The sequence below is a fragment of the Vanessa atalanta genome, chromosome 11 (assembly GCF_905147765.1).
Source record: "Vanessa atalanta chromosome 11, ilVanAtal1.2, whole genome shotgun sequence".
Lineage (NCBI taxonomy): Eukaryota > Metazoa > Arthropoda > Insecta > Lepidoptera > Nymphalidae > Vanessa > Vanessa atalanta.
Window position 1 is genome coordinate 12163816 of NC_061881.1, and position 72089 is coordinate 12235904.

The 72089-nt window shown below is 31.9% G+C and overlaps 2 protein-coding genes across 2 annotated transcripts; one reads left to right on the plus strand and one right to left on the minus strand.

Annotated features, from left to right (window-relative positions):
* The first annotated feature begins 6133 nt into the window (after positions 1-6133).
* LOC125067540 (lipid droplet localized protein-like) lies at positions 6134-13388 on the plus strand. The gene is made up of 7 exons (XM_047676201.1): positions 6134-6311; positions 7781-7968; positions 8190-8319; positions 9457-9571; positions 11052-11177; positions 11268-11442; positions 13156-13388. Exons 1-7 carry the CDS (start codon positions 6134-6136, stop codon positions 13303-13305), a joined length of 1062 nt encoding a protein of 353 aa, XP_047532157.1. The 3' UTR covers positions 13306-13388.
* A 5808-nt stretch (positions 13389-19196) lies between these two features.
* LOC125067251 (homeobox protein Hox-A1-like) lies at positions 19197-59836 on the minus strand. Its single transcript, XM_047675730.1, has 2 exons — positions 58844-59836; positions 19197-19961 (listed from the first exon to the last, which is right to left on the minus strand). Exons 1-2 carry the CDS (start codon positions 59439-59441, stop codon positions 19573-19575), a joined length of 987 nt encoding a protein of 328 aa, XP_047531686.1. The 5' UTR covers positions 59442-59836; the 3' UTR covers positions 19197-19572.
* Positions 59837-72089: the final 12253 nt, after the last annotated feature.

The following is a 72089-nucleotide window of genomic DNA, read 5'->3' on the forward strand; positions in this document are numbered from 1 at the left end:
AAAAAGAGTAACTACTTAGTTTCTTGCCGGTTCTTCTCGGTAGAATCTACATTCCGAACCGGTGGTAGCTTTACTTTAAATGGTTTGTTAAATGACGATTCAAAAGTGCTTGTAAAAGCCTACTTGAATAAAAATATATTACATAAATAAATATATACTTATATAAAATTTTCCTAATTTAGTTAAATGTAGTAAAGTTGTCACCACTAATTAAGTCTGGAAACAGAATTGATCCCAGTGATAAAAAACTTAGTTTTATACTTACATCTTTGAAAAAAACATTTTAAATTAAACTCTCTTCCAAATCTGTACAAATACTATTTTCCACTGCGAACATTTCGGTTTTACAACATGTTGCTCGTCAGCGATGCGGGAATAGCACTTCTTATATTTAGCAAAGTAAGAATACTTACAGTTGCGTCACAATATATTTACAACAATGTTATATATATGCACAGTGATAATAATTGTATAAACATACGCTAAGATTCCGCAATTCCGCAAGGATCGATTATCCTTTCTGGGGCAAGGAAATCGTTTCTATAATTCTATAATTCTAAAATAATCCCGCTGATACTATTAACATTGCCAATTCATACACATCAATCGATAGTTAAAAAAAAACAAAAAAAAATTGATGAATATTAATCAATGAAAAATTACGTAGACTTTATAATTAGTTCTTAGTCCGAACCGGTACTTTAATTTATTTATGTATGTATAATGTTATTAATAACTATATAATGAATTTTGATAAAAAAAAATCTAAGTAATTTATTAAAATAGTGATGTGTATATATCCTTTTCTATCGGAACGTACTATAATAAATAAAATAGTTAGAATCTTATTCAAAGGAGCATTCTATTCGGTGAAAACTAGAACTGATAAGATTTGAAGAACTGATATTTGCATTGAATTCAAGTGTAAACGGCAAAATCAATTGATTATTCTTAAAAAACTGAATAATTAATTTTACACCATAAATATGCAACCTAAATTATGAAATCAAGTAAACTCTTTCTATATGAATCCAACAGATGAGTTTGAGGTTACCCAAATAATTAAATCATTCAAAGAAGCTAATGCATATGGCTAAGATGGTATCACTTCAACATTCTATAAAATGGCGTGAAATGTCTTAGTAAAACCAATTACATTCATTGGCACATATGATACCCAAAGGCATTAAATAAATCAATCATTATTCCGATATTTAAATCGGGACAAAGAGACAATATTTGTAATTATTGACAAATTTCGCATTTACCAAGACTATCTAAAATAATTGAAAAGATAATTAATGTCGGATTAAAACAATATTCGGAAAAAAAACAATATTTTAGCATCAAATCAATATGGGCTTAGGAATATGAGATCAACTTCGGATGCGTTGAAAAGCTTAACATCATAGGTTGTAAACAATCTGGTTACTCAGGGTATTGGTATCTTTCTCGATTAAAAAAAAGCATTCGATACAGTGTCTCTTAAGATTTTGACAGAAAAAGTCGAAAATATAGGAATCAAAGGATTTCCGCTAAAATTATTTATAAGTTACATGACGGGTCGATCTCAAAGTCATAAAATTGGGAATTCCTTTAGCACTATAGGATGATTATAGAATACGGCGTCCCTCAGGGAAGTATTTTGGGTCCGACGCTATTTTTGATTTATATTAATGATTTGAGTAAACTAACTCTTAAATACTCTAAATTAATATATTTCGCTGACGACACTGTTATAATCTTTAATGGAAAATCATGGGATCAATTATGTAAATATGCTAATGATGATCTCAGGGCCGTAACACAATGGCTTGACCACAACCTCCAGGCGCTAAATATAGCAAAAACTTAATTTATTAACTTTAGTATATGTGTAAATATCCAATCAAAATTACAGTCCACGGTTATAAAAGTCCATAATTGTAGTAATTATACAATGGATAGACCGTATCACTGTGAAAAACTGTATTAAATGGAGTCTATAAAATACCTTGGAATAACAATAGACCAACATTTACGGTGGAAAGAACACATATCAGGGTTGAGTGGACGTATAAGAAAATTAATATTCATTTTTAAAAATCTCAGGTATGTTTGTGATATAAATCTTCTGAGCTCAATTTATTACGCTTTTTGTCATTCCTCATGAAGTGATGGAATTTCTGTATGGGGTGGAGCAAGTAAAAATTTAATGCTTACACTAGAACGAGCTCAGAGGGCTATTTTGAAGGTCATGGTCATGGTCACCTTTAAAGATTATATGCATCCTACTGTTTCACTATATAAAAACTTGTCATTTTTAACCGTTCGGCAAATATACATAAAAGCTACATTGATGACGCAACATAAAAACTAAGTACTACGTCCCAAAATAAGCGGCAAAGTGACACAGTATATGATCGACCAACGTATAAACTAGCCCTCTCCAAATCATTCCATTTCTTTTTGGCACCCTACCTATATAGTAAATATATATGAAAATTGTTATCAAGGATCTTACTAAATATAATCTCAAGATATCACTTCATAAATTTCTTAAACTGTTATTATATGATGATGCTAAAAAATTGTTAAAACCTGACTTCATTTAAGAACCTAACTCATCTAAAAATAGAAAATTCTTCTTACACACAAACACACAGACACACAAAACTCAGGCACTTAAATATATACATACAACATTGCACTATAAATATAATATTATATTCAAATTAATATAAAATAAAAATAAGTGTTCTGTATTATTGGAACAATTGTGGAAGTAGACATACATTTCACCTAGTACGGAGGGTAATACTCATCGAACTTGGGTTGCTTAGTATTCCTTTATTTACATTACATTATTTTTAATAGAGTTACATTTTCTATGTAAAATAATTCTGATATGTATTTATTGTGAATATTAGTATTAAGCTGAGTTGTTAATTTTGTTTATAAATATAAAAATAAATAAAGAAAACACCTTCAAAATTTAACTGATGTGATTAAAACACTACAGTTTGCATTCAAAGTTACAAAATCGCGTTCAAAATTCAATGTTTTTATATCTGTTTCGCGGTTTTTTGCTTTACGATACTTTAAAGAAAATGAAGATATACAACATTTTAAAAAATAGTTTTGTAGAGCAATTAGTTTAATCTTTATTAGTAATCTTTTCAATTACGATCTTTTTGCTTCGCCACCAATGGAAATTTAATGGTAATGACCATTAAATAATGATAAAAATCTGTTTTGGACTGTAAGATTTAGCTAGATAATGTTGGAGTCTCGATTGAATGCTATGATTTTACTTGTAGTTTTTTTAAAGCGAGAGCGAAATATGGATTTTATTACGCCAGTTCGCTGACGGTTAAATCATCGTTAAAACCTACCCAGTTCTGTCTGTCGGTCTGTCGATTAGACCTCTTCAACTGTTAATCTTCCAATGAACCTTCCAAATGCGGCCCTCGGTTTTTTGCACCTTTTTGTCCTGGATTACGGGCCTGACTGTTATTGGTAGCTAACAACACTCATATGGAGCAAGGGGCGAGTGTTGAAAGCGCATGGCGATCATAATCACTTGTAAACAACTATTTTTAATTAAAGTATTTTACTTTGATTTGAACATTTAATTAAATACTGTAAAATTACGTTTCACACGTGCTGTTTTGTAATATGCGATGAAATAATAGTATACGTAAAGACTAACCCGCACATTATATAATATTGTTCATGCACTGTACGAAATGGTTCAATTTATCTATGGTCATAGAACTAGAGAGGGCGCATCGAGCTGTATTAAAGATTTTATTAAACTTACCGTTTAGATATCCTTTACACTTACTTTACAAAAAACCCGAAGTATTATCTGTACGTAAGCTATTTATATATCAATGTCTTCGTAGGTATCATAAGACTAATGTACCACAAATAAAGCCAAATAATAAAAGAGGAGATATCTGTCCAGTTCCTAAAGTCAAAAGTAAATTTGCACGACGTTGTTACAGTTCACTAGCACCAAGGCTATATAACAAACTTAATACTAAATATAAAACAAGGAACTTGTCTAACTTTCAAATTAAAAAATAGAATTAAAGAATGGCTTACGGATCTTGATTTTAAGGAAACTGAGCAGTTGTTGACTTAAGACTATTGTAATTTAAAGAGTTAAAATTAAACTTAAATAATTTTTGCATATATACACATATTATTAAACCCACTATAACAAATAAAAACTATTCTTATATACATTCAATAAATCTGGTTTTTTTGTCAGATTATTCTACAAGCAATATACTAGCTTACTACTGTTTTACTTTTTTAGTAAAATCAATAGATATTTTTAAACTCAGATATTCTTATTTTTGTACAAAATGCTTACGCGCGGGGCGTAACGCTGTGTACAGACTACAGGTTACAGGTACCGGTAGTCGGTACATTGCCGGCCGAGGCCTGATGCTATACGGACGTGTCGATCTTTTCGGCGCATCAGTACTTTACGAGATATTATTTTATTTTTATAATATTAATTGTAAATTCATTGTTTCTTATTTTCTTATACATACTAAATATTATTCTTTCTTGTAAATAAATATATTAAGTTAAAATAGTGTAGTAGAAATTAGGCATTTGTTTTTTATTAACTTATTTGTTATAAAACTTATGTATGAATTCATTTTAATAATAAAAAAAATAAAGTGAAGTCGTCACAAACAAAATGTACTTCTTGTGAACCAAAGAACTGGAATATTAAGAAGTGTCATTTGTACGTAATTCAAAAAAGAAAATATATTTTGGAAACAGTATTACTACGAAAAATTAACGATGATGGTGAATTTATTGATAAGGGTGTACTGGAAGAAGCCTCTATTCCCAAGTAATAATATTCTTAACATCAGTCGCATGTTGCTGGGTAAAATCACCTTGCCAGAAACACGCTTAGAAATTTATATTTTATATCTTATTTTTTATTAAAAATAATATAATATATATTTGAATTTTAGGTGATTGGTGCCCCTGTAAGTCAAAGTAACGTATTCAAAGTCAAAGTCAAAAGTTAAAGGTTCGGATTCCAGCCCAAAACCAAGATTTTTCACTTTTTTGTAACGTCCGCCATATTGACTTTAGAATGACGTTACTTTACCCATACCATAGGGATTATTGTAAACAATTCCAATCGCCATGTTGTAGCGTCCGCCATATTGGATTGAATATGGTGGCAATTAATGAATCGTGCATTGTCATCGTGACTAAATATGTGTGCCAAATTTAAGCTCCATAGCTTCAGTGGAAGTGGGTGAAATATTGATTGCAAGACTTTTTTGTATACAAAATATAAATAAAAAAAAATTCAGTTTAATTGAATCAGTTTTATTTTATAACACGCTGTGCCCGCGACTTCGTTCGCGTTGTTTGAAATTAAGTTATTTGGATATCGTAGCGTGATTTTATTTTTATTCTATATATAGTTCTGAAATAAAAGTAAAGTTACTCTTTATTACATCCGCTATCTGCCAGTGAAAGTCCCGTCGAAACCGATTCAGCCGTTCCACAGATTAACCGGAACAAACAGACAGACAGACAAAAATTGTAAAAAACGTTATTTTGGTATATGTACCGTGTTTTTTATAAAAAAAAACATTAGTATTTACAATGGTATTTTTTTTTTACTTATTATAAGAATTGATAACATTAAGTGCTTAAATATATATACAAATAATAATTTTATTATTATTACTAAAATAATAATAAAATTATAGTAATAATAATACTATTATTTTTAGTAAAAATGGGTTATTTTAATATTACAAACAGACACTATAATTTTATTATATGTATAGATCATTTGTTAAGTAACATCAAAAGAAATAAAAAATATTCTGTTGTCCTATCTATTTTTAGGAGATTTATGATTGATCTTACTTCGCTCGATTTGGCGCCATTTATTAGAATATTTGGGCGTAACCTCGTTACCTCGCTTAGCCTTTAGTGCACGGGATTACCGTTTTTGTCGATTGTTTAAATGTGTGCGTGCGAGGGCACTTAGCCTTTATAGTTCTCTTAATAAACTTGTTTATTAATTTTCCCTTAATTCAAAATCAACTTGACATATTTTTACGTGATAAATCTCTTGTCCTTTTTAATGTTCAAGATGTCAACTACGAATCGATTGGATCTAGTAATACTTGGCGCGACTGGTTTCACGGGAAAGCATGTGGTTAATGAGTTGGCAAGAATCGGCAAGAATTATCCGGATATCAAGTGGGCTGTAGCTGGACGGAACCGGAATAAACTGGAAAGTGTTCTTCAAGATATATCGGAAAAGACCGGTAAGATTTTTTTTATTAGGTACCTATTTGAAGATCTTTGATACAGTAATACCCACTGTAAATATACCTAATTGATACATATAATATTTTGTATTAATCATTATTAAGTTATTTGTATTATTTAACTGTGTAATAATTCATTATATAAACGTTTTTATTATTAAAAAGTTATGCGTCTTATCCCTACTATTATAGCTTTCTGACGATCATTTCATAGATAATTATCAAAGACAATTAGAATCTGATCTAGTCCTAGCGTATTTATTTAATTTATTTGAATATTATCTTAATGTTTTTTGTACCTCCTTCGTGTATTACTAATCATACAAAAGGTAGAAAATTCCTCCAGGCAATAAATCCGCCTTTTATACCAACTACACTATTTTTTGGCAATTTCAATAAAGTCTTTATAGATAAAATTATATAAAATGTTTACAAAAATAAAATCACTTCAAAAACGACTACTACGAAAGGCTACACTTCCGAATATCATAAATAACAATAGTACTGGGCAATTCGATTCAAAAGGGTTTTGTAGCAATATAACCAAGTTACGATTTTCACATAACTATACAGATTCTTATTTTTTTTTAATTTATAAAGCTCACAACGAATTAATTTATAATCAGTCTTTATTGCGTTTATATAATTACGAATGTGCGAGGGGTCAATAAAAAGCCGCAATGACGGAATAGGGTACGACGCAATACGAACATAGAGAATAGAGATACTGTCAGTTACAAACTATTTCATGTTTATGTTAATGTCTTATAAACCTTGGTCACGGATAATTAATAATGTAACGACGTAATTGTGCGTTTATATTCATCGGATAAGAAAAAAACCTGGGATACAGAGCATGCCAAGTTAAAGACGAACGCTACAAGAGGCAGAATAATAATTTTTGTTAATGTTTCATAAAAAAAAAACATGGAACGAAGTTGCTTTCGTTATATGTTATTATAACTAACATATACATATATTATATATAACTCAATTAATTTAATTAACAACGTTTGATTTTATATTGTACGATTTAATCCTTTGTGAATTAAAACAATACTAAAAAAATAATTTAAATAGTATTAAGTCGCCTGTGAGGGGATAATACACTTTCCTTACGTTACGTATAATGATTATTGCCAGTTCGCTCTACTGTTAGGCGGTAATATTATGTAAGCGAGAGGCAAAAAAGAGGGCAAACATTTTATTGACCATAACTTTGTTATGGTGCGTAGTTTGATTGTATGTAAAACACGACGCTCTTTGTGTATTTCATAGTATTTTTGTGATTAAATCTAAACTACTAAAAAATTTTTATACAACTGTAAACAACAGTTAAGCATCCGTCCCGACGTAAGAGGATCACTTATATTGAATGTATTTTAATGCAATCAACATGCAGAACACGATGGCATAGTCAAATGGTTATACATTTATAAATCTTAAAATTTTAAAATGGTTTTTAGGTGATGATTTGTCAAAAATTGAAATCATAATAGCGGACGTGGAGGACAAGATTTCTATAAAGGACGTGTGTTGTCGAGCGAGAGTCGTGGTCAACTGTTGCGGGCCGTTTGTGCAGTACGGGGAGGTCGTGGTGTCCGCGGCTATTGACTGCAAGACACATTATGTCGATGTCAGTGGGGAGACTCAGGTTTGTTTATCATAATTAATATCTGATCTTTTCTTACAAACTAAATTCTCCATTTAAAATTATTTTCATTCATTCCGAACAAATTTGGATCATTCTATATCAAAAGCCTTTTCAAAACCGTTGATTTCAAAACATCTTTGGGCCAAATGTAAACCATCATATTAAGATATTTTATCCTTTGTCTGAGTGTACCATATTATCCAGTTTGTTTTATTATCTAGTTCATTGACTTGTTGGAAGAAAAGTATGACCAGTCGGCACGAAAAGCAGGAATTTATATAATCAATGCCTGTGGCCTTAGCAGTATCCCAGCTGATTTTGGAGTATCTTTCTTGGAACAGAATTTTGGTGGTAAGATAGAAAAAAATTAATACATTTTCGCCATTAACACTGTAACCTGTTGGAACCTTGATATAGAAACTAAGATTCAAAAATGCTTGTAAGAACTTACTTTTTATTCATCGAAATGGTTCAACGGAAAAAAGGTGATTAATCAGGAATTCTATATTTAAATCTGAAACATCAATACAATTGACATATGCTTTGAGGTGATGAAAACCCATTATTTCTGTAATCTTCATGAGAAATTGGCGCTTACTCTAGTCACGTAGATTCAACTGGAATTCCAGTTACAGTAGTTTATTTTGAGTAAAATGTACTTCATAATTAGTAGTTTATATTTTATCCCTACCAAACCATGCTAGTTAGTAACTTATAAATTAAACAAAGGAACGATCGTGTTTCGAAATAAAATGTGTTATCTTTATACAAAAAACAAGAAAGTCAACTTTGATTTACATGTAAATTAACATTAAGCCCTTAAAATATACAAATATAAATTAAAAATAGTTACTGTATAAATCATGACCGCGTGGATTGCTGGCAAGAATTCTAGCAGCATTCCTCCGTTGAATCGCAATTCCGATCCACCGGGCAAAAAACGATTCAACCCTAGTATACTTTTAATGAAGGTTTTCTCACTACAACTCCAAGTTCTAAGTGTTTCAATTGCAAATAAATTTTCATTAATTAATCTTCTTTACGTGTGTATGTTACAGAACTCTTGAACAATTTCTTTGAAATTTAGACTGGATACAGTAAATGACGTTGCGATCGGAAAGTAAAACAAAATCATATTATATCTCGACAAAGTTGGGACGGGCAGCTATATATCATATATCTATGATAAAATCCACTTGAATGCCTCATCCAATTATCCTCATCCAACAGAAATTCGGAAAATTCTTTCGAAGTAAAATTCTGACGAAATCCATGCGCTAGAACTATGAAAACTAAGCTTCTTTTATGTAATTACACTGACTTTCTCCTTTCAAAAGCAATAATGATGATACGTAGGAATTTGATGAATGGAAAATCGGGAACCAGTCCAACCTATCAGGGGTTTACATAAAGTCCTACCAGTCAGTGAAAACACAAAAGCTATTAGAGATACGTAAACATTAATTAATTGTTCGATATTTTTCACAGGCACGTTAAATTCTGTAGAGTCATATTTGATAACAAATTTCCCACCAAGGATAATGGTGGAGGGCAGACGTAACGGCATTATCCGATACAGCAGTTGGGTATCAATTATTAACAGGTAACATAAAACTATTAAACATATTAAATTTAATACATTTTTGTTAGAATATTTACAAATGATGACAGCAATGCTAGTACTTAGTATTGTTACGTTCTTGTTTAGAGGGTCAGTGAATCAGTGTAAATACAGGCACATGGGACCTAAGTTGACATAACATCTTAGCTTCCTTATTGGTGGTGCATTAGCAATGTAAGCAATGATTAATATTTGCACCAATCTCAAGGGGTAGTTGTGACTACTTACCATCAGGTGACCCGTTTGCCCAACAATATGCCAATTTAAAAAAAATGCAGATTGATTCGACCTATATCTTTTGAAACTGCTGTCAGGCTATGATTATAATGAACATCTCTCTAAGTACTGTTGTTATTATTATTATAAATAGGTGTTATTATTTACTTGGAAGTCACTCAAAAGGAGCTCTGCGCTATAAGTGTTGATCAATGTTTATTTTAAAAAGGATAATATATTTTACATTTCAGTATGGCATACATATCTATGAAGAAGATACGGCAAAGGCCGTCTTTTCAAACTGAGCCGGAATTAAAGCAGAGGTAAAATTATTTTTGAACGAAATTTAATTAACAAAATAATATAAATTTAAAATTTCTAATAATACTCTTTATATAGTCAGTCTGTTTAAGTTAGACGAAAGACCGTTTTTTTTTTTCAAATAGTTTCGTATTCGGTTTATAGGGTTATTTAGTATCACCCAGGGCGCTAATTCTCCTAACAAATTCACTGTCGCAAGCGAATCGTAACGTAATTGTTTAGTCGTTTTTCACTTGTACTGAATATTATTCAAATATTTATTCGATCGCAGTTTAATCGGAATTGTATCGTTACCGATAAATTAGCTGAATTGACCCTCAATTACGATTAACCTGTTCTTTATTGGCGCGAGGAAGAAATTATAGCCGAAATTGCATCAGAATAAAATCGGGAACGTATCATAATCGTTATAAGTTGGTAGAAGGCAACCAGGTTAGTCACCTTCCTAGTACGACGACAGAGGATAGTATTTACTTTCGTGAAAACGTCTTTTTTGTATGTTTTTTTAAAGCCATACGAGTGACGTTCTAAAATCGATTACTCTTATATGAAATCGAATACAATAACAAAATATGAGTTTATTAAATATATAATTATAATATAAATGTAACTACATAAATAAGTAATTCTAACAATACTAAATTTCGTTTGATTCGGTTCTCCGGTTTATCGTCTAAGTGTAACAGACAGGGAAACAGACATATTAGTAAAGATCTTATTCTATCTAATAAGAAGCTCTTATTTATTAATATCTTAAATAAAAATGTTCAATGGTGTAGATATTTCAGTCACAAAACCAATTCTATTATTGAATTTTTATATTTAAAAGAAATACGAAATGGGTTTGTAAAATAAAGGAGTATCTACGTCCTGCTTGTATGTATGTATACTACATATAATTAATTATATTTGAAATTGTTTCCAGGTGCCTACTTCATAAGAACTTAAACAAGTGGTGTCTCCCATTTCCGGGCGCGGACAGTTTCGTAGTTCATCGCACACAACGTCATTTATTAGCGACGGATAACAAGCGACCGGTTCAATACAAGCCGTATATAACTTTCTCTTCTATTTTCTCACTAATAGGGACTATAATCGGTTGCATGCTACTTTTCATTTTGAGTAAAATGCCTTGTACAAGACGGTTGCTCTTAAAACATCCGAAGTTCTGTTCCTTTGGACTAGTGACGTATGGTGATCCAAACGAGGGGATGATGGACGGTGCCTGCTTTCAATATGAAATGTTGGGGAGCGGATGGGATGAAGGGACTGATGTAAGGACGACTCCAGACAAGAGACTCGTCGCCAGAGTTAGCGTAAGTATATGACGTAGGTATATATATATTTAATTTATGCTGTATTTTACGTTATGATAGTTCAGACGTTTATTATTTGTTAGTAGCATATATCAACTACCTTTACTGGTTTTGTAGTAACGAACGGTTGCCCCTTCTATCACAATTAATATATAGATAAAGGGGAATATGTAATATTTATCTTGCAAATCCTATTTCTGAGACAGCCAGAATTATGTATAATATAGGTAAACATAACATAAAAAGCGAAACCAGACAATATATTATAATTATGTAAATATAAGAATATTTGTATTTTTGGTAAACAGGCAGACACAAGTACGCCAAAGTTGATGGCGCATTGGCGAAGTAAGGGATGAATAATATATTTTTTTTATGATATCGTTAAGCGGACTGGCAAATGGGCCACCTGATGATAAGTGGCCACTACCGCCCATAGACAATGGCGTTGTTAGAAATAATAACCATTCCTTACATCTTCAATGCGCCACCAACCTTGGGAACTAAGATGTTACGTCCCTTATGTTTGTAGTTCCACTGGCTCACTCACCTTTCTAATCGGAACACAACAATACTGAGTACTGCTTTGGCGGTATAATATCTGATGAATATTTCTAACAATCTATGGGCGGTGGTGACCTCTTACGTAAGGTGGCCCGCCTAAATAAAAAAAAATTGTAACCTACCAGAGCAGCAGTTACCTAAGTGACAGCTCTTAAAATAAAACAGTCGGTTGTACTTACATTACTTAATTGACATTATTGCATGCACTATATTATGATCATTGGACTTTGCTGACATCATCATTTGGAATTTATAGGTTTCCTTTTAAATCAGTTTTGATTTATAACGTGCGTTAATAATCTCTCTCCGGTCCATAAACTATTTAATTTATGCAAAAATCTCGTTACGACGCTGCGTGGACTAAATACTTATTTGAAATAGGAGTAGGGCTGAAGGTTGAACAAGTTAAACGTTACTATATATTCTGCATTTTCTTAACGAATAAAGGTCTAGGTAAGTTAATCGAGTATCGTTTTTACTTACTTAAATAGTCCTCTTATTAAACAGATTTTGTTCAATTTCTTTTATTTGCCATCCAATAACCTATCATCATCATTGTTTGATAGTGTGATGTGGTCTATCGTCCAAAGACATTGGTCATTCGTTACATCGCTAATGCTCCAACCTTGGGAGCTAATACGATATGTCCCTTGTGCTTATAGTTACACTGGCTCACTCGCCCTCCAAACTGGAATACAATAATAATGAGTACTGATGTTTGGTTGTAGACTTTATGATGAGCGGGTAGAACAACGACGGGCACAGAGCCTTATCTTCAAGATAAACGTTATATATAGGTACAAGGGTTATGTGTGATATTTTTTACTTTGCCGTTTCATAAATTCAAAGCATCTTAAAATACATTGGTAAAAAGAGCATGTTATTCGATACAAGATTATATAAATGATAAAAAAGCGTGGAGTTAATGCTTGTTGATTTCCAGGCAGGAGACATAACATACATATATAATTGCATTTAACTAACATGACTGTATTTTTAGATGTTAAAAAGGGTAACTACTGAGATTCTTTCCGGTTCTTCTCGGTAGAATCTACATTCCGAACCGGTAGCTTTACTTGAAATAGTTTGTTAAACGACGATTCAAAAGTGATTGTAAAAACCTACTTGAATAAAGTCTATTTTTTTCAGGTGTCAGGTGTTGACCCAGCATACGTCGGAACGGCGGTGGCTATTATATTCTCAGCCATAACCATTATAAAAGAAAAAGAAAAATTGCCTCCCACGTTCGTATTATTTATATTAAGTAACGAACATAGGATACCCTTTGACAATCAATGACAACAAATGACAGAGTGGACGGAATACGTCAATCTTAACTTAGGTTACAGGTTCAGATCAGGTCAAGTAATTCTGAGAAGCATAGTTCACAGTTATGGTTAATTAAGCCTCAAACTAACAGGGTAGTCATTCGCAGTGACAGCCGTCTTTAGATATAATCGATATAAGCTCTACCATTATCTGCTGGTTCTGAAACGCGAGTACTGGACGCGAGACGCATTCAATGTTACAGATCTTATACTAATCTTTGAGAAACAATAGAAGTCTAGCCTTTACCGATAATTTTAATTTTATTGTATACATATATTTCCTTTTTTAATTTTATTTTTTCGTCGATTTACGTCACTTAACTTTTTAAGGTAAAAACGCCAGAACTATTTCTAAAAATATCAGGAGCTGTAGAACTTTGCTGCATACTTACAGAACACTTATTTAATTTTGATTGCCGGGCAATGATCTGCTAAGTTCACTCACATAAGTAAATGGGAAATTTTTGACAATTTTAATTTTATCCGATTTTAGCCGACCTTAGAATTTTAAAGTTGATAAGATTAAACAAACATTAAAAATGAAGTCGGCATATTTATATTTAATATGTATTTATTTTATATCTACAATTAAATAATCATTCAACTTTTTTTATTATTGCAGAAGTGGAGTTATGACAGCTGGCGTCGCTTTCAGGAAGACAAGTATCCTGAAAAAATTGCAAGAGAATAACATTAAGTTTGAAATTATTAAAAATTAATATTAGTTAATCTAAAAAAGCAATATCCATTTAAATGTTTTTATTATTAGAATTAAACTATAGACCTCTATTGGTGTTTCATTGAATCATATGTAGTTTAATTTTCGTTTAATAGATGGCGTTAGTTGCACTTCATTTTAATAACGCAGGCTGCTAAGAGATGGCGTTGCTTTTTCTACATATAACAAAGGATAGGTGGCAGTGTTTGTGAGTAGGTAGGATGTAATTAATGTAACAATTTCGTCAGAATTTCTTTGTTCCAGAACAAAGGAGGATATTTTTTTTAACTCAAACTCGAATTCCTTTATTCAATATAGAAGCATTACACTCAGTGGCGTAGCTAGGTGGGTAAGGGCCCCGGTGCAAAGAAAAAGAATCGGGCCCTCGCCCCCTCTTTAACGTATATTGGCATTCAAAATTATAGATAGTAATAAGAATAGGATACAGGATATAGTGAGTTGAACATATCATTAGTAAGTTAAATCCATACTTCATCTCTATTCAAAGCTCTTTTCATAGCTTAGGTTAGAGGGCCCCCAGAACTCAGGGGCCCTGGTGTACTGCACCAACTGGCCCTACGATAGCTACGCCACTGATTACACTTACTTATTGATAGTCAAATTAAACACTACCACCGGTTCGGAAAAGGAAACACCCTGACCTGAGAAGAACCGGCGAAAGAAACTCAGCGGGTCTTTTTTTTTGTCAATCTAATTAATTACATATATTGAATATGAATAGAAATTGAATATGATGCAATTGTTAAGAAAGCTTCGAAATTATTGGGTTTCGTTATTAGGACTACAAAGCCGTTTAAACAAGTCAGAACAAAAATAATCCTATACAATAGCCTCGTTCGTAGCCAGCTTGAATACTGTAGTGTTGTCTGGCGACCTCACTATTCTGCCCATTGTCTTAGACTTGAACGTATTCAAAAAAGGTTTTTATGGCATATTTCCTATCAAGCTAGAATTCAGAAATCTATAACATCCTATAAAAATAGACTAAAATATTTTAAAATGATTAGCTTAGAACAAAGAAGAGACTTACTGGACCTTACGTTTCTATATAAACTACTTCATAATAAAATTGATTGCTCAAGCTTACTCTCTAAATTAAATTTCAGGGTGCCTTACAGATATCCTCGAAAACCTATTACGCTGTTAGTACCACCTCTCTGCAGAACTGTTTTTGCTCAAAGCTCAATACTACCACGTTTGTGTAAACTATACAATGGGCTTAGTGATTTGCTCGATATCAGTACGGACTCACCTAAGACTTTCCGTAAAGTTATTACAGAAAGAATGTTACAATAGCATATAAATGTAAATATGTAAACTTATAGTACTTTGTAATGTGGTTTTTGTTATTTCTGTTCTTCACTTTTCTTTTTTTTTTTTTTTTCTCCTTTCAATGTCGAAATATTGTTACTTAATGTTAATCAAGCACTTTAATATTTAATTATATAATTGTAATCGGAGCAAGAACGCTATGCATGCAGTTTTTGCTTTTGAATGGGTGTACATAATGTATCTTATTTTGTACATGATTTCATTGGTGTGTAATTTATGTAACATCCGCTAGCAAAACATAATAAATAAATATATAAATAAATAAATAACCAGGAGGCGATTATTTAATTCCCAAGGTGTGCTATCAATTATAAACGCACTCACTCACAAGCGTTCCTTAACATTTTTTATTTAAATTGTACTTGTACCAATGTTATGAGAATCACATTTTCTCATAAAATCATTAATAAACAAAATTACTGAGAGTGCGGCATATTTAGGCATTACATTATTATACTTAATATACATTTGCTCAAACACAATACTCTCTTATTATTTTTCTAATAGATTTTTGGAAACAAATTACATGTCAAATGAAGTTTTATGTACCTACGAATTCGCGCGTGGAGTGTACGCGTAGAATTGATAAAGGAATAAAAATAAATATAATATATTGGCCATTGTTTTACAATATTTGTATAACTGTTGTAGCTCTTTAAAAATGCCTTGGCGACGGTTTTCGTTTGAAGTTCCCAAATACAGGTATTAACGCATATTGACAGGTTATATTTTTATATTCCTCTATTAGTTGGATGAAAAGGAGCGGAGATCAGTCCTTTAATCGAACGAGTTTTTTTTTTTTTTTGCAGCCAGTCTCTGTATCTTAATTTAGATTGTCGTTATAATTGTAGCGCCTCCTTGCTGCCTGGCGATCAGAGTAATTATATTATTTGCTCTATCCTAGAGTAAGAGCTGCAAACATTGTGTCCGCCATCGGCATAGACTTTAGAATATAGGAGACTTGTTTGCTTGAAATTGATATTTTCTTCGAAAAATTTTTTCTTCAAACAATTCCACTGTTGATTCATAAAAGTTACATTTATTCTTAAACATATGAGCTACTTGTCAGGTTTTATAGGTTGCATTCTATAAGGATTTTCCATTTTTTATCCAATATGTTTTTAACATTAAATTTGCCTGCCTATATGATTAATTTGCAAATCTGTTAAGTGTTTTTATAAAAATGCCTGTAATCTTGTTAGTAGTTCTGTGGAAAAAGTGTGGTGTTTGTGAATTTGCACGGAAGAAATGAAACTTATTATTAATTTTCTTTCGTGATGTATGATTGTAAAGAAGTTGCACTTCAAAAAAAAGTAACAATCCATATCATCGATATGTTAATCAGAAAAGTAAACTAATTCTGTGTGTAAACTTGTCATTTTACGATAACACTGAGCTTATACTAAGAACTGTATATTTCTCTAAATAAAATAATTATACGTAAGGATTTATAATGAAACAAATTATTTATAGAATAATTTAATGAGAGTCTGGGTGATGAAAAGTAAGTTAATTGAAACCCGAAAATATGTTTGAAGCACAGATTATAAAAGTAAAATGGTTTCAATTCACGTCATACATTATAAGGTATTTTTTTTATTTTTTATTTATGCTCGTTGTAAGGTTCGTCAAATAAAGCAACATAAAATATTTGTGGAATATAAAACATTATCTCTACATATATTTTTATACTAAAAAAAAAATCGTATATTTCCGCTGTCTGCACGGTACTGTAGATATTTTAAACTAAACAACGGATTTCAATGTATTTCTCATCAATAAAGAGAGTGACTCAAAGTGAAGGTTATATCTATAATACATGTACATATATTATAGTAGAGAAAAACCGAGAATTTCTACTTCATTAACTGGAAAAAATTTAATTATCTTTTACGTTTGTTCTTCAACCTGGGAGTTGTTTAGGGTTTACCTTAATTGCACCCACGTGAAGCTAGGACGTGTAGTTTACATAGCTAGCTCAGCTATGTTTATTACAAAGAATGACTTTGATGTTGTAACGTCAAACGCAACGTCCTTCTTTTCGTAACGCACATAATCAACTTCTTATTTCAAATTCAATTTTCCTCAGCTTACTTTCCTTTGAGAGTGACTCTGTTTTTCATATCGTATAGATCTGAGAAGTGAACACATCACCCAAATTCATAGTCATTATAAATGTTTTAATAGTAGAAGGTATTCATTACACTGTATTTCTATGCGGGTTAGTGAATACACATCAGACCTATTCTCATTGGACACATTCCTAAACATTTACTCATGGTTTTCCGGCACCGCGTACGAGATCAATTATAAATAAAAAGGGAGCACATGAAAACTCACTGGTACTTGCTAGGGCTTGAACCCGCAATCTTTGATAAAGATTTTTAAGTTATTGGAAAGGTTAAATTCAAAATATTAATATTTCTTAATTAAAATAAGAAAAGAGAATGAAATTAGGATGCTAATCTCAAGAATAAATTTGTGTAATTTTCACCTAACAGGAGTGTCGGCATCCATTAAAATACCGTCTAAAATTGTTAAAATATTCAGGTAAATAAATAACTTGTATTCAGCATATTATAATTGATCTTCTTAAAATAATAAGAGTTCGATTGAAAATAGATATAATTAATTTATTGGTAGATTTAATAGTTACTTAATAATACAAAAATGTACACACAATCGTACTTAACGCACTTTATATACATTTAATTAGCGATGGTTTTATTTGAAACCTGTACATTACTATTCTACAAACATACGGTCATTCTCAAATTAGAGAAAAATAAAATATCATCAGAATTTTAGAGGCATTCAAAGCGTTACTTTGAAAATGACCAAGGTAAAGTCAGCAGCAATAAGATTTTTTTTTTAAATATTTATTACAACTGTTTCATAGTCGGTATCTATCCTTTTTAAAAACAAAATAAAAAAGCAATATATTTGAATCAGTTTTAATAATTCGAATTTTGGATTTCACTCATACTGAAATTTCCTTTCTCACTTTCGCTGCTGACTTTACTTTTAAAATATAAAACAAAATAGACTTTGGTTTAAATTACATCGTAAAAAATGTCTTAAAATATAAAAGCATTTTATTCAAACAATTAAAACAATTGTAAAAAAATAAATTAAAAAATGAGTTTATCTATGTATGAATTTCATAATTCACATTTACGTCTACCTTATATATATTTTTGATCTTAGAAATGAAAACTATTTCCTAAGTAATCTCATAACCAAACACTGAAAGTTTTTCTATTACAAAATGGCGTATGTAACTTTAAGAAAATATTTACTATTTAAATTAAAGTTCATTAATTGTGCTACAAAAATAATCTTGCAGGAATAAAAAAACATACAATTAAAGATCTTACGGTGTAGTATTTGATTTCAGCTTAATAAATATATCTAAAATTAAATCGAGCAGAATAAAAAAATCGGAATTTTAATAATCGTTGCTCTTTTTATGGGTGAAAAAAAAAACAATATCAAGCCTTTTTGAAAGGATATCACATAGGGTTGTGACTTTTGACAAAATATGAATGATTTTTGATGAAATTAATAATTGACAACTTATAAAAATGCTTATAAAAATTTTCGTATGGAATTTCATGCAGCGAGGAAAAATAAATATTATTTATTACGTTACAACGCTATAAGGATTTAAAATTGTATTTAAATAGATATGTTGCGGCCTTTTAAAGGGTTTTTACATTAATTTTATTTATTACAAATACCTGCACACATATTAATATAATGTTACATTTTTACAATTAATTTAATATGTATAATTAAATACCTATCGACTAGGTTTATACTTCGGAATTTAAACATGACATAAATATCTATTTTAGAGACGAGAAAGCGGAGCGTGATGGCCACCTAATAGCGCAATCACGTTTGCACTTAGACTTTTTAATAAACCGCTTATCAATTGTTAAGATTTCGCCGGGTATATCTTAAATATAGCCAGATTAAAAATATCGTTACAGATTTTATATCAATAGATTTACAAATGGGGCTAAAATAAGCATCTCAAGCCGTTGGTTTTACATACAATTATACCTACACATTTGACATTATGGTTTGATCAATTTATCAAATTGACGCCATCTTTGTATATTCAGGTAAATCGTATCAAAGTCACTCATTCACAAACACTATTTAGCTCGACTCCCTGCTGTTCTCATTTGAGCCGATAGCACTAGAATGGGATGTTGAAGCGGCCTCGGGGGCTACGATCAGGCCTTCTTTGATGCGTTTCTTCTGTTTCATTCTTCGATTCTGGAACCAGATTTTGACTTGTGTCTCGTTCAGTTGTAGGGCGGACGCAATTTCTATCCTTCTCGCTCTTGTTAAGTATTTGTTGAAGTGGAATTCCTTTTCGAGTTCAGTAAGCTGTTTGTTTGTGAAGTTGGTTCGGCCTGTGTTGTTCAAGTTGAGGAGTGGGTTAGCGAGCATCTGGCTGCCAGTTGGTGTGCGGAGACCGTCCTGCGGACTTCCAAGGACGCCCTGATTCACGAAGTCTGCTGGAGGTATCATCAGCTTTGGTGCTGGAAAGAAAAATAGTTTTATTAAATTAAATTTTCAGACAATGTTTAAGGATTTTTTCATCGTTATTTTCTATGTATAATACAAAGCTGATCAATACAAGTGTAAAGTTCTCTGTCATTGATATTCATCATGTAATATTCTCTCACGTTCAATTTACTTCATATTGGATTAAAGGGTTTGGCTTCTGACAGGAATCGACTTCAAGGCGCTTTATTGAGTATTTAGTTGTATTTGTTTAACTAACATCCGCTAACCTTCACATAACAATGAAATAGAACGCTATTTAAGTTCGTCGAAAAAAAACAAAAAACCATCGGTCAACTCATTTTTTTTTTTTCGTCCGAACAAATATTTGCGGGCGCAGGTTTATTTATACAAAGCCTCATTGCTCATAATCTTTTTACGACATTACAAAGAATTGTCCGTGGGAGCAAATCGCGTGTATAATCGAGACAGGTGTCAATTTTTTCTAATACATGGACGAAAGAGATAAAAGATATTTCAATATTGGCTGTAAGGAGGCGCCCCGCTGCGCAGGAGTGCCTAACCTACAGTCTCTTGGTATACGTGAAGTTTTGACGTTTATTATTGTAGAAAAGTAAACATGAATTGAGTTCTACGTGTCCGTGCTGTCAACTTTATGTTACAAGTTGGCTTTTGACTTTGTTTCGTTCAAGTTAAACTTTTTATAGATATTTTTTTTAAAAGACGCCTTTGAGAAATTTGGATATAAAATTTCTTCGTCGTCGTCTTTTATAAGTTTATTAAAATACTATTAATCAATAAATATTTAATATTATAATTATGTTTATTCCTTTATTTATTATTTATTTGCATTTTTAAAATAACTTGAGTCTTATTTTATTAATATTGGCATAATACTCTACTTTAAAGTATATAGTGATGATACATTTGATGTGACATAATAATAACATAATTAGCAAATCCATCGACGCAAGCGAATAAAATATTATTGGGCATTTCTTTCAAGGAATAGTAGCAGAAGGAGTTTTGAATTTGATACGGTTCGCATTCTCGTGCCTCGATAAGCCGTCCTGCGTCTGTATATTTTAGTATTTCTGTATACGAACGTATTTAATTACCCTCTAAAGTTATGAGTAAAAATACTTGATTCGGACATGTTAACCTCAATCTTACGAAAAAAAGGTCATCCACGATTTCTAGGGTCAGATTTCGGTCTTGCCGCGCCAATAGCTGCAGTGACAGATATCGGTCAGGAGGACATTAGTACCAATGTTTAATTGCGAATGTACTTTAATATCTAAATATTACTATTAATTTCGTAACGAGGCCTATATTAATTTTATTTCGAATCAAATCAAATCAAATTTCCTCATTCAATATAGAAGTATTATACTCACTCATTGATTGTCAAACTAAACACTATCACCGGTTCGGAAAAGAAAACACCCTGACCTGAGAAGAACCGGCGAAAGAAATATGTTACAAAATTATTTAATTTGTACGAGCGTGAAATGTTTTTTTTTTTTCATTGGATATTTATTACAGATAATCGGATAAATCTTTTAAACTCGGATATCACTATATATTACGATCGTGAAATGTACGAAAATTATACTTATACGACATTGATTATATGAATGATTATAATAATAAGATTTATATTAGAAGAACACAAGTATCAAATTAGCGTATCACAGTCGGTGAGTTATTACAATATAGAACTGGTGATTTAAAAATCGGAATTAATAAATTACATATTATCCGAGTGATTTAGCAAAAGTAAGGCAGGATAAATTCATTAAGTTTCAACGCGTTCAAGGAAACAAATTAACAGAGAAACGGTCATTCCTCAACAACAGTTGCAACGTAACGGGTTGTCAGATTAAATGGAAAAGGAAGGATTAACTGGACGAAGGGTGGACGGGGGCGTTTGATTAAAGCGCCAGCTTTAAGTAACAATTAATAAATGTGTATTGGATGAACTTTGATCATATTGTCTCTACGAAATGGGCAATGTTATTGACCTTTTCTCATAGACACTGGCAATCTGCCACGGATCCACGATCATTACGCATCCCGCCCAATATTATGTCATTTTAAAGATGAATTAATTTGTGCTGTTTAATTTTAATGAACTGGAGTCGAATTCAACTTGATAAATCCTTAATAAGAACTTGCTAAAGTTCTAGATTAAGGGTTGTATTAGGGTTAAAAAAAATAGCCTATAAAGCTTGCTTCTTACCAAATGTCATTAACATTAGTTTACTGGTTTAGCCGTGAATGCGAAACAGATAGACAAAATAGAGTTATTTTCAATATTAGTATAGATTTGGTTGTTGTTTGTTTGAAAGCTCATATTTATATTTATACTGGCAATTTTTTTCAGCCATCTTAAATTCAGGATAAAATAATATCCCACGGGTGGAACAAGGGCTTTTATAAAACGTTTGTGTATGTATGTGTAACGTTATTATATAAAGAATGATACCTTCAGCAATTATCGTCATCTATCGGCTAATTTAGACAAAATCTTAAGTTACTATACACCTAAACCTTCCTTAGTTTCCTTCCTTCGCTATATTTGTCGTTATTTAGACATTAACCAATTATTAAATTAAAAACTTTTAAAGTATTATTACAGAATATTAATAAGGCATATTATTCCGCACATAATTAGTATACATGGATGAAAAACTTCGATTTATTTTATTCCTCATATATAAAATTAAGTTTATGTTTGATTAACATATCTTTGTAATATAGTGTCAAATGATTCACTACTGAATTTCTCGTAGGTAGCTTTACATTTTATTTTGTATAGTAATCATAATCAGATTATCATAAAATAATTTGCAATTATAATCTTGTAAAGCAGCGATTCAAATGTACTTGTACGAGTGTACTGGAATAAAGTATTGTTGTTAATTTTAGTATAACGATCCGTCCAACTTTGTCCGCGTGTAAGGGGGTAGGTAAGTGGTCAGAGGCTAGGTACCTACCATAAGTTTTTTTATTTACGCCTTTGTATTTGAAAAATTTAACGACGATTTTGTAGTTAGCGTGTGAAAGTACAATAAACTCAATTTCGCATTTATATAATAAATGAGATATGTATGTATGTATATTTTATGGAATATCTCTAGTGAGGAAAGAACATCGGCTTTGATGCAATTATATCAACCGCAGCGTTGTGTAGTCGTCAACAATTGCATCATTTAAGCAAACCCACGGTATATGCGGGTCTGACAAAACTTCACATTGACACGCAACCAAAGCACCATGCAACCCGTTGGCAGACCAAACAGCGGCGTGTTTGTGCGTCTGTTTGCGCAACCTGCCCGCTTGCACTTGGACCCATAATATGAGATGATTCTGCGTTTCCATGACACGCTATTTCATAAATAGAAAGATAATAAATAAATCACATAGTTTTTTTTGAAAATATTTATATCTAACGTCATATATTATATAAGACGTCATATATTATATAAGAAGCAGCGATTATAATCATTTCGACAACAGTCTTGTGATGTTGGCTAAATCCTAAGAACATTTATAACATTTTCTCCATTTATATGGTATCGACAGGCGGAAGGGCATGGGCCACCTGATAGTAAGCATAGTTACCACTGCGCGAAGACATTAGTATAAAATTTTACATAGGCAATGCGTTAGCCTTGTTAGATGTTACGTCGATTGTGTCTAGAGATACACTGGTTTACTCAACCTTCCAACCGGAACACGAGTAATATTGCTTGGTGGTAGGCCATATGAAGAGTGGATGTCACCTGCTCAGACGGACTTGCATAAAGTCCTACCACCTTTTGCATTTAGTATCCTATTATTGCATATAGTAGTATAATCCAGGTCACCCTACCCTTAACAATATGTAATACTATACAAGTAAGTTTCTGTTGAAGACGGACGATTAACTAATATTATTTACAATGGAAACGAACCCGTCAAATGGTCGGTCTGCGCGTACGCAGCGCGCCTGTGACAATATTGACAGTGACGCAAAAGTATACAAACTTCTCTGCTTTGTCTACGTGCGGTGTACTGCTGACAACGAGTTTCGGCGTATTGTCTTTCAAGGATAGCTAAAAATAATGCCTTTGACGACTAACTAAAGGAGCATTACAAACGCAACGTTTTAAGAATCCATAAAGATTTAGAAATTATATAATTATTAGTTATGAAAGTACATAGAAAAGCTATATAAGAACTCGCCATCCTCCCTTTGAAATATTTAATTTGTTTCTAAAAAATATTTCAGTTAGTCACAAGCAATTGGCTCTATAATGAATGTATTTATCTTTTGTTTAATGATAATAAAAAAGTATATAACGACATTTTAAACACCGCAGATATATTATGCAGTAGATCCTGTGAATGTTCGTTGCCTGACAAAGGTCTCCAACATTTTTCAGGTGAAGATTTAAAGATCCACATTTCTCCAAATTTGATCTAATAAAACTAAAAATAAAACATGTGGCAGAATATTGCCTGACATAATATATTATAATTATCACTATTATGTTATTGATCTTGTTTACTAAATATTTTCACTACGTACAATACAATTTTATTACTACAGAGTCCCCCGGCATATAACCTACTGTAACATAGCCTTTTGACATACCCCCAAATATTATATAATAATAATAAAAGATAATGAGGTTTAGACAGATATATAGTTTTATATATATGACATAATCCCTACAGTTCATTAAAAACTGTATACCAAGTAACTGAAACTAGCCAACGTTTGCCGCCAATCGACCAATATACGGCAAACCAACCGTCAAAGGAGCCGCGTATTAACTGTTTGTACTTGTAACAGAAGAAGGCCGGCGCGACACCGCTAATCCATTACGCCAGCAAATGTTTGTTCAACGACGACTGGCCTTAGATTTTTGCTTTCGATCCCACTGCCAAATCACGCAATTGTGTTGCCATTTTATAAATTCGATGAAATTATTTCTATAAAACTAAAGGCATTTACAATTTTGAACACTACTTGAAGACTACTAGGTAGTTAACTATTTAAATAGAAAATAATATATATATTTAATAAATGTTAGAGTCAAAAGTATATTACGATAGTACTTAAAAATATATTTAAACGTAAAGATGATAATCAGTCTTTAAAATTAATTAATTGTTTCAATCGAAGAATTAATAAAGATAAAATAAACCTACGATTTACGTATTCCGTGCAATATGCTAATAGCTCTCCTAAAATGCACACTTTTTGATTATTATATCTTATTTAAAGTACAGCACTATTCCTCTTAAGAGTTACTCCTTTTATTTTACTTCTAAAGTTCCTATAACACCTGCGTCGACATTAAAAATGCCATATTTTCGTAAATTCATAATTAGTATTATAGATTATTAAGCAAAGCGCTCAACCAATGATATTGTCCTCTTGTATAATAGGCTTTAGGTACGGCAGCTTTTTTGCAGAATTAACACCCCAATATAATATCCTTTATTTACGGAGCGATGCGGGCGGCAATGAAACTCATCAATAACGCCGCGTCCGAATTACTCGTAATTCAATCAATTCAATTGTTAAACACGACTGGCCGTGTACCGCGTCAACGCCCCGAAAAAAAAGTTGTATTTGAATGTCGAGTACCATGTTCCTATTGTCTGTCGAACGTGGCTAAAACTGCGCGAGCAGGATAGAAAACTGGATGATATAAATTCGGTAACCAACGAAAATATCCGTTTCTTTCTTTTAAAAGTCTATCGTATTACGGATCACGTAGTCCCTATTACATGTCAATGGCCGTCTGACAGCTAAATGACAGCTAGGGGAGCGGGAAGCAATACGATTGGTCGAAAATTGGACAATACAGCAGATGCGTTAAATTTTTTTACTGTCACCGAACCGCCATGTTTGCCTAAATTCTTTACCGAAAAATGGGTGTACACATAAAGTAAAAAAATGTACCGGCAGCTGACATTTCAATTTGCCATGGAGTTGACATGTTAGATGTGTATTAAAGGTTGAATTATATGATGATATTATACCAAAAAATTACCATAGGAAAATATTGTGTTGCTATATTAAATTTAGGTATTTGTAATAAAGGCTTTTTTGAAAAATAAAATATTAACGAAATACTTTGTTGTTTCCTAATTAAATATATTTTAAATTATGTTGTGTAATATTATTACGCATTACTGCACATTTTAATAAAGAATTAAGGAAGATAACGCCGACGTTATGCCAAAAAAACAAACAAGCGTGGCAATATGAGTAATCCGGTAATCCCTTGCCTGTATCACTGATATCGATGTATGTGCACGTCACTACAAACGTCATTAAAACCAAAAATATTCAATTATAATCTGTGTTCTGAAAGTGATATTCTGACAGTGAAGAGCCGTATTTATTCGTATCCAAACGCCTATAAATAAATTGATGTAATATTTCTACAGCAACAGTAATAATTATATTTTAAATAATATACTTAATAAATATAATACATTGTATAATCTGTATCTACTAATATTATAAATGCGAAAATAACTGTCTGTCTGTTACGCTTTCACGGTCAAACCACTGAACCGAAAATCATGAACTTTGGTACGAAGCACCTATGGGTTACAAGATTAAAAGAAGGACTTAGGGCTATTTTAATTTATATTTTAAGACCCAATACCTAAAACGTAAGCGTAATAGCGGATGACAACTTGTCACAACGACAACATTATAAAAAAAAGTCAAAAATCAAGATTGCTTTATCGAATTAAAGCCAATTTCACTCAGGACAATGTAATTTTTTATTAAATTTGATTGTATTGAATTGGAGTCTAACGATACCCCGAATCTGTTAATCTGTTCAGGCGTTTAGAACTCATAGCGGAATAGCGAAACTCACTTACATACATGAACCGTGAAAACTTTACACTTAATTTAGGGTAGTCGTGTAACCACTCTCTTTTAAGCAACTAGCAGCGTGTCTTCCATTAAGGAACTCGAAGTTAAATCCACTTCGCTGCGTCATTGGAAAACGTTGCTTCAAAGTTTTCAAGCGCAATTACAAAACGGTTTCATGAACAAATAAGTTGGATTGAACCCGTGCACTTTAGTTAAGAATCAGATATTTTATTTACTGAGATATCTGGCTTTTTACATTATATATTACATTTCGTTGTATTAATATTTTCGTTACGTGCATTACGCCGACACTCGACATCAGCCGACACCGACGGCCGACATCCGACGCGTTATGACGGATCACCGATAGAGAATAATATTTTAACCGTATTTCTCGGTATTATGTATGTATAAAATATAAATATACCCATATGCTGTAAAAGATAACTTGTATTTTCAGTTATCTGAAAATTGTAATAAGCAAGGCGTATTACTCAGTATAATTTTCCGTAGATGATAACGATCTAGTATCTAATTTCTTGTTGGTTCTGCTCGTTAGAATCCACATCGAATCAGAGGCAATCTTAATCTTGTAAAATAATGATTCAAAGTGTTAATCTAGTAATTAAATAAAATCATACCGCAGAGCGAAATATGCATCCAGTAATAACCATGGGAAAAAACAATTGCCAGAGAATTTTTAAACAAAGATTAGAATTATTTGATTTTAATGATATTTTTATGAAGAATCTGATTTAAAACATTGTTGTTTGAATAGATTTTAGCAACATGTTCGTCTTGACCCAGCTTGGGAACTCATAGCGGCTATTAATAATATATTACAATATAACTGCCCTTTCATTGATAAGTATTTGCACCGCAAATTATATTAAACTAATTCGAACTTAAAATTTAATCGTGCCAAAGATTATAATAATTATATTTCCTTTGTTGTATTATTATTAGCCTCACGATTATACCTAGAGACTATTTACAATTTTAAAATAACGTAATATTTAAACGTTACACCTACCTGGAATATATCCTAAATATATACCTGATTATCATAATTATATTCTACCGCCTAACATTATTACTTATTGTTGTGTTTCGCTTTGAAATGTGAGTGAGCCAGTGTAACTACAGGCACATGCATAACTTAGTTCCTAAGGTTGGTGGCGCATTAGTGGTGTAGCGATGGGTTAATATTTCTTACTGTGCCAAAAAATAATGTGCGCATATTGGGTAATTTAGAAAGTAGATCTTTGGTTAAAGTATTAATATTTTTATATGCATTACGCCGGATCAACACAGCAGCCTTGCAGACGCCTTGTGACGGATCACCATGAGATAAAAATAATACTACCCCAATGTTTGCTTCGGGTATGTGGTTATTAGCTTTGTCCTGAGGATTTGAATAGATAAGTCTTTCATTTCATAATTATATTAATACACTAATACACTTAAAACGAATCTAAATTTATGTAAAAAAAAATGAGAGGTATAAAAACCATAACAGTAGATACAGTCTTTACTAACTCGAAACTCATCGCAGATGACCCTAAAATGACATTTAAAGTTCTATGCGATATTAATTATAATATTTCATTAATGCCGCATAAAAACACGAATTAGTTACTAGAGTCGTATACATAGTAAGACAACAAAATTAAATTTTCAATACTTTAAGAGTGGGGTGAATGAGTTCTATTCTATAACAATTACTAATTAATATGAACAAATACGAGAAGAAAGAAACAAATACGATTGTAAATGTAGGTACGTACAGATATACCTATATTGTATTTTATTATGATATTTAAGTTCTAAGATATATACTAATATGAATTAAAAATAGTAACTGTATAAATCTCGACCACGTGGAATAGTAGCAGTATTTGTGTCTGGGCAAAATACGAACCAGCCCTCCTGTCACCAGTGGAGGCAAAAAGGCTAGGTGTTATATAATAAATCTTTTCGCACTACTATTCCAAGGGCCAAGTGTATTAACAGCAAATGATGTGGTCTATAATAAAGTATAAATAAATAAATTTAATCGTGATATCTTCAGTACCTTCAGTGCGCTATACGCGTTTCATACACGTAACTGTATTTAAAGATATTATATTTACATAATACTAATGCATATTATTGATATTTCTTGATACAGAAATAAAACGCTTACAATCACAAAAAAAATCCTACAATAGAGATAAAATGGCGAACCGTACCCTCGTGATGCGATCATCGAACACCGAAGGGTGCTTCATTATGATAATATTAGCTGTAAACTTACGCAACACATATTTAGACATCAACGCGCTCTGACTTTTATCGCTTTTAATTATAAAATATTTATTTTATTATTATTAAAAATATATTATAACTTCTTATCTCTAATTATTGCTTATATTTATTTTATATTTTTAATACATACTGTGCAATATGATAGTGCATGGTGAGACTACCCGTAAGTAGTAGAACTTTTGCCTAGATAATTTTGAAATGTTATTTTTATATTTATTTTGATGTAATTTTGTAACTACTATTGGTTGTCCTAATGAAAATTAATAAATAGTGATATTAGATGCGCAATCATTAATCATTATATTTAATTATTTTAGTCGTATAAGTAAGAGTTCTAGTGATACTAATTTAATAAGTACGAAAGTAACTCTGTCAGTTGCCCTTTCACGACCAAACCAGTGGAACGAATTTGATGACGCAAGCTTGAACTCTAAGGAAGGGCAATGGTTATTGTGTCTAAAGCCTAACGACCAACACCTAAAACGTAAGCGAAGCCGCAGGCGACAACTAGTAGTCCATAAATGTCCTTCCACTGAACTAAGGACGTTTAACATTCGGAGAAAGACATTTTTACCTTATTCTACCACTTTGCTCTGTAGGTATCAGATTTGAGTCATATACAAATGCAGTGATGATTTATTTAGACAAATTAAGCACATGAAAATCGGTGCTTACTCAGGATTGAATGCACAATCTTTAGAGACACATGTATTAACAAATAGGCAATACCGGCTCTAAAAATATAAATATTCAAGATTAATAAATTCTTTAATTAGGATCTAAGTAAGGTCATAAATATTTAATTTATGAAAATTTTGCCGCAATTTAAAATTTAATCATTTTATTTAATCTTTATTTCACTTGATGTTTCATTAAAATTATTTATCTTGATATGAAATGAGCGATGAGTTAATGAATAAAAATATGAACTTGTGATATTTAATTAAGAATTAATTTATATATTCCTTTGAAAGATTGAATAATACCTAATTATTTTTAATTTAAAAGTTATGAAAAAGGATATGATCTTGAGGTTTTACTTGTCAACGGTACTTATCTGCAATTTCTGAAACTATGATCAAAGTCAAATTATTAATTTAACTACGAGTACAATCTGAATTGTAATTGGTCGATCACAACCAATGACGCAATAGGCGACCAATGACAGCTCAGCATTTAGTCGGCTTAGTAAATCTAACATCGATCAGTGTTTCAGAAACTGGAGATTAGGGGGTAATCATGAGTGACAATATTAAAAACAATGAAATATGACAGGAAAGTTATACTAGATATTGTTAATTATACTAAATATTAGTTTGTCATTTGTTATGTACATGAGAATGAAGTTCACGCTTGTCACGTCAATACTTTAAATTAAAAACGGAGTGGATTAAATAATCTTACATACTAAAATCTCCGAAACGCACTTTGTCTTCCGTAGAGCGATTCTGTGTGAAGAAACTCGAAATTCACCGCAGAACAAAAGAGTTAAATGTAAACATTTTCATACGCGATATTGACTCAAACTCATACCCAAATTCTTTTATTCAATATAGAAGCATTACACTTACTTATTGATTGTCAAATTAAATCCTACCACCGGTTCGGAAAAGAAAATACCCTGACCTGAGAAAAACCGGCGAAAGGATTATATATATTTATTACAAAATTTATATCTATAAAAAGGCGTACCGACTATAAATCGGTTATCAACATTTCACGAGTGAGATACGAATGGATTTCTTATAGAATCAGACTGCGTGTATAAGTTTCACGCTATATTGGTATATTTTGGTAGTAGTAATTACAATTATGCATTATATAAAACCTTCACCTTATTTAATTTGTATGGATAAATTGTAAAATATTTACCTCGTACAGTTATAAATAATATATATAACGAAAGCGTGAACTAAATTTCAATCGTTAAAAAAAAGGCTAATTTAACTAATAATTTCTCTCTTTGAATGATAATATGTTCTTGATTTAAACGTGTTTTTTTTTTAAATAATAATGTGCCATAAGTGTTTAATATTAAACGTACAAAAGTTGTATATTTATACAATAGCTATAGAACCTACTTTCATAATTTAAACGCGTAGACAACAGAATGTAACTATTCATAAGTCATTTTGCTTTGTGTGATCGTGAAACATTAATTTTATAAAGTAAAGGAAGGTAAATAAATCAATTAATTAAAATGTATTATGTTAAATTTAGATTGCTTCTTGCGTAATTGTCTATTTTTTGTTTTATAATTCACACTATATATAACAAAATTTACAATAAAACAAAAACATACAGTTGAATAAAACGAAAACCAAGCAAAATAACTTAGTTTTATAAAAGAACATACAGTGGACAGCGTGTTATTTAAATACACTCAAATGTATACCTTAAAACACGCGCACAAGGTGCAGAATGGCTCGCGTGGTTTAATAACGTTAGGGGGTAGAATACACGGACGGAAACACTGCACCCCATGAGAGCTCATCAATCGTCTCTGACGCTCCGCTGGGATGAACTTGTACTGTTACGGACAGTAGACCAGGAGTTGGATGAGGAATAATATAATACAAATATATCACAAGTCGAAAAGGTTATAAGTGCTTAATAAATAAGACTATTTTATCCTCTTTTAGATATATGGTTCGAGTTTAAGGTAGCCGATTATTATTGGCGTTAAGCATTGATTATTGTTATTGACATAAATAAAATAAATTTTATCTCAATATTTTATTGCTAAACATGTCTACGACTACTTATCGCGCGCGGCTTTGATTTATTTTTAGTACTTGGTCGTCAGGTATAAAGGTAATTTCATTAAATTCGGTTTTTCCGTAAAAGCGTGATAGACAGACAAAAAGTGATAGTTTCGCATTTATAATATTAGTACTGTAGTGCCCGTGACTTTGTGCGCATTTCAATTTAACAAAAATATTATTGTTCAGTTCGCAGATTTTACTATAACTTATTAATTCTGTAGTAGGCAGCTTTTGCGATATTAAGTCGTTGGAGGAAGGAACCGACGCGACGGCGGCGCGAGGGCTGCGCGCGGTATTGGACAGTATTTTGACATTGCAGCGTGACTTTATTATAAAAATAGCCTAAGTTACTCCTTATTACAACAGCTATCTGTTAGTGAAGGTCCCGTCAAAATCGATCCATCCGTTCCAGAGATACAGACAGAAATTGTAAAAAATGTTATTTTGGTATTTGTACCGTGTAAATATGCATTTAGTAAAAAGCGGTTATATTATTACATACAGACACTCCAATTTTATTATATGTATGTATAGATTATATGTAGAGTAACAATCGTTTTGCATTTAAGATCCTAAAACAACCGATAGGAAAATCAATAGTAATTTCTTGAATCATACATACACACAAATGTTTTTTTTTTTATGGCATTGGTTGGAGGTCGAGCATATGGGCCACCTGATGTTGAGTGGTCACCACCGCCCATAGACAAAGGCGCTGTAAGAAATATTAACCATTCCTTACATCACCTATGCGCCACCAACCTTGGGAACTAAAATGTTATGTCCCTTGTGCCTGTGATTACACTGGCTCACTCACCCTTCTAACCGGAACACAACAATACAGAGTACTGTTATTTGGCGGTAGAATATCTGATGAGTGGGTGGTACCTACCCAGACGGGCTTGCACAAAGCCCTACCACCAAGTATTTTCTTAGTAATACACAAATTTATTATAAATTAGAAATTATGAATCTGTAACAAAATATATATATATTATATGTCAAGCTGAGATGAGTTTATATAGGTTATGACATTTTTTAAATGATAGTATTTTTTTTTTTTTAATTATGTTAGTTACGTGTTTAGTGTAATAAGTCGTCGTATAAATGATAATACGTTGAAGAATGAATATTATGTTCCACATGCGACCCAGATTGACGAGTCCTCATCAGTAGAATATAGTTTTCTTAAATAATTATAAATTGATATTAATCATTCAATATATGAATTTAACATTTTTCAGTATTGTCTCAATATCGTGTAATAGTTTAGTTTAATTAAATTAATTATAAAACCTTTGGTTTTTTTTCCAGATTCCAACAATAACAGGAGAAAAGCCAAATAAGCAATATTTGACAGCAAATTGACGCGATATCATTGGTCGAGAGCTTGATTAATCTATGATTTTCACTATGGATTTGCAAAAAAATGGCGTTTTGAATGTCGATGAAACTGTTATCGGAATTTTGAAATTAAAACTAAAGTGGATATAAGTAATTAAGAGTAGTATTATAAATGAAGATATATTAAACATAAACACTTAATACTCTATTACTCTTAGTGCACAATATAGCCGAGTTATTAGCAAATCGCTTGAAATACTTAAACCTAGGTTTTGTTTATCTCTATTCCTACTTCGATTGGAATAGGCTATAAGCAATTTGTATAGTCGTTTTACGCTACGATATTAATTAAAAAAAATGTTTAGTAAGTTTTGAAGGAAGGATTTTAAAGACCCGTTACTTCAAATGATCGGTTACTGATGATTAAAAACGAATCGTTAATATTGTTGGCGCAAATGTCGCAATAAAGATTTTAATTTATAGAAAAATTAAATAATAAGTGATGAAAAGGTAGATTAAATAATTAGTCCAGGATGTAGAATAATAAGATTATACCATATCACGTAATATGATAAATGTCTTCGACAAATATTTTGTTTGAAAATTATTGAAATACTTGTACCTTCTACTTTCTGAAACTGAATTATTAATTTGATAAATAAAGTTCCAATTGAAAGTTATCCAGCGTAATGTCAATTTAATCTTTCATGTTTACGATTTAACAACAAAACCCAAATGGATCTGTAGTGGAACTAAAAATAACAACATTGATTGATATAAAAACAAACCTTGCTCACATAGCGATAAGATTATCTTAAATTTCCATAACCTTACTAAGGATTTCCTGGAAAAAATATACGCGCAGACGTGACGTTTGCACGGAGATAAGTTATCTGAAATATTCGCAATCATTAGCATCTCAATATCATCATAATTTTTAAATCACATGTCGGTTTCGTCATAGTTTTTCATTGAGTACGTTTCAGCGAATCATTGAGATTTTTCAATTATCTTCGAATGAAAATCAACGTGTCAATAATTTAAGAGCGTAAAAATACTTTTAAAGTGTTGCCATACTGCAGTTCTAAAATGTTTAAATTAAACATTTGCTATAATATTTTAGATTTTGGTATCATTACGAATTTAAACGAATTATTAAAGAGCGTTTGTTTGTTAAAATATATTAATGACTTCTTAGTTGATTGCACATCTTGGGAATGAAATTATCGCGTCCAGGCTGTTTCAAATAAGTTGTTCTCTTGTTTTTTTCAGGTCTCGGACCTGAAAAAAACAAGTTTATTTCCGAAACGGTGGTATACATATGTTTGACTATGCCCAAAACACTTCTAGTAATACGCTATTTTGATGTTTATATCCTTTAAATGCTGCAATTATTATAGTCAATATCGCATACCATTTTTTAATTTTTAACGATGCGGTTTCGATGTAGTTTTTACAGAGTAGCTTTACTAGCTCACAAACATGAACCACAGAAAAACTTTATTAAGTATAGAATTTACGATTCTCGAAAATTACGATATGTCGATTAATAATTGAATGCAATGAAAATCTAATTAGGTGCTTGTTATCGGTGTTTGTTGAAAATTGTATTATTTTGTGTTTTGGCCATTTATCAAACTTTTGAATTTATAGTTATTGACACATTTAAAAAGTTTGATAAAGACCGAGGTGTCCCAGTCCCAGTCTCAAAAATAGACAAATGCACACACAGTCTTCTAAAAATACAAAACCATATTCTTGCAACCCTAAAGCGTAAGTTTGATGGTGTACTTTGTTTTCATAGAGATCGTATCAATTGAAATCGTCACGGTCTAAGGTTTTGACAGATTTACATCAATATTACGATAAAGAAAATCCCACCAAGAGATAAATGTATCTACTCAGTAAATCGTGCATTTCAATAAACATAAATATTAAATTTTTATAAATAGTGAAAGTGTGACAAGATTGTGTCCGTACATAAAATATTCCCTCGAGATAGTTTTACGTCAAAATGAACAAAAATAAAAAAAATGATCACTTCGTATACAGATCCTTAGACTTGAGATTGACCCTGAGTAATCTTCTCTTTCTTTTTATGTTAATGTGTTGAAATAAAATAAAATTGGTGCTATTATTATAAATGTGAAAGCAACTCTGAAGCATGCATGCAACCCAAGGAAGGACATGATATACTTTTTTATGTATAACACCAGACAACCAATCCCCAAACCGCGAACGAACCCATGAAAAAGTGTTGAATATATTTGTTAAAACGTATATATTATCTAACAAAAGTAATTACATTTTTATTTAGAATAAAACATTGTTATAATTTTATCAATAAAGCAATAAAGTTTTGCGCAGGTTCTCGTAAAGTGCGCAAAATATTCTGCTTACAAATGGCAAATTGAATGAGCCAGTGTAACAACGCAAGAGATATAACATACTAGAACCCATGGTCAGAAATATACATAAATGTTAAAAAAAAAGTATTCATGACGAAACTTTTTAAAGTTGGTTAACAGAGTTATTGTGAAAATCTGATAGACGGTTACATTATGGAATTACCCGTTTTGAAAACGTAATCGGGTTAAATCTAAACGTGTCGTGTGTTGGTATTATACTTATCGTAAAGTATTAGCGACAAGGCCAAGTGATATCGAAGTTTCAAGCGATGTTCGAGGCGAATTTACAGAATCGACGAATTTGATTTCACAGATACTGCGATAAGCGTATGTACCTAAACGCATTTTCGACGATATCATTGTTTTTATATTGAAATAGAATATTATGATGACGTATCGATATCTTTGTTTATTATAAGAAAAATCTTGAATTTTATCTCCTGGGATTTATTCGAAGCGTTGTCTCGTGTAAATATATATGCATATATGTGTATGTATGTATATATAATAACTGTTACACGAATAAGAAAATCATGTTTTGTGTGCATAAAAAGCAAGAATCATTAAAGTTGCATATTATATATATATAAATAGCTGGTGATCTTTTTTGAAATAAAACTCGCAGCAGTGCGTAGGATGTTCAAAGGCATTTATTCGAATATCACATCTTAAGTCCGTTTTAATATTTCGTATTAGGCGTTCAGATTTATTAAAATTGTGTATAGTTTCATGTTATCTAGTGACATACACTCTAGTTACCTCTCTTTTTTGTATCCCGGACATACATATATGTGCCAAATTTATTATGTATGTAATTAATTTTTTTTAATTGATTAGGTAAGACGTAACAACAATAAAAATATACAATATTTTATTCACATTTATCTCATTAGTTAGAATACATAGCTTACATTAATCAAAATACTTTGAAAAATTGTAAAAATTGAAAATACGCTTGTAAGAATCTAGGTACACTTCTTGTTACATGAACAATGAATAGTAGAGGTTAGTAAAAGGTATTTTATCTGAAAAAGTCTACCGGATTGTGAACAATAATTGTTACATTAATTGACAACTAGTGCAACTGTAGCTATAGGGTTAATTTCAGATAACATACATGCTAGATACGTTTGCTTCATCTTCACATATATACCTATGTTATTTGATTGGTGGAAATGATTAATTAAGTACATTCCGAATAAGAATAATCTTGTGAAAAGCCGACTCTAGTCTTGTATTGCCTTCTTGAATAAACTTTATTTAGATTTAGATTTTAAATGGATAAGGTAAAATTGAGGCACTGAGCGAGTTGTGGCGTCAGAACTCGGAAACCAGTAGCAGCCAGTGAGGAGATGAGGCATATAATTTGTGTGTTCAGTGCCACCATCAATCAACGTTTATCGGTCGTAATTTAGTGATAAGAGTATCAGTATAACGCTCTCGTTACACTTTACACATTTTTTTTCGAAATATTGATAGTTTGTTTTGTATATCATTACCAAATATCAATAAAAATATTGAGGATTATATTAGTACCAGTTTAAGTAATGATTGACGTATCGAAATATTTATTATATTTGTATAAAATGTCTAATGTAATGTAATTAAATGTATGCAATTAAAATTAGTAATTAATTCATGTTATCTGAAAAGCAAACTAACAAAAATTAAATTATAATATACTCAGTTTTTCTTTTTTTTAATTGAGCCAGTAAATCGAATACACATCACTAATTACAAATTATCGAAGATAATCCATATGAACGCGAGACATACGCACCGACAATTCTTGTATCACCTAGACTGCACTCAGTACTTATCAGACAGAGATGTTGCATCTAATTGATTTATTGGGTGTTGACAGAATACCTGGACAGCATCCGGACTTACTCCAATATAATAAATTACTGGCTGGCACGCCGTAGTGACGTGCGGTGATCGATCGCTCGACGTTATCGATGTACAGCTGCGTGGCAAGATGGCCGAAATGTCATTGATGACTTCATTGTCACGGTAGCATTGTTAGGGAAATTTTTACCGTTATATGTTTTAATCTTGATATTTATGTATATTATTATCTAATATAGTTACAATTATTATTAATAAAATGTTAATCTTTGAGTGTAATATTGTAGTGTGATGTAGAGTTCGGTAAATAATTTGCTGATAAGTATTATTTGTGTCGCAATAACGATAAATTAAATTGTATGTTACAAACTAACTTATATAATTACCAATTTGTTTTAACGCATTTATTTTTTAGTAGACATTTTTTTTAATATTTTAGTGTCTTTATATTTCTTTATACTATAATAATTATACTACTAATGTAAATAAACTGATTGGTTTCTGTATCCAATGAAGATTATTTTTTTTTAAACGCAGTGACATTTTATTTTTAAAAGTTACATACCTACAATGGTACATTCAAATTTGAACAATAATGATTCCAGACAAAAATACTTATACTGTGCGTTTAATTACAATTGAAATCATTAAATAGACACGCTTGCATTTTGACAAGAGAAAATTCGACCAAATTGTCGCCCCCCCAGTCTGATATTGTACTGATAATGTGTGGACTCGACCAACACCTTTCTTTGTTTAATGATCTCTGAGCAAGTTGGATCCACACTGGACGTGTGTCTCTAGGAAAGTGATATCATCTATATAGGCTTGGATGCCAACTATCAGCCGATCATTATCCTGGCGAAAGAAAATATTGTTAAGAGAACTGAGGAATAGCTGCATTAAAGGTAATCAGAGCGCACAATCAGCCAATGGCATTTAGGAAAGATTTCTCAAAGAAAGCGTTGTCCAATCAAAAAAGCCCGACGACAAGCCGTTTAAGGATATCTTGCTACTAAGGCTATCGTGCTAAATGTCTTGGAAATTTAGAGAGACACCTTTAACTAAGTTTTTCAAAAAGCACTTTCCAAATGTACGCGACAACACCACAAGTTATAATATCTTAGAAACAACGATTCATTCAGAAACAAGTAAAAAAAAGATTGGACATCGATAAAAGTGTTTTCGTCAGCAATATCTTGTGTGTATAATAGCTACGTATAAATTGTGACAATATCGGTAAAAGGGCCTCGACCGATAGCACTTCCTTGTTGTAAATCTGTCTGATAATCTATACCAAATGTAAATATTGATACAACTTGGATACCAACGTCTTTTTCGATTGAGAACGATTGCTAGCACTGTAATCGACGGATACGATGTACTTACGATTTGACTACTTCTTGTGAATATTTTACAATTTTCAAACATTTGATTGTTTCTTTCAATCATTTTAATGAATTCATTTCGTGGTTTCGTCTAATGTCGATGAAATTCTGGCACATGTATATCACGCGGATTGGAGGAGCGTGGTAAAAAGGAATGGAAATCTCTTTCAGTTTTATTTAAATACATATTTTATTAATTTGTGGAAAAGAATAACAACTGAATTTCTTGTCGAGGAATTTTTAGTACTACATACATACGTATTAAACTGGTGTTCGTTTGATATTTAATTTTATAATATTATATGATATTTAAAAATGATATAACCTACATAAATAATATGTTGCATTGCAATTTAACAATTATAACATAGTATTATGTTATAATTGTTAAATTGCAGTATTGCTAGTCTAAAAAATAATCATATGTTTTCTTATACATGCAAGTAAATAATTTATTACAGTCATCATTGTTAGTTTCAAAAATGGAACTTATTTTGAGCAGAGGATAAATAAAGAGCAGCGTTTTATATGTAACGATTGAGATCCCAGAAGGTTTCACTGGAATTGTTGTTCTAGAAATTACTCCATGAATGTTATCAAAATTTTTACCTAATATCGGTTCAAACCTTACCCAGATATCAATTAGTTGAATGTCCGTAATATAAATCCGGAGCCCGTAAACGACGATAAGATTAGACTAGTGATTTTTAAAGTGGCTACAAACAGCGATATGTAATCCGTCCGAACCTGTCCAATTTGCGATTATCAGAGATAAACGATCTTTCTGCAAGTATTTTTTTTTTAAACCGTGTGACGCACGTCGATTATTTACAGTAGTTGAAGAAAATGGCGCTTGTTTATGATTATCTTTTTTTTAATTTAGATATGATGGAATGATTTTTGAAAGTGTACTTTGAGCCCCCTTTACGATAACTATAGCGCCTTTAGTTGCATGCTAAACTATGGTATAATAATGTTATCGTATTATAGTATTGAATTTATTGCACAAAAAACAGCTAATTCAAAATGTATCTGAATGCCCTTTAACCAACAAGGATTAAATTATTTACTTTTTTTTATGTTATAGGTGGCAAACGAGCAGGAGGCTCACCTGACTGAAAGTGACTACTACAGGAATAAGGCCTTAAGAAGGTAGACCTTACATCGTGCTGCTCTATTGCGATTTGGTATTACACAAATTACGCACATAAAAATTATGTGGTGCTTCGGCTAAGATAAAAATGTTCTAACCACTAGACGGTTACGGTCTTTTTATTTTAAATAATATTAAAACTAGTACTTACCAATATATATATTAAATTAGTAGCAATTCCTACACTAAAGTTCACATTATAGTTGATCCTTTAAATGTTTAATTTAACAGTTATTGTTTAATAAAAATATTATTTGTACATATGCGAATAAAGGAGAAGTTTTTCTTTTTAATGCCTTCATGATACTTGACTTATGCCAGCGCGTTTCGGGAAAGGTTTTAAATAATAAAGAATAATATTATCAAACAAGTATCTTATGTAGTATACTTCGCAGTTTGAATTTAGATTACATTAAGTAAATATATATTATATACTCAATATAGTCTGTTTCTGCTTATCATATAATTTATTTATTGATTTTTATGATATAATTCGGAATAATAAATAAATTTACAAATGAAGGAAACAAAAATATTTTTAACTCTATAATTCAAATCTTCTTGTACATTATAAAATTTAGGAATAAAATAAAAATTAAATAAGAAGTCTGTTTTTTATATAATGTGAGACATAAATTAATTAATTTCATGGATAGACAGCGGCACCTCCAAGAATATGATTAAAACTGACCAAACCATTTCGAAAATCAATCTTGCCCAGAGCGACAGAACATCACCAAAAACAATATCATCAGGAACACGAGACCGAACTTTGAACACAACTAAAATACAATCACAAGACGTTAACACGAGCAAATGAACGAGGAACAGTAAAGGTATTTTTCGTTGATATTTAGTTGATTTAAAACAATATACCAATATAAATAAAGAAATTACAATCGTTACGGACATCACTAGGGATATCGTTGTCATTCTGATCGCTGGTATCAGTAAGAAATCTTCAAGACATATTAAATAGAAGTAGACTATTAAAAGTTCTTCATAAAATTGCATGATTATAACGGACACAATTGTAAACAGCCTGGCTCCTTTGATTGTGTAAATTTCAGCTCGGTTGAAGATGTACAGGTCGGAAAACATTTTAAGTGCGATGATCATTGTCCATAGCGGTATTAGGAGATTCAAATATGTTACGGCTTGGTATAGCACTTGCGACATTGCGTCCATTTTATTCTCCGATAACGCGTGGTATACAACCGTTGCGATCAGTTGTAAACCACCCGATATTAAATGTTGAGTTCCTAAATAACTGTACAAACTTTTGGTTCTCTTCGAATAGCATTTCATTATGATATACGTGATAACTCCGCAAAGGTTAACAAAAATTGTTCCTTGGAATAATTTAGTTATTATGTATTCCTTTAGATTTGGAAGGTCGGCGCCGATTTTAAGATCTGTGTATTCTGAGAACGTTCTATTTTGACACGATTCCATTTTTCTAAGCAATAGGTTGTAATATGTGACTGGCACTCTTATTACTAATGAAATGTATACAAAAATACTTTATTATTAATATCCGTTATCGATGTTTTGTTTTCGCTAATGAGTATTAGTTAATTAATTGGTTATTTTATGTAGTAAGTCAGTGTAGACTAATTTAAATTCAAGGACGTTCCGAATATATATCTTTTTCATTTTAAATTTAATTTTGTTGTTAAGGTAGAATCATATATATATATTTTTTTGTAAATTTTACTCAAAATAAATCGTCTAAACAAAGAAATATATACTAATATTTGTAACTGCGAAAGTAACTCTGTCTGTCTGTACGTTTTCACCATACCACTGAACTGAATTTGATTGGAACTTGAACTTTGAAAATTTATTTAGTACACCTAACACCTGACGACCGACCCCTAAAACGAGCGAAGCCGCAGGCGACAACTGGTTAAATATATGTGGTCTTGTTGCTTTAATAATATAGTAAGACATACAACCTTTAATAAAGGAAAACATCAGTAGCAAACAGTATAGTTCAATTGCTACAGGTACTGATGCGATACGTAATTTTTTTTTAATTTTACATACATATGTTACTTAGAGTCTTATTATTTTGCTAAATACATTACTCTCATTATAGTGTGTAGTTGGTTTACCGAATGTCATCGCTTTATTAGTTTTAGAAAGCACTTATCATGGATATAAGAAGCGGCCAAGTAATCCCCCCCTAATAGTATTAGTGGATAAACTTTTAATTGACAGATATTTGATATCGCTTACATAACAGTATGTTCCGTATGATATAAATGTCACATTATATATGTTTTCTAATTATGCAATTACTATAATATATATAAATTTTTATATGTTTTGTATTTGATATAATAAGATTTGATTTCAAAATATATAGGTACCTATTTAAATTCAGGAAAAAGTACAAACTAGAATCTGTGAAAGAAACAAAATATGGGATTTACACAATTGAATTTGAGGATGAACAACTTTACAATAGTTTACTTAAAAGCCAATTTAGTCGCGCTACCTCTTTTTCAATATTTATACGTAATTTTAAAAAACATATACATAAACGTTCCATGCTGGTTTTTTTTGAATATTTCTCTGTTTTATACTGTACGTTAAAACTCAATCTCATTACAAACGAACGATGTTCTTTAATGAATAAATAAACGAGCATCAACCGCTTCTTTTTTTTTTTATGGCATTGGTTGGCGGACGTGCATATGGGCCACCTGATGGTAAGTGGTCACCACCGCCCATAGACAAAGGCGCTGTAAGAAATATTAACCATTCCTTACATCCCTTGTGCCTATGTCCTATGTCCCTTGTGCCTGTGATTACACTGGCTCACTCACCCTTCTAGCCGGAACACAACAATACAGAGTACTGTTATTTGGCGGTAGAATATCTGATGAGTGGGTGGTACCTACCCAGACGGGCTTGCAAAAAGCCCTACCACCAAGTGAGTAATTTGATATGATGAACAAAATTCGAAATCATAGAATACGAATTATTACGAGCGTCTTGTTATGTGTATTGGGTGGTCGCTTTTTGGTCAAATTCGATCGTTATTCCTTGTTAATAAAAATATTATACGCATTGTTTCGTTTACTGTGTCTGAGGAGGTACCGCCCACTCATCATATAGTCTACCGCTAAAAGCTAATATTTGGTATTACTGCGTTCCTGTTCGAAACGTGAGCGAGTGTAACTACAGGCACTTAGTTCCAAAGGATGGTGGCGCTTTAGCGATGCAGGGAATGGTTTAAATTACCTATGGCACCAATGTCTGAGGGCGGTGGTCTAGTCCACAGACCATCATGTGGTCCATTACTTCGCCCGTTTAGTTATTTCATAGGAATATCCAAGGAACGTGTCATTGATTTTTAAGTTCGACACGACGCGTGTTGTCATTGACAATACGATCGTTATCTATGGATGTGTAAGTTTATTTAATTTAATGATTTTGTAACAAATTTTATTTACAAAGTTTCGTTACAAATTTCCGCCACGATTTCCCTTTCCTTATAACATATATATGTTTTATCAACTATTAACTTGTCTGTAGATAATAATAATAAATATTATGTTTTAAACCTGTATGATTTTTTTTTAAATTAATTTACTTATTTCGTTCTAAGAGGCAGGAAAAACGAAAACAATGGAACTAAAAAATAAAATAATTAATATTAATAAACTATAAACGTATATTATATGTATCGATGGAAGTAACTTCTATCATTTATATGAGAATTGATCGTTATTCATTGCTTTCAACGGATCCCTAAACCGCGATAAATGATTTATTCAACATTAATCCACCATCAACTCCCACGCCATCTGTCCGTCTCTCCGCTGCTATCTCCTGACCCACCTCGAGACAATGGTTTAAGGCTTTATCTACAGAATGCGTTCGTATCTTCGTTAGTATGTGGGCTAAATGTTGGTGTGTTCATAATGAAGAAATATTATCGACCTCATTATTAACCGGCTTCTTTCGACGTTAAATATATATTAAGTTTAAAAATGTATAGGCTACTTATTCACGTAGTCCTAAGTCATGAATTCATCAACTTTAACAATTACAATAGTACGAATAATCGAACGTCGTATGGCCAAGACATTTGTAGTGTCGAGTATAAAATAATTACAAATGAAATGATAATTAAATCCTTAAGTTATAGGTACTATTTATATAAGTGGAATACGGTCATCACGACACCTCTGAAACTGTTTGTTCGATTGACTTCAAATTTAGGGGGAATGGGACATTGTATGAATTTTAGCCGCTAAAAGTCAGGACGGACAACGCTAGTGTAATCTATACATATAATAAAATTGGAGTATCTGTTTATAATATTAAAATAACCAATTTTTACTAAATGCATATGTATGTATACATGGTATATATATCAAAATAACATTTTTTACAATTTTTGTCTGTCTGTCTGTTTGTTCCGGCTAATCTCTGGAACGACTGAACCGATTTCGACGGGAGTTTAACTGGCAGATAGCTGATGTAATAAGGAGTAACTTAGGCTACTTTTATTTTATATATAGAATAAAAATAAAATCACGCTGCAATATCCAAATAACTTAAATTCAAACAACGCGCACGAAGTTGCGGGCACAGCTAGTATATAATATAACAATTAATATAAGTAAGTTCGGCGTGAAGTGTGTGAAATTACATTAAGTTCGCTATCTTTATAAAATACTGATTTATAATTATAAATAGAAACTTATTAACGACTACCTGAACCTGTGGCTTTAACCGCGTAAAATTTTGTGAGACTTTATCTTTCATCCCCACTTTACCCAGTCGAGGAGTGAATTAACAAAATGAGCCTTTCTGCTTTTTTGGGGTTCAGTAGCTTATCCATAAAATTGCCATGCCTAGACGGAGACTTTCGCGAATTAGTATGGAATATTATACAATACTTGGCACTAACGACGACGGTATATGTTAATATTGAAAAAAAAAAAACACTTAAAATATAATTTAGAATTTGGAGTGACTTCGAAAAATAAATCAAAAGCAAAATACATTAATAAATACTTTATAGTCACAAAACCGAATTAAGAGTATATTTGTCGTTTTAACAGCTTCCTATTCATAATTTTGTTTTGGTTTGAGTGGTTTTTATTAGATTAGATTTATATTATTAGATATATAAAGAAGCGCTGTTCATAAATAATAATGTTATAATGAGGTTTGTTTGTATGTATCTCCAGAAATAACGATCCAATTCTAATAAAGCCCTAGCAGTTTATATACAAATTATTCAAAAGTTTTCCCAAGTATGAAATGGAAACAAAGCCATTTAACTACATTGGTGGCATTATATCTTAAGTTGTCTATATGATTAAATAAAATAACTCTCGGATTTAAGAACATATATATTTTTATAATAATTTCGTCGAAACTGTAAACGAGCAAAGTCACCCATTTATACGCAACGTAATTCAACCGTTGCTATAATTAAACTGTTTATCAATTTCACGTTAATCCTCTGGTACGTTGTGACACACGTGAGTGTAACGGTGGCTAGTGGTGACGCCGACGGTGGGGTCATTACCAACGCCGAATGTGGTTCGTGAGGGTGGTCGCGTGATGATCGCGAGATATGGCGGCCCACTCGCCCGTAATCGGTTTACTTGCTACGCTTTGGGGTGTGCATCAGGAAATAAGCGATTTGGTTTTAGAACCGTCGTACGTAAAGTCAGCGAGATGATTGTTGTCATCTTGAAAAAAAAATATTGCTATAGATAACCGCCAGTAGATTTTTATCCCGATTCTTCGTCTAGAATGATTTTGGTCACATAAATGATTCTACTGGCAAGCAACAGTAATTAATGTTCTGTATTAATCTACAGATTATTGTTGGCAATCTTTTCATGGATATAACTTGGATGCAACGGTTTATACTTTTGATAGCGAGGATTGTTATCATGGAACAATCAGACATTTCTCAAGTTTGAAATTAATCTATCTATTATATGAATTTAAACTTACGTTCGCTGAATTTCTAGTTTTATCTTTAACAATGTAGTGTAATGCATTTACCCGCATATTAAATAAGATAATTTGAAGTTGATACTACATATGTATTTATATTATATATACTAATGAGTTTATCCATATTGGAATCGAACAGTCCATCACGGTAGAAATATTTACTCAAATGTATATTTTTCAGGTAACCTTTCAATATAGCGTTTTTGTATCGTCAACATTTAAACACTATCACCGTTTCGGAGAGCATCTTCTTCTTTCAGCTTCTAGCTCTTTTCAAACAGATCTACAATGATGATCACAACTATTGTTCAATCAGTCCAAATCCAGACTTTTTTCTAAAAAGTATTCTTTTATCGAATAAAAAGATTTTTTGATTAATTTATTGATAATAGACTTTTTAATTTTATTACTAACAGTATTTAAAACGGGATATTTACCATGTTTTTTATTTTTATTTGTTGGAGCTCGATATTTCGACATTATCTACGATTTTTTTATCTTTAATTTTTAATTTTGTTATACATGCATAAAAATACCACAACTCGAGTGCCTTTGAATTGTACCACACCCCACTTCCTCGGTTAATGCAGGTGACTTGCAAGGGTTATTAGAGCTAGCCACTTTACCTAGCTTACTATTACTAATGAACAGTCCGACTAGGTAAAAGCTCTTAGCGCTATTATGTAAATAAATCGTTATGAATTTATAACGTCAATTTGTTACGGTTGCTGTTTGGTTAAAGCGGGATTAGTTGGTCGGTTCCCGTTCCGTGCCATTTAGTAAATGCGATGTTAATATATGTAGCAGGAAGGATTTTATTGAAATAACGTTATTTATAACGCACCTAATGGATCTTTTATTGACCCTGTAACCTTTTATGTTTTCTTTGACCTTTTAAGAAGTTATTGAGTTAGAAAATCTTTAAAAAAACAGTATATTATATAGAAATTATATGAGATTAGTAGATTTACAGTGTGTTTACAATCCATGATAATTTATCTGTACCATGGAGGAAAAAAGTGTTTCGTTGGTACATATTAAGGAGGTTTGATGTTATCACTTTTCGTTTATTGGTCCAATAGGCCAATCTTTGGTTGGCCATGTTGGGATAGTTATGGTTGATGATTGAGACTTCAAAATTATATGGAACGGCTTTGAACATGTCTTTAAATAGGTGAATGTATTATTCAAGTCATAACCGAAGATACTCTTGTTATAGTTAATTTAATTCTCTGACCTTGCCAAGGTCGATATAAATAAAGATTGAATACAATTATTATATATGCTAAAAAAGCTGTTCATTCAAGTTTCAGTTCTATACTAATATAGTTAAAGATGAAAATCAATCTGTGACATCCATATCTGTAAGTTATGTACGTCATGCGACAGGCTTCAACCAGAAAATGACAATGTGAGATATCCTTTCTTCGACAAGTTTTATTTTGCACTTCGATAGTATCGATTAGTACTTTTTGTCAAGTGATTAAGGTTGGTATTTGCTTGAAGTTTCTTTGTGAAGTGACTTTGTTAAATATGCAAGATATCCCTGGAGGTTTGATGGCTGGTGCATGAACATTGTGGCAAAATAGATAAGATCGTCCTTCAGGTGTGGTCTGCTTCGAGTTCGACGCATGCGCAATGACTCACACATCAAATTGTGATTTTATTAAAGACATTCTCATTTGAAAATATTGATAAGTTATTTTGAAGATTTGTAAAATCATTTTATTGTTAATATTTTAAATATAATCTCGAAGTGATTTGAAAGATTAGATTTTAGAATGTTGTGAGTTTTTATAATTAAATTGGAGTAATTCATGTGACTTGTATGTAAACGTATAGTTTATTGCACCGGTGCGAGGATGGCTGATTTATTTTTCGATCAGCGGATCGGAATGTGATGCAGCCGAAAAATGCTGCTAGTATTCTTGTCACCATTCCACGCGGTCCTAATTTCTCAAGTAGCTACTTATTAAATACATTTTGTTTATAATTAATATGTTCTTGTTTAACTTCCCTATGATAATAATATTTATGTATTCAATTATTATATACTTTTTAAATTTACTTACGGTCAAAAGTATAAACATGAACACTGCAAATCGCATCGAGGACAACAAATATTGTATCTGTTAAATAAGTCAATAAAAAAAAACCAACAAACAATGACGTCACTGGAAGAAATATAGCTGCAGTTACAATAATAATTTATCCTCGAAACATTTCTTCAGAAATATTTACTCAATATTGTCCCCAATGAGTAGCAAGTTCTTTTTATTGGCGGCTCAGAGGCGTTGCTGGCACAAAATTACAGCAATTTGTAACGTCGCGAGTCGTGTGTGAGCGACACGTTTAATATGGTTTTATAGCCGCCGAGCAGTGTCATGATGACCAGCGTTTTGAGTCAACGCAGTGGCAGAATAGAACTTTAAGGTAAATTCAATATATAATTCACGATTACACGGATAAGAATTTTTTTATTATCGTTTGTGATAAAGGAATAAAATATTGAGCCAGCGTGTAAGCGGTTTTTATTTGTTTTTGTTTTAATTGAATAGTTATAAAATTTTGCTGCCTGATAATTATATTCTGTGTAGAAAAACATATAATGATTAAATTGTTTCTCGAAATATCTGAAAATTTAATCATGAAAATATATTATTAGGGACCTTCTTTTTTCAAATTGTTTTTTTCTTTCTTATTTAATTTTGGGGCTTTTGTCCTACACAAGTAGGTACGTCAGTCGCATAATATTAGATTTGTATTATCATGAAACTAAGAAAAATATATACAAAATTAAATAATTACATTATGTTTTATTGTTTGATGACTAAATTTATTAAATAACAATCTTAAATCCAATAACAATTTTAAAATATAATTCGATTCTTTTGTAAATTTTATCAGTCGAATAGAAAGTTTATCGATTCGGTCCAATTTTATTGTGAATAACGTCGTTAGCTTTGCGATTGTTAACCGTTTTTAATGATTTTTTATATATGAATATAATGCCGATTAATTATATTATAATTTGTTGGTCCAATGTACCATGAAGAAATTAATCCACCTGTGAGGGTGAGATAGGATTGAAAAATTGTGTGCTGTTACTTCAGATGTTGAGTTTCTCTCGATATTTTCGTCATTTTCAAATTGTTTTTAACAAATACATTACACTTACGGTATAACATTCATCTAAAAAGGGTGGAATACATGTCGCTGTTTCATTTGAGCACCGCGTTAAGTACTCGTAACGTAAAATTACCGTATTTTTTTATGATATAAGTACTATTTTTATATTCATATGAATTATTTACGCATCTTTATTGTAATTATCTGTATTTTTAAACGTATTTTATGAGGTTAAAATAGTGCTTCATTTAATTACATTGATGTTATAAGATTTTCCTTGAATATAGGACCCGATTATGAAAAACAAGAAAGTGACACCGATAACGATAATTATATTCCTATCTCATTTGAAAATCGAATGATAAAAAAAAGAATTAATATAATTGCACAATGATAGCATACTACGCAGCATTTAGATTCTACTTAGATGTTATTTTTTTCTTTTTTTATGTTTTATGTTAAAAAATGGTAAGAAAAATTACTGACTGGCCATTTGTGTTCCATTTGAAATTGGAACACAACAATAAATTTTATTTGGCGATAAATTGATAAGTAAGAAAAGACCGAACCCAATTAAACATAGAAAAGGTTCCCATGGGATTGTACTACATCCAAATACCATACAGTTCGTATCGAATAAGTTACACTGCGTTGTACTTCGCCCCCAATTCCACCTTGCGTGTAATTATAGAAGCAAATACAGATAGAAATAAGATTAGCTTTGCGTGTTACGCAAACCGTTCCAATAACAAACGGCTTACTCCTGACCGCGACTTCGCTCGTCCTACCGTCGACACAACAAGGGAACGTGGTCAGTAAGGGTTTTTGTTTTGCCGTTTTTTTACTAGCTTTGTCGTACGTACTATATGATTATCGTTAATTCAAACTATGAGATTATTTAGCAGTAGTTCGATTCTGTAAGTAGTTACTTCGCTCTCATTCGTGAAATGTTAATGACTTAATTGATACGCCATTTTGATACGTGTATCATATACATTTTATAATTATTATGATCAATGTGGCATATCACATTCTGACATTTAAAGTTCGTGATCTATTGTGAGTAGATCATGATATATCAGGATCACTTAATATATTGTAAGCCGACTTTTGTTTAACGTTTTAAATAATTATTTTTCAATTTATTTATATATTTTTATTAACAATAAAAGATTATTGACTATGAACTGTGACTTTGAAAATTAAAAAATTCGACGCTCAAAACTGAATGACAATATATATTGGTAACTGAAGTGTATCTTTTCATAATAAAGAACAACATAGATTGATATATTTCACACCAGCCCTGTAATGTTTAGTTTCAATTGAACGAATGGTTAAATAACCTACAATATAAATAAATCAACATTATAATACACTCGTATATGTAAATCGTATATGTAAGAATTGTGTCACACGTTTTAATGAATAAATAATACTTATTTTATATGAGGGTTGATGTTATTTGTACTAATCCCAGAACCGAATGTTTTGTAATATTCTTTAACTTGGTGGTAACGGTGAGGCTTTGTGCAAGCCCTTCTGTATATCACTAACACATCAGATATTCTACCGCCATACAACAATACTTAGAATCTTTCAGAAGTAAGCAAAAATGAGAAGTATCAAAAAACATCCTTCTTTTATAGTTACAGTATAAGAATATATTTATATGATTTAATTAATACAATTTTGTTTTAATTTAAGTAATTCTGTATATTGTTTTTGTTCAATTTATTATTATTATTGCTTTTCTCTCTTTTTAAATTATTTCGATTTAATATGTTTTAATATAACATCCTTCCTGTGTTTACTTATAATCAATCACTATATTTAACCAACGCAGTTTTTTGTGTGTGTGTTTAAGGTGATTATTTGTAAAGGAAATAAAAAAACGAAAGGTATAGGTAGGTCATCTGTTAGGAACGAATTCGCTTTCTTCTTCTTCTTCAAAAGTAAATCAAAAACTAGAGAATAAATAAATGACTATAAATAAAATCCCATGTGAATTAAAACAATACCAGAAGTAAAACCGTCTATAATAGAAAGAGACAAAGAAGAAGAGAAAGAGAGGGGAAGTGATTGGTCCATAACGCTTTTTCCTAACGCGACGACTTCTGCCGCCACTCTTCACACGTAAAAGAGCTTCGTTCCAATAAAATAAATTAAGCCTCTGGTGGCCACTAGTTTGTGGAACGTTTTGAGTGTTATAGTATAAGAGGCTGTGTTGTAGTAAGACTCCTACGCTACTTACATCAACATAGTGTCTATAAAGAAATGTAAGAAAAGTAAAAAAAACCTTTATCAAACTTTTTAAATATTTATATTCAATATAACGTACTTTTTTTTAATTTACGTAACGATTAAAAATCGTTTTAATTCTAATTCGAATAAAGAATATTTTAACAGTAATTTTGATTGAATTAAGACCTTTTTCAATCAATAATCGTCTTAAGTGCTGTCTAGTATGCATAAGACATTTCCTTGTACCTTTCCAGTTGAAATACTTGTTATATGTTACGGAACCTCGCTTAGAGCTTGACATATACATTGGATCCATTTAAATTTGTTATTTGACGGCTGTAAGTCACGTGTTGTGACGTCTTATCTATCCGATGGCGATCATTAATCGTGAGGAATAGAAATGTGGGAGAAACTACACGTGATCGGCGTTAATTATTATTTAATATTTTAATAGGTAGGTAGTTTTATATTTTGTATAAAAATGAAATGAATTGTCTTTTTGTTGTTACATAAGTTTTTGGACTGGATTGGACATTAAATTATGCTTTTTAGCTTGGAATAAACAAAATTTTTAAAATTTATAAAACTTATTTTATTCAGACAGTTTCTTCTAAGATCTCTCAAAATCAAATTTAAATCCTCAGTTTCCGTAAGCTCGCCTTATCTCATAAAATATCGAAAACCGATTCACGAATAAGGTATTTAGATTTGTATATCATATAACTGTTATAATAAACATCACACATCACGATCAAGTAGTATTATGTAGTTAGTAGTTATTGTGTATTTATTAATAGAGATTGTATGTTATTTAATTTTATTTAACATTTAATTTTCGCTGAACCAAGCAGACGTCGGTAATAATTATAATAATAAATGTTATACGTAAAAAACAAATGTAAGGTACTTTTATTTGATTTACTTAGTGGTAGGGCTTTGTGCTAGTCTGGGTAGGCACCACCCAATCATCAGATATTCTATCGCCAACAAGCAGTACCCAGTATTGTTGTGTTCCTGTTGAAAGTTGAGTAACCCAGTGTAACTAAAGGCACAAGGGACATAACATCTTATATCCCAAGTTTGGTGGAATATTGGCGTTGTAAGGAATGGTTAATATTTCAATTGCGCGTTTATCTATGGGCGCTGGTAGCCACTTACCATCACGCATGGCCCATTTGGTCGTTCGTTATGTATTAAAAAAAATATTCAAAACGTATAAATGTGTCTAGTCCCACTTATATCTAGAGTACGGAACCAGTGTGGATTGTAGAATGCAGGTCTGTCTGTCAGTGAGCGTCAGCGCGGTCAGAGGTTGCGACGCGGCCCGACCGACACATCCGAGCAAATAATTTGACGTAGTGTAATTTTGACATAATGACGGAGCTGACCTCGTGTGTTATTATGTAATTATTATAATAGAGACCACACACGGGTTAATTGCGACTCTTCATAACGAGACTAGATATGTCTTTTTTATTTTCTAAAACATTTTTATTTATCGAGTCTTGAGAAATTGTACTTGTTTTTTTTTTTTTTTTTATATTTACTTTATTATACACAGTCAATGATATTGTACGAATAGCAGGCTCATTGTTAAAGGTATAATCTACTAGCCAACTTTGGTACGTATGTACGAATAGACACACATAGATATAAATGCATTCTCCCTGCAGACAAGCTGCAACTGTCTAAGATATAATAAAGCGCATAAGTGTGAGTGAAACAAAGGAGTCCATTCCCTTACTCTCATGATCTCATAAATTAAGAAGACAACATAACCAGAGATCGGGTACAGAATCATTGGCTTTACGTGTTTCCCGAGGCATAAAAGTATACAAAGAAGTTACTATGTTGTGTATGTAGCATTACGACATTATTAACTAATTTTATTGATTATTTAAAAAAAAAAAATTGTTTTTATGAAGAATATTATCTTATCTATTAAAAATAGAATGTATTCTATTTTTAAAATATATCTTTTTTTTCGAAGTTTGAAAAATCGTACTCTCGTATTCTCTGTGTACGATTTTTCGACATAATGTCAAAGGTTGCGGTTACACGCACGAGCGAAAAATACCTTCAAGTTGGAAAGTTCTCTTACCAGCGATAACATCTAGCTAAATTTTATATAATTAATTTATTCATTATTTCAGAAGCGTCATGTTTATTTCAATTGCAATAAATATATCATTACAATTTATTTTATTTTTCTCATCTCTCCGGCTCTTTCTGTAACTCTAGTACGAGACTATTTTTATATATTTTATTATTTATATTAACGTATTTCTAAAGTGAATGTTTTAATTTCCAGGAAACATCACCATTTATATCTAAGAATTTTTGATGACATTACTACTTGATCGTTTAACACTAATATATGCTTTTAAGACATAAAAATCTCTATTAAGCTTTTGTATAGTATATTTTGTGTACTATACAGTAACCCTGATACATATTATGTTTATTATTTTATGATGGTACATTGTTTTTTTTTTTTATTTCGTACGCGTTTATAATTATTTCTGAGAGTTGAAACAAATATTACACTGTTAATCGCACTCTATGAATTTTAGGGTAGGGTACTCATTACTTATTTAATGAGTGGCTCTTAATCTTTGGAAGAAAGATAAGTCAGCTGGTGTAATAATTTCAGACACAAAATACAACATTAAAGTTCCCAAAGTTGTCGGCGTATTGGTAATGTATAGTTTGTATTTTATACACGAGGCTAATTACTCTAACCATTTTAAATATATACACTTTTTTTCTTCAAATTTGTCACTTATCTTTCGTACGTTGTATTGAAACCTGTCGAAGCCTCTTTGAATCAAACGTGGGATGGATTAAAAATAACCAATCGTCGACCTCATGATCTATTCGTCATTCGTTGATCACTAGAATGAACTATTGTTTTAATATCGTCTCCACTAAATAATTCGCCTATCGGCGTGTTATTTCAGAATATTGTTCTTTTTTATTATTTATATAAGTAGATATATTCATATGTATTTGACGGTATAAAGACTACCATGTGATGTTATGGTTACTCTTAAGCAAATCTTTACACTTTAGTTTAAGGATAATTTGTAATAATTTTTTATAACCTACTTAGATGGGCAATGGCCCACCAAGCTGGGGAACTAAGATGTTATATTCCTTATAGCTGTATTTACACTGGCTCACTCATCCTTTAAGTCGGAATACAACAACAACAACAATACTGAGTAGGTATTGCTGCTTGGCGGTAGAATATATTATAAGTGTGAACATATGAAGTTACCCAGCCGGGCACAATGTCCTACCATTAAGTAATTATTTATTATTCCTTTTATACTGACGTTGATGGTATGATTTTAAAAAAGAAGATATTAAGGAAAACTGTATATATTATTAACTTATCTTATTAAGGCTGTATCTATAAATTCTGTGAAGCGTTTGATTATTGCATAAAGCAAAGCTTATTATTATTTTTAACTGATTTAAAAAAAACCATCAATGGTTATCAATTATAATATTGTTATTAAAAACGTTTATTTCAGGACATTTTTTTATGAACCGACTTGGTAATTTTTTTTTTTTGAGATTGTATAAAATTTTAAGTCGGTTAATTATTGTTAAATAAAATTTTAGTAAATTTGGATTAACGAAAAATTAACACGACCAAATGTCATTCAGGTCGCTTGAACGGCTCTTAGTAAACTGGCTAGGCGTTTCATTCAACGACTAATTTAACCAGTTGGCTGTGACATTTATAACTATTACCCAGATATACCCACTTTATTAATCACTATAATTTCGGATGTCTACAATTCGAACTTTAACGTTTTAATTACTGTACGTTGTGAGCTTGACCAATTAAGTGTTTTTATTTCAATGAGCCGACGTCATCGCTTAAATTAGCATCAGCAACATTTTAGAACCTGTTATATAGTTTTTTCATTAACTCCGAGCTGATCCAGTGAACACGTGGATTTGAGATAAAGGTCGCCAGTTCAAATAGGGGCAAGTACCTCTTATTGATAATGTATTAGTGTAACTATTAAGTTATTTGTATTATTTAAGTAATAATTTATTAATTACGTTATTATTATATCAAAGATCTCCAGGATAGACCCCTCTGATACATGGCCTTCTGGTGTACTGTCAAATATAATGGACATTAATCAAAAACATTGACAAAGACAATTTTATTACGTGTTAATGTTTTAATATATTCCTCACAGATACTTCTAGTTGTTCAAACAGTTTGCGTTATAGTAATATGACGTGACTGTTCATGTTTTAATGGGATTCCGTGATGGAAATGAAAATGAAAAAACGGATATTTTTTTTTTTTAAAAGTGATTTTTTCATAGTAACAGATAGCTTAAATGAGCCTATTGTATGTTTTTTAATTAGATTAGGTATATGATATATTAATTATGATAGAGTTCATGAAAATTAATTATTTTTTAACTATCTTAGAAAAAACCAGGATGCTGAGAATTTTTGGTTCTTTTTTCCTAAGGCATTTAAAAGTAAGTCATTTATACACTGATTTGGAAACTGTTTTGGTTTAAGAAGCTACACCTACTTCTGATTTCAATTCTGAATTAAATTTAAGGTGAAAAATATAGGGATGAACTGTTTATGGACTCGTTTTTTATTAATTTGAAGTGGTATTGAGAGAATCATTTGAAGTCGGTTCTTTTTTCGTTTAAATTATAATTCATTGTTTTGCACGTATACCTTAGAACTGTATTAGTTATCTTAATTATGCTTCAAATTCCTCTCAGCAAAAGTTATCAGGAAAGCAAAAAGACTGCCTTTATACGAGAGAAAAGTTGCGTTAAGAAAAAAAAAAATATCGATGCCTTCCAATTTCAAGTTTTCATTAAATATAATTTTAAAATTATCATTTAGCTCTTCCTATACTTATGTTTATTTTTAATTTCGGTTATGTGAGTTTGCATAAATTTTAATTCATAAAGATGTTAATAGATAAGTCTATTGCTTTTTGTATATAATGTATGCGTTTCTATAGCTTTCGTCCAATTGAATTGATAATAACAGAATTTGCACAGTTGTTGACGCGGGCCTAATAGTTTCTAAAATCGTTCCAGTATCGGATATTTGACATACAATTTAAATAGTGGTTGCAGCCATCACGGGTTCTAGCTAGCTAGAATATGATTAGCAAAATAAGTTAGTTTCTTATATAACTTATACTTAAATTATGTTAATAATAGGTATCTTTATAGCAAACGAAATCGTATATCCATGAAAAAGAAACTGTGTTATCATATGAGTTTTTCAAGTCAATCTGCGGGTTTTTGTAATAATGTCAATCTGATGTGGTTCAGTTTTAGTGCAGCTTAAATGGATCAGGGATTCAAACCTCGAACATCGGGATCTGCAGCCGTATAATCTAGTCACCAAACCAACGAGGTATACATATACTTTGTCTTAAATCGACATTTTAATATTATGGATTATATTATAATATTTTACGTTACATTTAAATGACAAGATTAATTATCTATTCAAAATTAATTGTTTGACCTACACACAGACGGCTGTATCAGTTTTGCCTTGAATTAATAAATTGATTTAACACACACGTCAATTGATAATAATCAAACACTTTCTGACATATTAGGAAAATTACAGCCTAATTGGGTTTTAGCATTTAAATATAATTTAAATACAAATAGCTACTTAATTAAAACGTTTACTTTTAAAAGATTTAATATTCTAAGTTTTATTAACTGATTCCTTTTTAGTGACGTTATTTATTGAGGAGTTCTTGAATTGTTTCGGGAAGACTCCGGTTCCTTTCGTTATGAAACAGAGGCGTGTTTGAATATTAATGTATGAAGTCATAGCGTAATTAAAGCAGAATTATTAAATAGTGATAAACGAGACTACTTACTAGAAAATACTACTGAACCAAAATATATGAACTTATAAATTTCAAAGAAGTTTAGTGTAATATATTATTATGTAAACTATTATGCCTTGTTATTTTTACCCGCTTTAAATTAAAAATATTGACGTTACAGGCGAAAATTATTCTTCAAATAGCAATATTAAAGATTATTGGAGGTTAATTCATTATAATTATCTTTTTAATCCAATCTTAATGGTTCCGTGGACACGTGGATCTTAACACAGGCTGCGTGTTGGTGTTCTTACGAAGGTATCAAGTAAAAAAATTGAGAAGCATCCCGTAAATATCTCATTCCTGGGCAGAGTCACTTCTTGAGGAGACGAGTTGAAGCTCAACCTACCACACTTATCCGATGAAGTGTTTTGTAGAAGTTTTCTTACACGTGGATATTTCTTTACTACGTTTTCCTTCGCCGACGAAGACTATGTGAATCATAAAGACTAATAAGGTACATGAAAACTCAAAAGCGCTTTGTCGAAATACCAAATATAAATTCGTGATACGTGGTTAAAACAACCGGGAAACACAGGTTCAAATCGCAAAGCCATTGAGTATTTATCAAGCTTGTATTGAGTTTTTATTACAATCTATCTTGTGCAATCTATCAATTCGTTGGGCCAGACTAGTGGAATAAGCTTCAAGATTTTTTCCCAAAAGAAGAGATTGTCTCAGCTCAGCATTCGGATAAATAGACTGTGAATTTTTATTTTATTTGCTTATCATGGTTCCACATATAGGGAAATTCTGATATCAATATTGAAAGAATGAAACATACGGGATATTCTAAACAAAGTTTACACAAATATAGACGCATCATTAAATCAACATTCAAATATAATATGCATTAAAATATAATGTATAATTAAATTAATTATTATTGTAATTAAATGTCCGTAACATTTCATGTCATGAAAATAATAGTATGTAAAATTATTTATCGAGGAATCCTCGATATTTCGGGAATACGTTCATAAAGGGATCCTCGATAATAAAGTTACATTATTAGAAAATTTGTTTAGTAATAAATACTGTTGTGAGTGGCAGATTTTGGAGAGAAATGGAGAGTAGGTATGGCTAATTGGTATGTAACGGCGAATATTTAAAGTAAAGCATAGCGCATTCATTATTTTTTTGAAAAGTATTTATATATTTCATAACCCGTGATACTTTTTAAAATACCTGAATCCATATATCGAATTATCTTAAATACAGTTATTTTGTTTATTTTATCTATATTTGTATGTTATCAGGTTTACGTTTAAACAAATATAATGATATTATTATTTTTTTAATATCCTAATGTATGAGTTAAGATAAAAATACATTAGTATTAGTTATATAATTTAAAACGATAATACCTATATAACATATGTATATATAATAATAATACTTAAGTAAATATAAATTATAATAATTCCCTGTCTAAGTTTACTTAAGTTTTACATGTACTGTACTTAGTTAATCACAAAATAGATCAAGACTAACTCACCAGCAGGTTTGGGTACATTTCTTTTGACTTGCATCCACTTATACGTTGGCACGGCGGAGTGTGACGGATGAGGTTGATGACCAACATGATGGTTTTGCATCTCTCCGTCCCGAGGGAATCCGTCTCGTAACCCTACGAACTCTTCCTTTGGGGAGTAGGGGTCGAACTCTCCGCACGGTAGCGGGGAGCCGGCGTGGTTGTATTGCATGCTGGAGTCATCGACAAAATGCATGTTGTACTTCGTCTCCAAGTAGTGATTGTCCAGTTTGTGTTCGTGCATGTGTATTTCTTCTGGTCTGGGTAACTCCTCCCTGTGCTTGAACGCTTCAGGGTGCGGTGGTAGCGTGTGTATTGGGTAGTTTTGCTGCAATTCTCCATAGTCCAAGTTTGTGTAACAAAGTCCCGTGTCTGTGCTTATTACTGGAGCTGGCTCGTGTGTCGCTTGTCCATGGATGATGGGTTCGTAATAAGGTGTTGGCTCATAGTACCCTTCGTGGTATCCCTCATACGGTGGCTGATACGCCGCTCCCTGCTGATAGTACTCCGCGTTGTACCCACTCTGCTGATTGTTGTACATCCCGACGTCCATAGTCATCATGTTTGTCACGCACCGTGTCTATCGATAATGATTTTACATAACACACATCACTACGCGAGAGCGTGAAGCGCGGTCGTCTCCGTCTCGGAATTCGCGATTAAAATTTAAACGGGCTAGTGCTGCGCCGTACTCGTGTCGTATCGATCGTCCGCACGTCAGGTGAACCGACGAACACTGAACGCGTTCACGTATAACGAAACAATTTTTCTCAACCGCACCTAAAATTCGGATCTTCCGTCTCTATCTCACGCTATCGGTAGCGTTGCGATCGACAGGGACGGAATTATCTCGTCAGTGATGCGACACGATAAGCGGATAAGAAACGTGATTTTATGGAAAGACTCGTCGAACGTCACGGTGTAAGGGCTCGTTAAGACATTCCTCGGGCGCCGGCGGTGCGACTGAGCTCGTCGCTCGCGAACAGGTAGAGCGGTGTTCTGAAAACTTGGTGCGAGGGCGTGGTTAAGAAGTGGGGCGTATATGTAGGGATCGCAACGACCAATCAGATCTTTGGTATTAATTCTCCATTTTGTATTGGTCCGAGCGAGATAATAGTTGCAAATCTGGGAGGCTGGATGCAAGTTATAGTGTTTTTTTTTATTTACTTCGTATCGTGTTGAATGCTCCGGGTGTCCGTTTACGCGAAATGCTTCAATTTATTCTTGTGACGTAAATCGATTTCAAGGTGTGAACAGCTACCTTTTTCTCCTTTATTGTTAGTGTTGCAGTTTCTATATGTTTATATTTCGTTACAAGCTTTTGTCGAATTGTATCACGCGAGATTATTTTTATTGTAAAGCTAGTCACAAAAACTCTTACATTGTTTCGAATGGATGTTAACCTCTTCCATATTTAAAGGGTTTTAGGTTTTTAAATTATTTTAAATACAGAGAAAATTAACTATTGGTAAGTGCATATTAACATACAGTGATTATAAGCAGTCATAGATTTATTTTATAATTATTTATTTATGTTTGTATTTATGTCTTTTATTTATATATGAATTATTAACATTAAGTCCTTAAATATATACAAATATGAATTAAAAACAGGTAATGTACAAATCCTGCCTGCTTGAAATGGTGGCAAGAATGCTAGCAGCATTTCCCCGTTGAATCGCAATTCCGATCCTCTGGGCAAAAACCAAACCATTAGGAGGTCTCCTGTCATTAGGAGGCAATAAGGCGAGGTGTTTTACTTTTGATTAAGCTTTTTGCACTACTACTCCAAGGTCCAAGTGTTTCGACAGCAAATGGGACAAAAAACTAATTCGACATAAAACACGAATATTTAGATCGTTCAGCTTTTTCCGTAGCGGCACCAGCTCTTAACATTGTAATAGGTACATTTGAAAAGAATTGTTATATTAAGAACAGACTATTTATTTTATAGGCGAAAGTCGTGGTAAGTGGTCACTATTGCTTATAGACATTGGACCAATGGATTTATACATTTTCCAAATCATAGAAGTGTTCATTTCTTTGTTTTTATTTTCACACTATAATTAGTAGAAGTAAGCAGAATGATATCTAATTTTGTTAAGATTAATGCATGATAATTCTCTTACGTCCTGTTAACCCTTAAATAAAATTTAAAAATAAAGAGTAACATCCTGTAAATGTCCCACTGGTAGGCTAAGGCCTCCTCTCTCTTTGTGGAAAAGGTTTGGAGCTAATTCCATCGAGCTGCTCCAAAGCGGGAGCACACATGGGCAAAATTTCAATTGGGGAATACATATGTGGCAAAATTTCATTAAATTTAGGCAAATGGAGATTTCCTCACGATGTTTTCCTTCACTACCCAGCGACCAATTATAAACAGATAATGAAGTATATGGGAATTCAGCGGTCAAACTCGGCTTATACCCTAGACAGGTCTCTTAACTCATACTCAATTGAGGAATTTCGGGTGTGGGAACTGTTCAATAGTTCCCTGGCTAATCGTTAAGTTTGACAAGAATAAGACACGGCTTCGTAAATATACGTTGGCTTATATTTATGAATCTTATGATACCATGAACTTTAGGTTTTAAAGATGAAACCATCTATAAGTGAGTTACAGTCAAAAAATCTATCACCGCTTCGGCAAGAAATACCTATGTACATATAAATACCGACAGAACTTCACTCAGTGGAATAATAATATATTTTTAGGTATTTTTTTATTAATAATTCATATTTATTGATAGTAGATATTTAATTACCAATATTAAGTTTATTATTTTTAATGTAATCACACAGAAAAACTATAGATTTCACCCTGAAACATAATGGAGGACTTATTACATTTATTTCTTTAAGTTCTAAAATCAAAATTTTAAAAGTGGTTCTTCAAAGTTGATAGGTATATGTTAGTAAGAGTATTTGTTACTTGAGATTCTGTTAGAACCACCATATCTAGTACTTTTTGACTGAATTTCAACGACTCAAAGCATATAAACTGCGTAGGAGATATTAATAATAGTGTGCAAGAAAAGTTTGCAGATACATAGATGCAGACCATTCCTTAATTTTTGTATTACTGCGGGCTGACCAGCCGAATCGATTGGAGAGTCACTGAGGTACTGGAGTATTCACAGCCAAGTTCTGATCTCCGGTCTTACTACTGATAATTTATTTTCCTTACTTTTTATTATTTATAAGTAAGTTAGTTTTGATTTTTATGAAACCTCATTGGAATACCCACTGAAAGAAAATACATTTCTAAAGAAATCTAAAATTATGTCGTTTTGATTGTTTTTTTTTTTAATCTTGACATTTATATGAATTCGATTGTTAATGTTAAAAATATCATAGCGCCGAAGGAAAAACCGAATTCAGGCGAATTTTTATAAGTCAACTTAAGTTTAATACGGTTACTAATTATTTGTCTTCTGCCGACTGTAAGCAAACTGGTATTAGAAATCGACGAATAACTATTCCCTTGCTACACAATCGTTATTACTTAACCAGTTTACTTAGTGGTGTCAACCGGCTCGAGTCTGCGTAAGGCATTTAAACTAGAACATTCCATTTCATTATAGGCAATTACTATATAATAATTAATTCGAATTATTATGAACAATACACACAAAAGTAATTAATGATGATATCGTGCTGACCGATTTCAGCCACTACAGCCAATTTCAAAGGAGACCAGCCAAGAACCCAGGGCATATTACAGAGCAGAAATATGCGCGCAAACACAGGTGTAATCTCTATTCCCAGACTCTCAAAATCCCTAAAATATTTTAGCCCCAGGATTAAAGTCTTTACTTTTAAAGGCGCGGGAGTGTACACAATGCAACTTCCAAACTACGAGTTTTTACTGAGAATTTTATGATAGAAAAATCTAATAACTTTTCGAACCCAGGACCTAGGGCTCGGCGGCAATGTAACCACTAAAATAATGAGGTAGTCAAATGATAGTAATTAATAGTATACTTAAAGACACAAGAGTCAAACTTAGGATGCATGGTAAAGACGCCAAACGAACAAATAGATAAAGTAACAACTGATTTCTTCTGCCTAGAGACATACTTGGTGATCGAACGATGTGCGAACTAGTATCGCTAGTAAAGGAATAGGAGTAATGATAAAAGGCACCGAGGCAGGTCACAAGACTGATATATGTGTAGTTGTTGTAACATATGACTAATTTATGTTTAATTTTATTTCATAAGTGGCGATTTATAACTGCTTTACCTGACGTGAATGAAATAGGTAATTGCGTTATTTTGGTATTTAGTGCTATATATGTATGGATCACTCAGCACTTATTCTCCCAAAAAGAGAGAACCAGTGTAATTATAGGTGTTTTAGTGGTGTGAGGAATGCACTGCGTTTATGCGTTGTTAGTTTTACGATCAGTTTTAGATATTAAGTAGATGTTTTTCACAATGCTGTCTTTTCAGGTTGTTTCCACTGTTACTGTAATACCATGTATATGACTTAAAACTCATTAATTGAAGGTTCATGACAATTCATGATGAAAATATTATTAAAAACATAATGCAGTTAACACTTCCTACAGTGGGCATCAAAGGTCTTGCTCTTTCATTAGCATTAGCAGCCAGTAAATTTTCCCACTGCTGGGCTAAAGGCCTCCTCTCCCTTTGAGGAGAAGGTTTGGAGCATATTCCACCACGCTGCTCCAATGCGGGTTGGCGGAATACACATGTGGCAGAATTTCGTTGAAATTAGACACATGCAGGTTTCCTCACGATGTTTTCCTTCACCGCCGAGCACGAGATGAATTATAAACACAAATTAAGCACATGAAAATTCAGTGGTGCCTGCCTGGGTTTGAACCCGAAATCATCGGTTAAGATGCACGCGTTCAAACCACTGGGCCATCTCGGCTCTGCTCTTTCATAACAATCAGCAATTCGATTCGCTAAGAATTCAATTCGCATGTCAATCGTGAAATTTTGACGACCGACTTATGGTGATACGCCATTTTGATACGTGTGTCCTATCAATTGAATAATTGCTATAGTCGATGTCGTATCAAATTCTAACTTTGTACGCTCGTCTTCTGCGGTGAGTTTGGAGTTTCTTCTTACGAAATGCCTCACAAAATCAGTAGCTATGTCTGTGTGATTAATTTTTAATTCTACTAAATAAGTATGTTGACTTTTGCAGGAAATCGCTGTTTCCTGAGTGCAAAGCTATAGGAGTCAAAAACCGCATATATTTATAATTATGTCGCTTTTTTTTAAATATGGCGCTCATTAATTATATTTTAAAGCCGTTATTATATCATTAAAATATATTATAAACAGTAAAGTATAAAATATTTGTATATTTTATACTTACGAAAGTTTTAATGTCGAAAGAATATTACAAATAAAATTAATAGTTAATTGAACAGATATGAGTAAAAATTTAACACATTACATATGAGCTTTGGTTATGTCGTATATTAAATATGACTGTACTAGACTAAAATATTTCAAGGTGAAACGATAAACACTAAGTGTGTCATAATATCGACATAAAATTGGGAACAAAAGCTGATCATATAAAAATCCGTAGTATATTGTTTTTTTAATATAATATCAGTAGGAGGATGGACTTTTGGGCTATCAATTAAGTGTTCCTACAGGGAACATTACATCGCTAATGCGTCTTTGGGAGCTGGAGATATTACATCATCTACCTATAGGTACTTGTAGAGAATTGTACTCTTAAGTACGAAGAAGAAATAGTACTTAGCACTGCTTGTACAAAGTCCTAACCACCAAGTATTATGTGTTCTCTTCCAATATTTGAAATATCATACCACTAAAATCTGTTATAGGTACACTGAAAGTCCGCGCTTTATCTTTACTAATATTAATTCGAAAGTATTGTCTATATATACCGTCTATTTGTCTATCTGTAAATTTATCTTTATATTGCCAAAACATTAGACGGACTTTGATGAAGATTGGTATGAAGCTTGAACTCCAAGGAATGTATCTTATTACTTATGCCTGACGACCTTCCTCAAACGTGAGTGAAACCGCGTGCGAGAAATAGTTACATATAAAGTACACGAATATCAGTTAAGATCCCTTACCTTTATTCTTTCCACTCAAAGATAACAGAAAAACGAAACACATTTAATCATAGACAGAATTTAATTGTGTCATCCAACAAGCCGTCCAATTTTCTCAACAATGACAGAAATGAGATGATTCCAATCTACAAAACCAATGCTGAGACCTGAGCTATGGACATTACCACACGAACTGCAGACAAGATAACGACACGAAATAATAAAACAAACCTTGTTACAAACGAATAAGGTTCTAATTTCATCGTTTAATAATGACGTCTTGATGACGGTTGCTTAAAACACTATCAGCAAGGAGTTCTTATATCAAAGCGATAGAGTTTAAGGTTGCGTGGCTGCGACAGTTTATAATAGAGGGTATTTTAATGAGGTTGGACGTGTTAATGCTTCAGACGAGACAGATAACGTGGTAACAGATGATGGTAGTGATGTGAAATGATTAGTTGTGTCGATAATTTGTTGACTCAGTAAACGATATACAGATTGTTAAGTCGTTTCGTTATTTGCAACTACATATTTGATTATCACCATTTAATAATGTATATATATATATATCTATAGTGTACTTAATAAGGTTAGAAAATATTTTAATTTCGTTATGTCTTGACATGTTTGTACTAGTTTTTGTTATAAATACAGAAATCCTTATCGTTTAAGCGATCTTGCCCTTAAGAGTAATAAAAAAACCGTTTTAGCCACCTTAATATGTAAGTATATAACGCTATAAAAGCGTAATAAATTATTTTATTTAAATTGATTGCTCGACTTGAAGATAGTGAAGTTTAAAGCTTAGGGTTCGAAGTACACGTAATCCCCTTAATCGATAAAAATCTATCGACAATACATTCCCCTAACCACTCCGTATTCAATTAAGTTGTTGAGTGCTGTAATCTATCTCTGTCTATTCTCAAATAAATATATACTGTCATCTCACTCGCACACCAACGGAAGCACTCGTTATGAGCCAATGATCATGATAGGGGCAGTGGCGAAGGGTTACAATTATTGCTTTTTTTTTGTTTGAATGCAATAAGTAATACCTACGGCAAATACTAAATTGTGATGTTTTTGCGATTGTTAGAACGAGATGGTAGATCATGCTGTTACATTCTAGCGTTCTTTTCATGAATAACGCTTCCATTTTGGTTTCGCAATTATTCTATAGTGTGGGAAATTTAGATTATAATACAAGAAATTAGATTATTTATATATAATCCTTTTCTTGACATGCACAACATACATTATAGATTTTTAATAAATGTTTGGGATGTTTTGGGGGATGTCAATAATTATGTTCGAATGTTTCTAACGATGTGGCTGATACGATGATAAATCCCGAGGTTCCGAATTAGCATCCCGGGTCGGATCAGAGAATAATGATTGAGTTTATTCTGTTAAGGAATTGTTATATATTTTTAATTATTATCCAGGTGAACCTCTAAAAAAATATATTTTGATATTTAATGTAGGTACTCTAAAAAAAATATCAGAGTGTACTGAATCTTGTACTTTGTTCTTTGTAAAATCTGTACGTGTTCTTATCGGTTCTTCTTAATAATAAATCGATAGGGAACTATTTATTTGAACATGATAAAAAATAGCCTTGCATTGCCTTATTTAGGTTTTAAGCAGTCAGGTTGATTTCCATGAATAATTACTTGGTTAATTGCAAGCCCGTCTGGGTAGATACCGCCCACTCGTCAGATATTCTACCGTTCAACAACAGTACTCAGTATTGTTGTGTTCCGGTTTGAAGGGTGAGTGAGCCATTGTAACTAAAGGCACAAGGGACGTAACATTTTATTTCCCAAGGTTGGTGGCGCATTGGCGATGTAAGGAATGGTTAATATTTTTTATTGCGCCATTGTCTATGGGCAGTGGTGTCCACTTACCATCAGGTGGCCTATATGCTATAAAAAAAAGAATAAAAATATAATCTATACGATGTCTAGAAATCTAAATTAACAAGTTGGTATGCAAATGATTGCCAATTTCTGTTCTATTTTTCATGATTTAATATATTTTTAACACGTAACACTCGAGACAATAATAGAAGTTCGTTGCCCACGATGTATGAACGAGCTTAATCGAACAAAAATATCATAATATTTGATTCCAATGCCATTACCTTCCACCCACTCGCATTATCTTAGGAAAAAAAACGAGAAAGCATTAACGAAACGAAACCTTATCGCAACTGGACAACCGCCCTGACAGACGACGTCTCTATACACCAAACAATGCCCTATCATTTTACATGCTATTAAAATCATTACGAACAACGCAATTTAAACTCTAAAATTTTATATATAGAGTTTAATTTTGTTCGACTAAAATTTAATTTTAAATGTGCACGATTAATATAATATAGCCTTTAATTGATTAAAATACAGTTCATATTTTATTAGCAGCGATGAAAACTAAACAAACAAAAAAGGGTCGTAAGTACATTATAATTTGTTAATAGAGTTTTAGCTTTGCTAGTTTGAATTAGGGTTGAAAATCGAATGGGTTTTGAATTAAAAGGGTTATTAGTCATTATTGAATAAGCATATCATAGTGTTGTGACGTGCCGTTTGATTAATAATGGAGGTAACATGTTCAGTGGGTTTTTTGAGTAACGCGTAACGCTCTCGGGCCGATATCGTTGTTGACTTTTTCTTTATCGCATTTTTAATTTTTTTTTTTTTTTTAATTTCTGTCAACCTTATTACCGACCTGGTTTGTTTGAATACAATTATAATCGTTCCACTGGTATTTTTGAAATGGAGTTCCTTATTGCACGTACACTTGGCGAATGATAGCCACTCCGAAATAAATGTGAGACTACGATCACAAGAAGAATAAAAAAAGTTATTTAGGACATAAATATTACAATTAAAAATGAAGTATACTTAATAAAAATAGATAAAATAAACATGAAGTTATCTTTTTCTTAGTCTTTAGGAAAAGGAAATTAAAAACAGTTCTATAATTCAGTTTCTAAGTTAGGTTCCAAAACCCACCACTGATTTTCAAAGGTCGCGACGGGATGTGACAATGTTTTTGCATTACGTCATAAGATAAATAAACATAAAATAATATTAATTATAATTGTCATGAATTTATTTATATAGAACAATTATTTGTGCATTATATAATAATACAGCACATCTAAGGAAATAAATCCGATTGTTTTAACGTTTTCATTAATTTTTTTTTATTATTGTAATATATATTTTTTTATGGCATTGTTTGGCGGACGAGCATATGGGCCACGTGATGGTAAGTGGTCACCACCGCCCATAGACAAAGGCGCTGTAAGAAATATTAAACATTCCTTACATCACCTATGCGCCACCAACCTTGGGAACTAAGATGTTATGTCCCTTGTGCCTGTGATTACACTGGCTCACTCACCCTTCTAACCGGAACACGACAATACAGTGTACTGTTATTTGGCGGTAAAATATCCGATGAGTGGGAGGTACCTACCCAGACGGGCTTGCACAAAGCCCTACCACCAAGATTATTATATTATTAGACTATTTACTTCAAATGCTTAATTAATTTCAGTGTGCCTATTATTTAATACAAATTGTTATTCAAATCAAATTACATTATATTCGAGTAGGCTCTTGCAGGCGTTAATCATTCAGTTATGTAATTATTATTAATGGAAATATACTTATCATCAATATATAAACTAGATTATGTTCCCTTATTAAAACAAAAGTCATATATATATTTTATTCATCTTATCTAGATTTATAAGCAGAGAAAAAAAGGGAGGGATCTCTCCAGTGGCGTAGCTAGGTGGGTAAGGGCCCCGGTGCGTAGAAAAAGAATCGGGCCCTCGCTCCCTCTTTAACGTATATTGGCATTCAAAATTATAGATAGTAATAAAAATGGATACAGGATACAGTGAGTTGAACATATCATTAGTAAGTTAAATCCATACTTCATCTCTATTCAAAGCACTTTTCATAGCTTAGGTTAGACGGGCCCCAGACCTCAGGGGCCCTGGTGCACTGCACCACCTGGCCCTACGATAGCTACGCCACTGGATCTCTCCTTTATTGTAACATTTCAGACACAAGCGTTATAGGGTAAAAACAACGGATTTGACTGCTGGCGAAAGCTCAAAATCGAACTGTGCATTACATCGATTATTACAGTCCCCGTCGCATAGACTTGTAGATTTGAAATGTTATAAATAGTGAAAGAAATAATCCATCCATTCTGTAAATGTATCATTGCAGGAAATGATATCATCTGGATGAAAAAGTATTTCATCAGATTGCTCCAAGCACGTGATAACTTAGTTATTGTAGCATGGACGCGCAATCGGTCTAGGTCGTTTAGGCAACTAGACAAAGATTTCCATATATTTCTATCGCTGACAAATGTTATGACGTTCAATGAAAACCAATGATTCACGAATACTTTCGTTATAGGAGTTAAGATTTCTTACATACATACATTAACAGCCTGCAAATTTCCCAAAAGGTTTTGGAGCATATTTCACCACGCTCCAATGCGGGTTGGTGGAATACACATGTGGCAGAATTTCGTTGAAATTAGACACATGCAGGTTTCCTCACGATGTTTTCCTTCTCCGCTGAGCACGCGATGAATTATGAAAATTCAGTGGTGCTTGCCTGGTTTTAAACCCGAAACCATCGGTTAAGATGCACGCGTTCTAACCACTGGGCCATCTCGTACATACGAGATTTCTTAGCAAAATAAAAATAAAATTATTTATTTTTATTTTATTTCTTGTCCAGTTTCTCCTTATGTCAGGGTATTTTCAGTAACTTACCAGTGGTAAGTTGTTTATACTTACGCGTTTTTCTATTTATAAAATATTATACTTTAATTGCGATAACAATTACATCCCACAGTGAAAATTACCCTTTATCCGCTTTTAATACTACGGTTGTAGTGACCACCTGGTGGCGTGTTATCCTTATTTATCTTCCTGTTATCGATATAAAATGTTTATTCGTTTTTAATATTTAAAGTAATACCTTAGATTATTCCTGAGAGAAACGTAACCCGTGACACAACAAGTCAGCCGGTTATCTCGTACTAAGACGGATGACGCTGAGGATAACTCTCCGGGGAGAAGTAGGTTTCGTAACTTTTTAAATTTTCATTTTTTTTTTCATGTGACAAAGTTTAAAGCTATAATGTCTTTAATGTTTGCATTAAAGTATTCCATAGAAAAATGATTTCGGAAAAAAAAAATGTTTTTTATAAGGATGATGATGTCCCATGAACGATTACGATCATGGCGGCTATTCTCAAATGTAACTGGGCTGTCTAGTCAACTAGGCAATAGATATTATATCGGATAAGTTGGTGCGCTAATATTCTTATAATCCGATGCACTGTTCTTAATCCAACGACTTTCCGTCCTTTCCAATAAATGGAATCAAAAACCCTGCCCACTTCCAAACTCTCGGCAACTTTCATTCACCCATCTGGGGATTTATATCCAAGCCGTAGCTGATCAGCAGCTATCTTCTGGTTGGTCTAGTAGAACTGATCGATCGAAACAGTCTTCTAATGTAAGTTGCAACCGTAATTTACTGCCTAGCCGTTGTTTAATTATATCTAGCATCGAAATCTGCCTAAAACATAAAATGTTTATCATAAGCTGTCTGAGATTAAATCTTTTTTTTACTAAAAATAATTTTGATATAAGTAAAGTTTTGAAGTGTATGACAGATTGTTTTTTTTTTTTTTAAATATGATATGCATTGGGAATTACTAGATTGAAGATAACATAATAGACTAGCTGAACCTGCGGCTTTATCCGCGCGATATTTATAAAACACAAACTTCCAATCCCCGCTTTGCTCTCTTAGGGGTGGAGTTTCGTAAAATTCGTTCTTAGCGGATGTTTACACCCTATAAGAAACCTACCTGCCAAATTTCAAGTTTGTAGGTGTTATAGTTTCTGAGGTTTTGTGATTACTCAGTGAATGGTTTTTCGCTTTTATATATATATATATATATATATATATATATATATATATAGATTAAATCAAAGCTTGAAACAAAGAATTTCTTTTACTTCTACATCGAGTGGATTTTAATCGCTGAAACGTGTCTTATTAATCAAGCTGCTGATTATTTTTTAAGGATAAGATAGCTTGTCTGGGTACCCAAGTCGTGTAGTACACAGCCAAATATTTGTTTTATTGTATTCCAGATTTAAGAAATTAATGAGTAAGTGTAATTGCAGGCACAAAGGACATTATTCTCAGTTGCCAATCCGTTGCATTTATGGTGTAAATGATCACCATTTTTAACAGTGCCAATGTTCTTTTTATCTGATAGATATCCTTTAAATGAGTTAGAGTTTTTTTTTTATAATTTCATTATTCACACACGTTTTATTATGCCTTACATTATTATATGAAACTAGATGACCCAGTAGTTAGGATGAGGGGATCTTAACCGATGATTACGGGTTCAATCCTAGGCAAGTATCACAAAAATTTCATATGCTTAATTTATGTTTATATAGTGAGGAAACCTACATGAGTCGGATGAAAATTTACATGTAGGTATATCTACCGTCCTGCATCGAATAAGCTGTAATGTGTTCTTCTCAAAACGAGAATTCTTAAATATTTTGACTTTGACATAACGTACTCAAAAATGCCGACTAATAGACGGATGATCTTTGATATCAACAATAACTAATCGTTAACAATTTCATCTCCAGATAACGTACCGTTTATTGTTTATTAAGTTGTATATACAACGTACATCCTATGCCACCCGCACTCTTCCCACGATCAGTTTTACAATTTAACGACGCCATCACAAAAAGCCGCGTATCTCGCGATAAGCCGTTCAAATATTTACCTATTGATTCCTTCAAAACAATCGCCGACGTTATAGATAAAGCCACCGTGTTCCGCTCGATTCTACAACGAGATTAAATAGCTTTGTAGTCATTATTAAGTTACGTCAAATTTATTTTTAGTTTTAATAAAATTTAGTTAAGCAATTTAGTTAAAAAATAGGTATGTATTATTGCGACGTTAAGACACGTCGATTGTCAAATAGTAATTTCCATAATACAAAACAATTATTACAATAAAACACATTAAA

Excerpts from the sequence above, each read along its gene's own strand:
- LOC125067540 (XM_047676201.1), top strand. The coding sequence starts at position 6,134 with ATGTCAACTACGAATCGATTGGATCTAGTAATACTTGGCGCGACTGGT. Across the intron at positions 7,969-8,189 it reads ATGTCAGTGGGGAGACTCAG|TTCATTGACTTGTTGGAAGA; the intron begins GTTTGTTTATCA and ends TTTATTATCTAG. Across the intron at positions 8,320-9,456 it reads CTTGGAACAGAATTTTGGTG|GCACGTTAAATTCTGTAGAG; the intron begins GTAAGATAGAAA and ends TATTTTTCACAG.
- LOC125067251 (XM_047675730.1), bottom strand. The coding sequence starts at position 59,441 with ATGATGACTATGGACGTCGGGATGTACAACAATCAGCAGAGTGGGTAC. Across the intron at positions 19,962-58,843 it reads AAATGTACCCAAACCTGCTG|CACCAAAGCTGATGATACCT; the intron begins GTGAGTTAGTCT and ends TTTTCTTTCCAG.